The 66,557-nt window shown below is 39.9% G+C and overlaps 3 protein-coding genes across 7 annotated transcripts; 1 reads left to right on the plus strand and 2 right to left on the minus strand.

Moving 5' to 3' along the window:
- Window positions 1–22,853: 22,853 nt before the first annotated feature.
- supt7l (SPT7 like, STAGA complex subunit gamma) lies at window positions 22,854–29,589 on the minus strand. Of its 4 annotated transcripts, none has more exons than XM_063909354.1 (5): window positions 29,266–29,589; window positions 27,187–27,666; window positions 26,274–26,598; window positions 24,801–25,038; window positions 22,854–23,532 (listed from the first exon to the last, which is right to left on the minus strand). In XM_063909354.1, exons 2-5 carry the CDS (start codon window positions 27,621–27,623, stop codon window positions 23,228–23,230), a joined length of 1,305 nt encoding a protein of 434 aa, XP_063765424.1. In that variant the 5' UTR covers window positions 27,624–27,666; window positions 29,266–29,589; the 3' UTR covers window positions 22,854–23,227. The 4 variants fall into 4 exon arrangements, with proteins under 4 accessions (XP_063765424.1, XP_063765422.1, XP_063765425.1 ...); XM_063909352.1 differs by lacking the exon at window positions 29,266–29,589 and adding an exon at window positions 28,627–28,737; XM_063909355.1 differs by lacking the exon at window positions 29,266–29,589 and adding an exon at window positions 28,627–28,717 and having other exon boundaries at window positions 27,187–27,638.
- On the plus strand, window positions 28,937–37,298 carry slc4a1ap (solute carrier family 4 member 1 adaptor protein). 2 transcript variants are annotated; one of them, XM_063909349.1, is made up of 14 exons: window positions 28,937–29,767; window positions 30,255–30,459; window positions 30,573–30,701; window positions 30,783–30,843; window positions 30,928–31,067; window positions 31,161–31,321; window positions 32,153–32,222; window positions 32,309–32,498; window positions 33,404–33,500; window positions 33,593–33,833; window positions 34,816–34,899; window positions 35,005–35,084; window positions 35,170–35,239; window positions 36,411–37,298. In XM_063909349.1, exons 1-14 carry the CDS (start codon window positions 28,940–28,942, stop codon window positions 36,458–36,460), a joined length of 2,406 nt encoding a protein of 801 aa, XP_063765419.1. In that variant the 5' UTR covers window positions 28,937–28,939; the 3' UTR covers window positions 36,461–37,298. The 2 variants fall into 2 exon arrangements, with proteins under 2 accessions (XP_063765419.1, XP_063765420.1); XM_063909350.1 differs by having other exon boundaries at window positions 35,011–35,084.
- Window positions 37,299–38,934: 1,636 nt separating this feature from the next.
- On the minus strand, window positions 38,935–60,227 carry si:dkey-16j16.4 (uncharacterized). The gene is made up of 5 exons (XM_063909644.1): window positions 59,678–60,227; window positions 49,463–49,544; window positions 48,651–49,165; window positions 44,435–44,488; window positions 38,935–40,109 (listed from the first exon to the last, which is right to left on the minus strand). Exons 1-5 carry the CDS (start codon window positions 59,744–59,746, stop codon window positions 39,984–39,986), a joined length of 846 nt encoding a protein of 281 aa, XP_063765714.1. The 5' UTR covers window positions 59,747–60,227; the 3' UTR covers window positions 38,935–39,983.
- Window positions 60,228–66,557: the final 6,330 nt, after the last annotated feature.

The following is a 66,557-nucleotide window of genomic DNA, read 5'->3' on the forward strand; positions in this document are numbered from 1 at the left end:
ATTCCAGTAGATAACAACATTTTTTGATAAATAGGCACAACACAGCGATAAGTGTCTGAACAAACAACAACCTTGAAAAAACACTTCAATGCAATATTTGAAATGTTTAGAAGTTAATATTTTGCACACAACAACACGAAGACAGCTGCTTAGATGATTTAAACTGCTGCTGGAGTCAAAAACTTCAGTTTCTTTTTAACTTTTTTTCATTGAAGATAAAACCTTGCTGCCCGGATACAATGGATAAACAGCAGTTTACGATTGCATATTGAATATAAAATGTTCTGTATCAAACATAAATGTATACACATTCATATTGAACTCAATATAGCATAATTATTTTAGGAATTATGCCAAACTAATGTTTTTTAAATTGCATGTCTCACCGGCTTAGAACTCCAAGGTAACCTCATTTACAAAACACTGGGTTAGAGGGAGAATATAAAATAAATGTGAAGAAAAAAAAGGAAAAGTAGTTTTGCCAATGTTCTTATTTAACAAAAACAGCACCTATGTAAAAGCAGCTCAACAAAAAAGGGTTAATTGTCTTGATCTTTAATGTGTTTGTGTTGTTATCCGTGAATAAATGAATGAATCAAGCAACTACGATATTCAAAGCGTCACTGTTTTTTTTTTTTTTTTTACTTATCCAAGTTTACACATTTGAGGAAACCGGCCTGGGCTTATCTTTTTTCTTAATTTGACCTCTTTTAAATGTGGCCTCCTCTCCAAATGCACCCACGTGGAAACAACTATCCTTCAACATCCTGCAGAAATATGAACTATCAACCATCAAAGCCCATCAGGTGACAGGAATTTCTTCAGAGACTCATTGAACCCATCCAATTATACCAGTAATGAAATCAGTTTTGCGATTAAGATGGAAGGAGCAGGAGCAGCTGAGAATCTGAAACCCTCTCCATTGAAGTTAATGAGCCAGATAAGGAGGCATTTTGTAAGTTTAAGTTTTGTGTATTAATTAAAGTGTTGTGTTTATTATCGTGGAGTATTGTCATCTTCCTGCAAGTCTGGATCTTGAGGATTAAAAAAAAAAATAATACAACTGGGTCACGGGTATTGGTCAACAGCTATTAAGGCAACTGAATATATTCTTTATAGCAATCAAATATATTCACCCTTAAATGTATTATCATACAAACCAGCCAAATATGCACTTGCAGCTTGCGTGACACGATCACACAGCGCGTACATATTTTCTATTTAAAGCTTAAATGAAACTCTCAAGTCCCCTTCACTTCGTCAGCACCCTCCACCCACTGCCGCGTGCTTATCAACACTGCAAAGCCCTGGCTGAATCACCCATGTGTGACCAGCTGCGACCGTGACCGACTGCCCGGGCCAGGGGGGGGAGATGTGGAGCACAATGACCCCCGAGTGGATAATCATCGGTGTGTGAACGGCGATGGAGCTGCACCAGCTGTGACTGCGGTCCCCGGAGAGAGCGAAGGGCAGTTTCTTTCAAGGCTGCGAACTCAGTGCGGCCAAGGCCTATTTATTTTATTTATTTTTTCTAAGCTCTTTACGCACACATGCTGACAACTGTTTGAAGTTACAGTACACCTACATACACAAACTAGCATGCACTGGATGGTATTGCTGTATTTGGAAGGACACTCACAACATCTACAATATACTGTTCTACTATAACCCTCAATTTCTGGGGTGGAATCTAACAGAAGTGAGAAAGTAATTCACCTTTTAAGAAACAGCTTATTAGTATTTTGACACACTAACTCAATAAAGAAAATGTCCTCTGTTACCACTCTTTGGCCCAAACTTCTGTCTTTGCACTATACTCTGGTGGGCAAGAATAATGTCACATAGGAAGTGATTAACTCTCTACTTCACTCAGTTGGAACATATTTTATGAACAAAGTGTTCATGGATTGCTGTCTTCCTGCTCTGCTTCAATTCTGTGTCATTTGTTTCCTCACGAGGTGAATACAAAGCGCTAATACAAATTCATCAAGGAAACAAGTTGTTTTCCATTTCCTATCTTGTACTGCAATTAACAGCAAAGATCTGGTGACTTTGGATTCATATTGCTGTAGCATACCAGATTATCAGCTACATAAAAATAAAAAATGACAAAAATGCAGCTTCTACCAAAGGTCAGAAAACCAGATGAGGGATTATTTTATTTCATAGACGTTTTTAAGAAGGCAGATGCCGGGACTGTTGAGGTTTGGCGTTAGTAGTCTAACCTAAGGCTCTTTCATGCATGTCTACTTTCCATGTCTATACCCTGTAATATCTAATTTAAATAAGAAGGCACAAAAAAAAAAAGCCCAAGAAAAGGCGCTAACAACATTGACAATCTGGTAGGAAATTGGGTGAAAATGGGCCAGTAATGTACTTCAGGGCCTATGAGGGAAAGTGGAAACAGGTGAGCAGGTGAATGAGAGAGTTAGGTGACTGGAGCAGGTGAAAATGCCTGAGGGAACATGTTGAATGGATGGAGAGCGTTAATGTAGCTGAGAATGTAGCTGAACATGTTGCTGAACGGAGGCACAAATAAGGGAAATGGGAAAAGCAGGACTGAGCAAGTGACTTTGTGACACTTTCTCCGAAGCAGTCACACTTTCAGCTGCTTCAAACTAGTATTTTCTATATCAGAAAGCCTAAAAAAAAGTCAGGAAAAGTTAACTCTGCCTGCAAGACGGGAACATAAGCAGAAACTTTACCCTAAAACAGAATTTCACGGTTAAATTCTGCTAAAGCAGGGAAGTAAAGGCTGTGTATATGAGGTTTTTTTTTTTTTTCGTATGAATGCTTGAAATTCCAAAGATGGAGAAGGAGCCGCGGTTGTGTTGTGCCTTTGTTATTGGTAGATGCCAGTGATGATAGCTGAATCTACTGCTCCGCTCTCTGTAAGACACATTTCAGACTGACTTTCATGCTAAGTTCGGCTGCTTCTGCACTGCCTTGTATCATAGCTCCCTCACTGAAGTCGCAGTGAAAGGGAACAAGCAGTAGCTCCTGGGAGAAACTCCTGAAAACAGTGCGGACTAAGTGAAAATGCTGTATCACTTGGACTGACGCTTTAAATGTGTTACACTCCTAAAAAGAAGTACGTGGAGGGGTTTCAAGCTAGGTCAGTGCCTTCAGCTGCAGAGCACGCACCTCTCTCAGCGGTTTAGAAAAGCAAATCTCTGTACAGCTTGCTAGCTGCTAAATGATGCAGCGACACAGCTTTAGGGAGGAGAAACAATCCTGCTGAATGCATTTTAATCCTGTAGTCCTCGTTCAGGATCTTTTACTACATTTGTTAAACAGGACGTAGCCCATAATAATGGCTCGAGGATGGCCATGTCTCGTGCTCTGAGCACTACTTTACTGCAGTTAGGATGTCAGGAGTGTGCCATTTGGAAGCTAATGACTGTTTAACTCCAGGATAAAGGAAAGCTAAAGTCATCCCCGGTGCTATGTGCCACATTCTTCAGGGTCCATGCTTTTAAAATAATGTGACAAAATTGAATTGAACTGTGAAAACAGAATGAAAACAAAAGCTACATTTTATGGGAGCTATAAATATGATTTGTGCCGCTGGAGATTGAATTTTAAATACGCACATCTTTTCCCAAGATTCAACTCAAGCACAATGGAGAGTGTACTGGCAATAACATTTGTTTTTGTTCCAAGCTGTGGGTACATATTCAGAATTTATGGCAAATGGTTATTGCCTTATTGAGATTAAAGGGACAATACACCCCAAAATCAAATATACATATTCTTTATTTTAACGGTAGTAGTAGCTATGTATAGGTTGAGATTGTTTTGGTGTGAGTTTTTGAATTATCAGTCATAGACATATTTCCCTTCTCTGTGAATAAAAGAGAAAAATAAGTAGCACATTAACAATAATCCACAGGCTTTTTTGTGAGCAGTTGCATGAACAAACTTTTTTCTTTATGACACCCACTTAATTTTGTCATTGCACAGATAGAAGCATTCATCTATTCAAGGTCTGAACACACTGAGCATTTCTCCAAATAAACTAATTATGTGGCACTACGGGTGACGTACTACTATATACTTTTAAAAGCAGCAATGGAGAACATCACTCACGCACACACTCACACACACATCACTCACACACACACTTACGTGAAAGGGGTTGCTTTTAGTGATAAACCAAAAGGGAGTTATTACCAACGCTTTGGCACTGTGTTTTTGGTGTAGCAGCCTGGAAATTCAACTGTTATCTACCTCAATACTACACACAGACTGTTATAAACCCTCAATACACACATGCAGATAGGCACAGTTAGGGACTATAGCTGCTGAATTCAGAGGAGCATTTTCTTGCAGGCCACCGGGGGAAAAAAACGTAAGAGAGTGATTATTGGACTTTACTTTGAGGAATAAACTCCAAATGAAAGCTTAATTGGCAATTGTTTGTGAGCATGAGATTTATGAGGTCATAATAAATCAATTAAAGCTCAGTCTGCTGCCCCCAAGTTTTTTTATTTTTTTATTTAGTGGTACCAAATTACAAGAACATTCTGAATGAAGCATGCTGCTTTATTCAAGGTGAAAAGCAAAAATGTAATTATAATTGCTTGTATGATGGAGTTCTACCTTACTTTAATTAATCTATAGCTTCTCTAATACTAAACAGTTAATTAGATGTTAATGGTGGCTAACTCTCTGTTCAGTACTAATATTTTTCTAAAGCCAACCTGGGAAATTTCATATAAATTGAGTTTGTTATTCATTAAACTTTTCAAGTCTTCTCAGAGGCAGAGGCAGCTAGTGAAGACTGTTTCCAGAAGCGTCAGCAGTGAACTGGGCGTGCATGCTGTGTTGGCTGCTTCAGGAGCTCAGACGCTCAGAGTCAGGCTGCCTGAGCCAAGAGAGGATAGAAAAGAATTTGCTGAGCGATTCTCCCGCTGTAGATCCAAGAGGGGAGTTAAGATTCACATTTCCAAATGCCAAGACGGGAGTATTTTTATTGCAAATGTCAAGAGGAAATAAAATAGGCTGCAATTTTGTGGATTTTGATGCATTAGTCTCCAAATACTTTTCCCACCTTGAACGAGATAAATATTTAATGTCAGTATGAATATGAATGTGTGTGCTGAGCAGTGATCTTTTCAAGCTTGAAAGGCATAAGATACATTTCAGGGGCTCTTTTTGAGCAGCAATGTATTATTTGACTCCAAGTAAGACCACAATGACAATTAAAAACGTCTGACATTCCAAAAATTGTCAGGGTGAGCAAAGCATGTAGGACCCAAGTGCAGGACAGATACAGGATTAAACCAAAAATAAACCCAAACTCTCTCTCTCTCGTTTTATAACACAATCCCACCAACAGACATACCAGGACTCAAATACATGCAGAACTAATCTGAGGACACAGCTGGGCAGGGCAGGAAAACACAAGGGCACCAGGTGAACAGAAAACCCAGAGACAGGAAGCAATATAATCTCACTATATTTCAAGTTACCTTTAAATCAAATTCAAACTTAACTCAGTGGGCACACACTCACAAAGCCAACACACACAAGCTGACAAATAAAATGAAATGAAACCCCCTCACTGCAGCTTTACCGATCGCTCAGTCTCAGACGACGATTCACAATGGCAGGAAGATGTCCAGCGATGGCGTGGTCTGTCCTGTATTGTCAAAACCTTGTCACTGTGTCACTGACTTGCAGCACAAACTGATATAAATCCTCAGGATTTCCATTCTGAAAACCACAAACTGGAGCCAATAGCGCAATACAGTGGCTAAGATTCCATTCACTTTGCTAATGAACGCTAAAACACTCTGTTGGCTAACCAGCTAGCATACACACGTGGATAACTGTATGACCAACTTTGAGTAGAAATATATCCAGCTCCTGTAGAAATAGTATCCAGATGAAGACTGTCGAGCAGATAACCTTAAAACACCAACTACGCACTTTCACAAATTTCACAAACTTCACACACTCTTTGTGTGACTTTGTCAGTCAAGTCAGACTACATGCAGTGAAGGAATAGTTATTTGATCCCTTGCCAATTTTGTAAGTTTTCCTACTTAAAAATAAATGAACAGTCTGTCATTTTAATGGTAGGTTTATGATAACTGTAAGAAACTGAATTTCAAATAGAAAAACCAGAAATGTACATCATATAAAACATAAAACTCGATGTGCATTTAATTATGTGAAATAACTATTTGATCCCCTTACAACCAACAATAATTCTGGCTCCCACAGACAGTTTAGATGTCCTCACTTTAAGAAAGTACTCCTAATGTCCACTCGTTACCTGTATAAAAGACACCTGTCCACAGAATCAATCAGTCAGGTTCCAACCTCTCCACCATGGGCAAGACCAAACAGCTGTCTAAGGACATCAGGCACAAGATTGTAGACCTGCATAAGGCTGGAATAGGATACAAGACCATCAGCAAGCAGCTTGGTGAGAAGGAGACAACTGCTAGTGCCATTATTCAAAAATGGAAGAAACACAAAATTACTGTCAGTCGCCCTCAATCTGGGGCTCCACGCAAGATCTCTCCTCGTGGGAAAAATGACCCAAAACACACAGCCAAGGCAACAGAGAAGTGGATAAATAAGAAGTAAATTGGGGTTATGGAGTGGCCAAGCCAGTCTCTGGACCTTAATCCCATAGAAAATATTTGGAGGGAGCTGAAGATTCGAGTTGCCAAGCATCAGCCTCCAAACCTTAAGGATTTGCAGAGGGTCTGCAAAACGGAATGGACCAAAATCCCTCCTGAGATGTGCGTAAACCTGGTGATCAACTGCAAAAAACATCTGAGCTCTGTGCTGTCCAACAAGGCTTTCTCCTACGAGTACTAAGTCATGTTTTGCAAGGGGATCAAATACTTATTTCACAGAATGAAATGCAAATCAATTTTATATGGTGTATATTTCTGGATATTCTTTTTGATAATCTCAATAAAAAATCTTAGAATTTTAGAATTTCAAAACTAAATATTAGGTTCAACTTAATATTATTGCTTTCAACTAACCTAACACAGCTATGTGGAATCTGTTGACATAATACATTTAATTAAAGTCAATGTTTCAGTTTTTCAAGAAGGTTTTTCTTTGGGGTAAATAGCACAATTCTCTTGAGTTAACTGGATTACAATAAATGTTTAGTAATAATGTATCATGTAACATCAGAGCAATTAAAATAAGGTCAGGCCCGGTTCTGAGCATGGGCATGGTGGGGGCAATTTCAAGCAGGCTCTCATCTGTTAACCCCAATTTTAAATAAAAAGTATTTTCATTGGTCTTCCTTTATTCAGCTAGTCATACAATTGCCACATCAAAATAAAATGTTTTTTAAACTTGAGGACAACATGTGAAAGATAATAATTCTATATATTTTGTAATTATCCCAAATTAAAGTAAATACAAATAAAATGTTCAAAATACTAGAGAGAATTGGGCGAGCATTATGTAAACAATTCTCATATATTTTGGTAATGTATCTGTTTACTAGGTCCTATTAAGTCATGTTCATCATTTCCTTTTCTTTTGTTTCTTCTGATTTCTTGATTGGTATTTTATGCATTATAGTTTTAATACATACAGTATAAACATGTTCAACAGCATACGAAAAAGAAAAGATCTTTTAGTAATATCTGGTTGAGCCCTTTAAAAGATAGAAAGTGCGTAGAGAGGGAGCGGTGTCACTTTTCTGATCTGCTTTCCATAAGTGCTGGCTGCTGCTTTTTCAGCAGAGCCATCTCTCTGACACATTGCAAACAAACTAGAACAGGCAGTGTTGTCAAAGTAACGGACTGTTATATAAGATAAAGAAAGCAGGACCTAAAGCTCACAAAGTTACTTGGTTGATTTGAAAGAGGCTGGACAGCTCAGAAGATTTGAACTCTGTTCTAATAACGCCTAGGTCATGGGTTTAATCCCCATTCTGGCCAGTAGCAACTTATTAAATCACGTTTTCTGTAGCTTCAGTCCAATTTCAAAAGGTGAGCATTTATTCTGCACATTTGTGTCGGCAGTCAACCTGTCACTCCTCCACTATGACAAACTGTACGTTTTCCAGTCTTGTATCTTCGTCTGAGTCTGATTATGTATACTTTTTTGGATTCCACTTAGCAGCCGAGCAATGGCACTTCAGGACTATGTTAATCTGACTTTTTTGAACTCATGGCTTATAGGACAATGCCTCTGACTTTGGATAAGAAGATCAAGGGTTTGAATCCCTTCGTTGTTGAAAGATTGAGTAAATAGGGCAGAATCATGACTATTGCCAACTAGCAATGATTAAGTGAAGAGTCAATGTTTTGGGATTTAGTCACACTTTATCAACCATCCAAAACTGGTACTCTTGAAAGTTATTTCCCGGTTTATTTACATTCTTTTTTTTTTTCTTAATAAGACAGCAAAGGACGGCTGTTAGCTCAGATGGTTAGAGCGTGGTGCTAATAACGCCAAGGTCATCAGTTCTATCCCATACTGGCTAGTCAAAGTAACTTTATGTATGTAAATGTACGTGTATGTTTCAAAAGTTGAACAGTTAATGCTCAACCTATCACTGGGATGGAGTGTGGTGAACAGGTAACATGTGTCTACGGTTTGGTCAACCATATAATTCCTTAGGCAAGATACATAACCCAAAAAATTGCTACTGTAGACATGAATCTGGTATGCCAGTTGCTTTGGATAAAACCATCAGCTAATGTAAAAGAATCCCCACATTGGCTGCACCGCACTGTAGGAACAGCAAACATTCCTTAAGGCATTGAAGTTGGCAGAATCTAAAACATCCAGGAAGACAAAAGGCTGGGAATTATTTAATGACGAGCCTTTGAGCATACATAACACTTTTCTTTGTATAGCGTCATTATGAGGATCATATATATAGTTTCATACAATTTGGTGCACTGACAATGTAAGAATGGTATTGTTTGGATAATCTTATTGTCAAGAAAATGGCTTTTAAATTGGGAAAAATATAATAAGTGGAGTTATTTAGTATAATTAATTTTGCCTCTCTGCTTTCTTCTCTTTTTTCTAAATAATGGTGTTTTGTAAGCCTGTTTAGGAGGGTGATATTTTTTTATTTAAGACACCAATACAATGAAAGACAATCAATCAATCTGATTCTGATCCTGATTCTTCTGATTCTGAATCAATCAATCAATCCATCAATTGTATTTGGTGTACAGTCCAGTCTTCTTGTAGAAAATTCAGAATCTCTTGGCTTTTTGTCTTTGCTTTGGACCGTCCTTATGTATATCTGTCTATCATGGTTCCAACAATCTTTATGTATGCTTTTATATAGGCATCTTCAGTGGCCTTCATGGGTCTTGGGCAGATATATTTATTTATAGGTCCATCCTTGGTCTGCTTCCCTGAGTTATCTTTGTGGGTCTATATATCACCAAATAGCTATTGTTTGTGCTCAAATGACACCCTCTTACTGTTGGTCCCTAAGGCTCACAGTGGAATGAGCAAACAGGCTTTTATGTTCTCTGCCCCTGCAGCCTGGAACCACTTGCAGACAGATTTGCAGCTAGATTGGCTGATCCCAATTAGAGCATTAAGAAATCTAGTGAAGGGTCTGGAGGCTAATTCAATTGGAGTTTGTAATTGCTTTCTTAGCTGGATCCATCACCTCCTCTCCATCTCCAAGGCACGAGTCTATGCGTTGATACTGTGAGTTGGTTTTAAGTGCTTTACCGTTGGGAGACACATCCATTTTTAGCCTTGTTTTTTAGCATCAATTATAAAGTCATCAAGGTCAGATTTAAGACCACTTGTAAGGGTTTTAGGGGTATCCTTTAAAAATGAGACAGCTTCAAATGTTTTAATAATGTTTAGGCGTCTGACTTCGGATTAAAAGATTGATGGTTTTGAGTCCCTTCGTGTTTGAAAGGTCATTGTCAAAGGTTCATTGTCAAAACAATAAACACGACAGAACCATTTGGGCAGATCAACATTGATTTAATTGAAAGCATTTAGCTCCAAATACAATTGGCAGAAATTGGGCATGATTTTCATTAACTTTCATTAACCAATTGGATCTTGAAGGCTTAGCAACCTGTCAGTTTTCATTTGTTATTTAACATCACATCTGAGTCACCAACCAAAAGTGGTCCAATCTGGTACTTTGTGTCACAATTTGTCAATGGAATTTTATTTTCACCTCACAGGCTAAACAATGGGACTTCAGAATTGTCAGATTTCCTGTTCTGTGAACACGTGGCCTAATGGTAAAGGAGTCTGTTTTCGGATCAGAGGATTCTGGGCTTGAGTCCCTTTGTTGTTGTGAGTTTCATTAGAATACCAATGTGGATCAATTTGAGCAGAGCCTAAGCAAACTATAGTGCTAAATATTTTTGGCATTTCAGCCAACAAAATAAAGCCGCTGGCATGAAATGAAAGTCCAGCTAAATCTTAAATCTCTCATTTTTTAAACGGGAAAGCTCAGTGACCAGTCAGTTGATAGGGAACTTGTTTTCCCTGCAGCTTTTTCACATTTTCAGGGCCCCTGCCTGTTAAAATCAGGTATTATGTAAGCAGCAGTTGGCTCACTTTCCCCTGGGTATTTAATGCGATTCTCTTCCACCTTATGTGTGAGTCTTTCTTTCGTTTCCATCCGCATTCCAGCAGAAGATTCGGCAGTAGGATCAGCATTTATGTTGGCTCCTACTTCTTCACTTCCCCACTTGTAAATCCCAAGCACAGCCTTTCCTCTTAAAGAGAGCCAGCAGAGGAGAAAGTGAAGGAGAGCGATGGTGCCCCGTAGGAGGCAGGAGGGTTGACTGATGATCCATCACTGCTACACAGTTGGTTGTCAGTGTAAAAATGGCCTCAGCCTCACATCCATTCACTCTAATCTGTAGCGAGCCAGCGGGAGCTCGCTCCAACTCTTCATGCCGTGCAAATGTCTGGTTTCAACGGAACCCGAGTGACATATGTCAACGTAGAACTTGTTGCATGTTTTCCATCTCCGCCACTGGATAATATGAAGCTTATATTACATTTCCTATTCCCGGTTTTGATGAAATATGGCTTTATTATCCAACTTTATGCACTTTGTGAGATGTCTTCTTGGGTTCTTTTAACAGCTATGAAAATAAAGTAGTTTTACTTGTGCAGTGTCACTTGACTCAAATAGCCTTGATAAATTTGAGTTGTGCAACTGACGATGTGTTAGTTTGAAGAAAAATACAGAAATAACAATTGTGTAAGTGTTCATTTATGGATAAAAGGAAATTGCCCACAAATGTACCTATCCCATTATCTCCAGGGGCATTCACGTCTTCAAGAGAAGTATACATTCAGTTAAATTGGAAGACATTGCCAAGATGCATGCCTCATTTACATATTGATGTTGAATCCTCCCTTGTTGTCTGAATGCTTCTCTCTATATAAGCAGCTTTGAAAAACTGTTTTGACACCACAGGGGTAGACCTTTTAGAGGGAAACCAAATGCAAAAAACGTTGCAATAATAGTTGGGGGTGCTCATTAGAACTACAGAAATGTTCTAGGCTTAGATGGCATTCATGTGTGAGAGCTCAAATCCAAGGAAAGCATGTCTGTGTCTCAATTACTGGAGCTTATGGCACACAGAATGAGCAGTGAGGAAATGTGATATATGAGAGTCTGAAAGATAAAGGGCAAGGGTACATCACATGTATATTCCTCAATGTGTTGCTGTGCATTCAAACAGCAAACATGATCTTCCAAATGCATAACATTTTACATTTGCATGAACTCGTGGCGTTTACCTCCACTTTTCTCCCCAGTTGATGCTTTTTTGACAGCTTTCCAAGTTCTCAAAGGATACAGTACAGATGTCATCAGGTCGTGACACCCACTCCGAAGTTAGTACAACGACTTTCTGTCTTGTCAGTCTTGTCACTTCCCAAGTCTTGGTAGATCAGACTCTCCTGCATCGGTGGCATCTAGAATGAAGGATCTTGATTCCAGGGGAGAAATGCTGTCGGGGGGGGGGGGTTGCCATAGCAACAGCTCATCCCCCGTCTGTGAAATCCGATCTTGTTTATCGAGTTCTCCTTCTCGTCAATCTGCTGAATGGAAACAAACCCTGATGCCTTACAGCCAAAGGAACAGCATCGGATCTGAATAGAATTTGATCGCAAAAGCAATAAAAATGCTGCTTCTTTAAGTATTTCTCCGCCAGTCACTTGTACAGACCATATTTGTTGCGGGGGGCCACACAGACTTTCTTGGGAAATTCTTCACGTTGAAGAAGATCATTGTTTTAGTATTTCAGTGCAGACAGGGTCTTTTTGTTGCCAACCACCATAAAACCAACTTGCAATAGCTACCTCGTCTCATCTCGTTATCATTTATCATGATATTTTTGACAAACTAAACTATGACATTTTATATTTTCAGAATACTATGAAATAAAATGTATAATTATATTTTAGACATCCCATACTATGACTTTCTCCTTGATATTGTTGACCTACTATGCTATGACTTCTTTGAATATATTTTTCAACTTACTATCTATGACTTTTTCATTTATCATGTTTTTTCTGTATTTTCATTCATTCACACAAAGCCACCGGCATAAATAAACTGCAGTTATTCAGCATGTAGTTGTGTCTGATCAATCGTGTCATGCACCCACATCCTGATCACTCCAATGCTGTCCATGCAAAGTACAAGGGCAACCAGCCCCTGGTTGATGCTGTTGGTGAAAAAACCCTATCAACAAATAGTAGCCCAAATAGAACATAAAAAGGAAAGGGTTCCAATGAGCAGGTATGAATAATAAATGCTCTTTATAATTAACTTGCTTTCACAAAAAGGTTTTATTCAAATGGAAATGTTATGTCATTTAATTGTATGATGTGAAAACCTCTATTTTAAAAGGTGTTTTAGTCACTGTCAGCAGGTCTCTTATTTCGGTTTCTCAACACAAACAAAAATTAGTTTGTGCAAATGCCCTGACTCCACTCTTGTACAAGGCCAGAATTCATTAAAAGAAAGATAGGGTTTTAATAGAAAATCATAATACAAGTGTTGAGAGTACGGGGAGTTAGCCAAGGTTAATTTCATTCTCTCCTCGCTCTTTGGTAGCAAAACGCTATCTCTGCTCGCACATTTAAAAAGAGGAGTAATTGAATCATTTGTGCAAGAAACGCATTTCAGCCACACATTTTGAAACCAAAGAGCACTGGAACTTCTCACTGATACAACGGGTTTTAAAAAGTAGCACATTAAGTGTATGATATGAGATAATTGAGTTTAAGTTACTATCATTAGGTTTCCTTTTCTATAAAGAGTATGAAAAATATACAGATTTGATGTAATCTTTCACTTCAGTCATGATAAAAGTAGTTGGAGATCACAATAATAATAATAATAATAATAATAATAATAATAATAATAATAATAATAATAATAATAATAATAATATGATAATAATAATAATAATAATAATAATAATAATAATAATAATAATGATATAATAATAATAATAATAATGATGATGATGATAATAATAATAATAATAATAATAATAATAATAATAATGATGATAATAATAATAATAATAATAATAATAATAATAATAATAATAATAATGATGATGATGATGATAATAATACATGACTCTTACATAGCACTTTTCTAGAAACTCAAAGACGCTTTGACATAGAGTAACACAGAAATGAAGAAAAAAATACATAAATAGACAAAACACCCCAAACTCAACTAAGTAAGAATCTAAGTTGGTCATTATTGCTGCTGCTTAGCATAGTATAGCAAGACGTGAATTAGCTTGCCTTGCTGTCACAAAGTCCCAAAACTAATCCATCTATAGCTCAATTATCTCTTTCAATAGTGTATCTTGTTTCTTAAACCATACAAACCTTAAAAAATAAAGTTTAATTCAACAAAAAAGTCATTGTTTTACAAGCTGTGGTTTAGCAGTTTTAGCTAGCCGACTGCTGGCAGTAGCTCAGTAGCAAGATTGTACAGTATCTATGTTCCCGGGGTTCTTGTGTTCTCTGGTTTTGTATTCTGGGAACACAATTTAACCCTCCTATTGTGTTCGGGTCAAATTTGAACAGCTTCAAGTTATAACATTCTATTTTCTTCAACTTTGGCTTACTTCATCTAAAACACATTTTATATGTTAATATACATATATTATTATATGTCATTATTATTAACAATATATTATTATGTTAATAAACAGCATTAGAGGTAAGAGGCACAATGTTAGATTTTGGGTTGAAATCAAGGTTACAGTATATTATTTTTCTCAATCTTCTGTTTGGGTTGGGTCGGATCCACAAAGCTGGCCAGCTCCATTATTTTTTGAATATGCCAAAACAAAAAAAACCCATTCTGATTTTCTTATACTGCTGTCTGTCCTTTACAACATTCAGGTTCTTCCCCTCTGTTTCACTGCCTGACAATAGCAAAACAGACAAAGCGGACAATATGAATTCAGTAGCTACATTTTCCTGGAATCAGTTGTTCAGGACAATGAACAAGTTTGTCTCAGCGTCAGCAATAGGAAGCAACAGTGAAACAAGTGAAAGTGCTGAAGTGTGATTCATCTGTAGAAAGGAGACAAAAGACAGCAAGGTTAACTAGACACACTACGGACCATTTGTTGCACTCATATCTGTCAAGAAAGCAGTGTAGCGAAAATCAGTGAGATCAGAGAAGAAGCTAAAGTCCAGAAAGTGAAAAGAAAGAGGGCAGTGTTTGGGTTCTGTAGAGGTGGGTGAAGAGAATATTTTAGATGATATGACATCAATCAGGAACTACACCTTTAACATCCTGCATTCTTTATCAGTCTAAAAATAACATTAAAAAGAGGGTTAATAACTTTCTTGTAACCTTAAAGAGGCCTGATTATGCTTTTAGGTTTGCTCTTTCCTGGAGTGTGTTATGTTTTTGTGCACGTTAATGGTCTGCAAAGGCTTGAATCCCTGTGTTCCCTCCAGAGGAAATTTCTCTCCCACCACTCATTAGTTTACTATGTAACACTCGCGCTTCTATTGGCTAGAACTCCAACACATTGTACGTGATAGGCTAAGGGGCGAGACTTCTATAAGTAGATGTCCACTCACAACACGGCCGGCCAGCTAACCAATCAGAGCAAACTGGGCTCTGGTTTCAGACAGAGGGTGAAAAGAGGTGCAGCAGCACAGGCAGTATGAGAAAAATAAAGAGCTTTCTGAACATTTAAGCATTTCAAGATGTCACAGTTAAGGCACAAAATACAAATATGAACCTGAAAATGAGAATTATAGGACCCCTCTAAGACTTTCCTAAAGAAATAAAATGGAGAAGAATAGGTTGATTTAATAGAGAACATACTGAAAGATTGTCAACACATTAAAGCATGTTTTCAATATTATCTAACTTCCATTAGTACTAAACTTTCACAGGACAAAGATGTGCATATGCATACATGAATAAATAAATAGCACAATAGCCTATTCATTAGTAAATATTTTCAGCAACATGATTATTAATACTGAAATGAATGTGCGTTTAAGAGCATAGTATGAAGTACCAATAGATTGAATGTATGTATTATTCAACTCTACAGTACGACAGATATTGAAAAGCAAAACTGTTTTAAATCTATATTATTTTCCAAACATTTTTTAAGTTATTTTCTGAAGGGTTGTTTTGTGTCATATAACTGCTCTGGTACCTCATATTTATATGTATTTTTACCTTCTAGTACATGCCTGTATTACAAATGATGGTTGCAATTATCCTTCATAGACGAGTGAAACGCCAATTTATTTGTATTTTTGTGTTTTTTTTAATCTTGTTTCATTTTTAGGCATCACTTTTTTGATGCCTAACTTATAAAATAATAACATGAAAAAATAACTCAGCTTCAACTTAACAACAAAATACAACAGAGGCTTATGAAGTGCTGAACCACGTACTTCATTACACCTGACAAAGACAACTGGAACAGCAGCGAGCTCTCAGTGTGAGCTTGATTTATTTATTCTGTGTGTGTGTGTGTGTGTGTGTGTGTGTGTGTGTGTGTGTGTGTGTGTGTGTGTGTGTGTGTGTGTGTGTGTGTGTGTGTGTGTGTGTGTGTGTGTGTGTGTGTGTGTGTGTGTGTGTGTGTGATAATAATTAGCAGCAAAAGAAAACAGGTCGAAAGCATGAAAAGTAGTGAAGAGGATAATAACACATGTTTCAAAGATTCTGCGATTTCTGACTGGAACTTTGAATATGAATTTAATGGCTAACTTTGAGTGTGAGAAGGATAATAAGATGAAGCAGTATGAGGAGGAATAGTGTCAGCGTATTAATTACTTCATAATAAAGTTCACAGTTTCTGACTTTTGACCCTTTTGATCGGAAGTAAACCTGATGGTTTAGTGTCGCTTTGAGGGCATTTACAGAAAGGTTAGGTCACCATTTCATCTCCTTTTCAACATCCTCTGCAAGCAAGTAAACAAACTTCCTCTCCGCCAGGCATTCCTCCGCACAGCTAAACCCGTTTTTCAGGGAGTGTTGACAAATATCCGTCATGATTGAAGGCTGTTGAAAAAAAATCTCAGCATCTGCCTGTCAGCAGTTTGCTTCTTCCACTCAGTTTTGCAAAAGTGTTTTGACAGCTCCGGAGAATGTGCCACCGGATAGTGCAGGGGGGATGGGATGGTGTCGTGTACTTAGCAGGCTGACACTAAAGATTCATCAGTGTCACAGACTCACAACCGCGGTGTGACAAACCGACGTTGAATCATGACAGTGTCAGACCTAACACAGCCGCTCTCCAAGAACGGGCAACGAGGCTGAAGGTGAGTCGACCAAGTGACCCTTTTATTCTGGCCCATAAAAAATAACCCTCTGATGCATTGCAGAATGTCAAACTGACATACTCTGGCATTTTATTGGCATTGATGGATGCAATTTTACAACATTTTTTGGACACGTGTTTTGCTATTGGCTGAGTTCATGTCCAGTCCAATTACTCTATGGCATGCCTCCAAAGTAGGGGCTATAGGAGAGTCGAGGAAAGAGGTAAGTATTATATACTTAGTGAGGTGAGAGGGAAGTGTGCATACCACTGATCTGATTTGGCCTTCTTATCAACACCGTCAACAGTTGCAGGCAGCAGTGGCTACAGCTAATGGAGGCAAGGCAAGTTTATTTATAGAGCACCTTTCAGCACACGGCAATTCAAAGTGCTTTACAAAACAAAATAGACAACATTGAAAAGCAAATGCAGCAGAAACACATCATTAAAATGGCATTAAAAAACAGCCATTAAGACGCAAAGATAGTGGGATAAACACAACAGGTATGAAAAACATTCATAAAAACCACACTGAAGCGTGACATATGAGCAGCTCAATCAAAAGCAGTGGTGAAAAGATACGTTTTCAGTCTGGTTTTGAAAATAGCAAGAGTTTTAGCCGACCTGCAGGATTCTGGGAGTTTATTCCAGATAATGGGTGCATAAAAGCTAAACGCTGTGGAGGCCATTAAGATGCTTCAAAACCAATATGACCGCCCCAATTGAAGCAATTTGCATACATACATCCTACTTCAATACCATGAATCGCAACTTGGAACATTGGAATACACAGACATATATATGGTTTTAAATTAAGTTTCCCTTAGTCATTTTCCAATGGTGCCAACTTTGCAAAATGTAAATCATAGGAGCTTTAGCCTAATATAAAACTACCCTGCTGATCAAACTCCCCAGAGTGATCTAACTGACGCCCTATACCGGATGTTTTGTTGCTTTAATGAAAAATCGTGGGATCAATTCCAGTTGCAGCATAATGCAATCCATTTATGTTCTTCGAATGCATCATAAAAGTAGAGTGAGTCCATATCCTTCCATGTTCCATTCATTGATCACACAAACAATCCTTGTAGTGCTTACAAACACTTGCGCTATGGCCAATCATGTGACATGGCACACCTTTAAAACCTGTACCCTAGGTAACAGGACAGTGACACCCTTTGGCATACACAGTTAATAACAAACAATTAGGTCAGTAAAATCCAAACATGACCCTTGATAATATGGCTCTTACATAAACAAATATTGCTGAATTGTTTGCAGATATTTGCAACAGTTTCATTCACACACAAACACACAAGAACATGCACACACACTCTGGTGGGTGCAAGGAGTCCAGATGGAAATGAGCTAATAGCTTAATATGGCATAAATCCTGTCTTCTCTTTTGCAATAAGTGTGTTTATGCATGGTTCTTGTTTAATAAAGACATAATATGATGATGATGATTTCTCCCTTAAAAGTCTATGGACAACTTTTAATGGGTTGGGCGAAGGTACAGTTATTTATATAGATACTAAGCACCTTTTTGTAATAGGTTACTCTATGCCACACCCTCTTTTTGCCAATTGGCAATAACACAAACACACTTCTACACTTTTGACCATGCCAAATTATGGACTCTTGTGGACGCAAATGGGACATATTGTGAGGACTGTCCGTCTGACAGAGTGACCTACAGAGCCTCTCAGAACTATCTCTTTGTATAAGGATGAATGCAAAAGCCCACAGCAGCTTTATAGCCCTGTTGCAAAGACAATTTAAGGCACGTTTAAATTTAAACCAGTTTAATGAATATGGAGAGCTTGTACTGTACAGTAAATTGTGTTTGGGGGGAGGGTTCTCTATGATATCAATACCATCATCTAAAGTGCTTTCAGTGTGTAATGTGAATACATTAACAGCAGCCATATCCACTGTGGTGGAGTGCAATGAGAAAATGCTGCTTCTATTTCTGCGTATTGCTGCCAGCTACAGTATATGCGCTAATTGGTTACCCTAGCCCTTGTGCTGCAAAGGCAGATGTGAGAAAACACTGAGCTCAACAACTGGCTGACAAGCAATTAGGGATTGAAAAGTGTTTTATGGTGCACCTTTCAGCAAAAAGTAATGTATATTAAGATCAGAAAATGACATCACATCGGGAAAAATCCTGAAAAGTGACAAGTCTGCAGATACATTTTAATCTTGATGAGGAACAAATCCAACACTTTGCTCTTTGGTTTGGTGTAACATTACAGGCTTGGTTTGCTACAGGGGGAACATAGGCATGCAGTAGCAACAGCAAGCTAATTAGCGCCCGGTGTTAAGGAAATGTTATCATTCAGTAACGTCCTGACTTCAATACCCTGCAAAGTTGTGATGCCGGTAAACCATTGCTCTCTCTGCAGGCTCTGGAGTGGCCATCTCTGTGCTTACTGGGAGAATACTAAATTCTGCATTTGAAGAGCTGCCACAGTCCAGCTGCAGATTGTCAGTGGCAGAAGACTGCCCTCCGGTGGGCGGTCGATAAATAAATAAATCAGTGTTGTTTCTAGTGAAGTAAATTTGGTGTGGAGTTCTGTTTCTAGAGTTGTCCTTTTTTTTTTTTAAAGAAAATGCTATCAGCTGCATGGAAATGTACTATCACACCCTAGCAACTGATTTCGACCAATCATATGCTTTGCTCTGGGGGATACAGTGGGCAAGGTCCTGTGGAAGCCCTACACCTCCCTGGTTACATCTTTTGTCTTTTTCTGTTTTGTGGTAATACAACCTTATATTCTCTAGATCAATACTTGTGTGTGTGATTATCCTAAAATAACAAAAGTTGATTTCCCCAGATAAAAGGATCATTTTCTCGAGATCCAACCTCATTGATTTGAGGCATCGAGGAAAAAAATGGTCACCAAGCTCCGGACCTAGGGCGACAGGGCTTTCACTGCAGCCTCCCCCTCACTCTGGAACTCCCTTCCCAGTCACGTCCGATCTGCCAAAACTCTCATGTCATTCAAAAAAGCCCTCAAAAGCTCACCTTTTCACTCTTGCCTTCAACTCTGAAACTCCTCTAACCCCTCCCCCCTATTCCACCTGGCTTAGCACTTTTTACTTTCTTTACTTGCTTGTAAAGTGTAGGAAAAGTGCTATATAAATAATGTGTGTTATCATTAGCATATGACCAACATTTTACTTTAAATAGATTTATAATTGAATTCCACCAATGACTTTTAAAGTTGACTTCCCTATGGGGCCTTATTTTTCAATGTGCTGCTGCATGCTTTAAAGTTGTCTGACACCTTTTTGATGAACTCGTACTGGTTTAATTTAGAAATTCTAATCAAACTTTCGTTTTTCAAACCAAAAATTAAGCAGACGATTAATTGGATACCAAATGGACAAGATGGCTTCTATTTTAGCTTCATTTTACATTTTTCAAGTCATATCCCCTAAGAGAAAACACCCATTGATTGATTCAGACTGAGATTGACGCCGTGCAACAGATTCTCTCCTCTCCGGGGTGCGGTGAAATGTCTGTAACAGTGGCATGTGTAGCAAGGGACCCTTTGTACCTGTCACATCCCATATGTCTGGCAATTCATCTTTCTGTTGATACCATCACCTCGTCTCATAACTCATTATTGGTCTACACAGCACTCTTACGTGACTACAAAAAGGAGATTCTGAGAAATCCTGTGATGACATTTACTTCAAACTGAAGTGTCCCATTTTCTACTTTTTATGTGATTTGTTCAAAAACAGACAAATGAGGTACCATTGTGTAAAATATAGAAAGTATTGCTTATTCAGAACGCAAGCCCAAAACTTTGCAGGAAATTGAATTCCATGTTAAATGGATGACTTTTCTCGTAGAAGGGTAATTAATGATTTGTTGGGTTTCTGTTCTCTGCCCCCTCTCAGAGACCCCTGCTCTCAAAACACCTTGACATTTTTGTAATTACACCATTTCTCCCAGGCACAGAGCAACTCAGCAGGTGTTGACAAACTGTGGGGTCACATTGCCACAGCACAAATTTAACAAGGCTGTCTATGAACCCATTTATTCCATACAGTTACATTAGTCTAGGCAATAGAGATAAAAAAGATATATTGTGTTCATTTTCAGGTTCATTTGTATTGTGTGCCTCTACTGTGACATGTCTCCCTGCTTTAATGTTCAAAAACGTTCTTTATTTTTCTCATACTGCCTGTACTGCAGCACCTCTTTTCCCCCTCTGTCTGAAACCAGAGCCCAGTCTGCTCTGATTGGTTCGCTGACCGATTCCGTTGTTAATGGTCAACCGCTTAGAACTGACCCGCCCCTTAGCCTATTATGTACAATTGTGTTAGGAGCGCTAGCCAATAGAAGAGTGTTTCATATTGATGTCACTATGGTATGGAAGTAAACAATCCATCAAAGATAATATAGGTTCTCTATTATTCCTAAGATTTTAAAACATTTAATTGATAATACATGGACAACTTGTGGTGAAGCAGTTTGAGAGGGTCTACAGTATATAACACCGTAATTACACTGTTATTACACCCACATTAATGCACCCCGTTACACCAATGTTAAGCCATTATTAAACCCATATTATACCCATGTTACACTGTTATTCCACCTTTATTACACTATTTCTAGACACATATAACACATGGTCACAGCCTGTCAAATGACTGTATCCCCCAGCACACAAAAAACACGTAAGGAACTGGGAATCTACTGCCACATCTCAGGATTCAGTGTGCGCGGTGACTTCAGCCTGTGAGAAATTATGTCATTGTTGTTGCTCTGGCGTGTCAGAGCAGAAAAATAATTCAACACTCCTGTTAGATCCATTGCTCAGAAGTGTTAGCACCAAGAAGAAGCTTTTTTGTTTTCCAGCTGATCCAAATGCCACCCAGGCCATACAGCACTGCATATTCCCCCCGCAGAAACCATAAATGAACTATCAATGCAGAAAAAATCAATACGTGACTCCCATCACACCTTCCCATAGAAATGGACAATTACCCCGGCTAATTGTGAAAAAGAGGCGAGGCCCAGACAAAAGAAAATCCCATGCATTCAAACACGCCTGCTCATCCAGCATGCAGATTTATGCATGGCGTAATTAATTTGCCATTAAGACGGGATTGATTTCGCCTTCATGATGCACACAACCAGTCCATAATTGCCTGTGGTGTTGCATTCACAGCCTCGCCTCATTACAGAAACAGATGCTAATTTAGCAGAGCGGCTTCAGGTTGACAGGTGTGTGAAGTGGGTGTGTGAAGAGGGTGTGTGTTGGGCTACATGGACATTGAACTGTTGAGAATACATCATAATACGGCATCTTCACAAGAGGGAAAATAAAATGTTTTAATGGTAATGAATATCACAGGCAGTAATTGCTGTGTGAGGATAAAGAGACTTGATAGCGTGTGAAAACAAATCATCCTGCTCGATTATTACGCTATTTAACGTAATTAATGCAATTACAGCACTTTAGTTGGCCTTTTCTTTAATTCATCAGGCTAATTGTGACCTGTGAGCCACGTAATAACTTGAATAATATTTCAAATATGTCTATTCTTCTCACAATAAACCTCATTATATAAATGCAATAGCAACAGCTATATCAGAGAAGCAATACATTTGAGTGCTGGGCAATATAGTGATATGAGACTTAATGTCTTAAATGTTTTATATTGTAATATGGAATAGTATTGTCTATCGCTGGTTTTGAATGTTGCATTACACTAAAGTGATATTCAATATTTTTATTATTTCACATGAGAGGGGCCTTATGATGCTGTTTTTCAGCTTCATATTTGCATTTTGTGGCTCTACTGTGACACGTTTCCATGCTTCAATGTAGCACCTCTTTTTACCCTCTCTCTGAATCCAGAACCCAGTGTGCTCTGATTGGTTTGCTGGCTGGCTCTGTTGTGATTAGTCAACCACTTAGAGATGTCCCGCACTTGAGCCATCAATGTGTTAGAGCGCTAGCTGATAAAGCATGAGTGTTACAATGTGATGATATTATGTTCAGAAGTAATCAGAAGAGTCCAAACTAGATGTTTCAGGCAGGGGGTGGGGGAGGATAATAGGGCTTCTTTAATATCATATCAACATATTGACATTACTGAAGATTATTTATCAAAAATATCAGATATTTTATCAAAGCACCAATAGTTATACAATATCGTCACAAAATAGATATTGAAGGCTTTTGGCGAAAACTATTGTGATATTTGATATACTCAAATGGGCCCAGTCCTAATACATACTACAATACAGATGAAAAAAGAAAAAGAAATGTCAACATTACTTCAGTTTGTTCATTATCATCTCATGTCATGTAGCAGGCATTATTTCAACAGCTAACGGCGAGTCCTAAAAAATATTATTTTTCATCAAATATGCGTGAAAGACTTGGTGGTGGGTTCACAGTTCACATCTTCTTGGCCCGTTTCTTTGGTCTCTGGTTGAAAACGGGCGAAGTGCTCATCAAGGAGTCAGGGGAATGCGAAGGGTAGCTAGCGTCCGATGCCGCGCCTCCAGGAGTGGGCGCCATGGCTCCTCCTGTCTCGCTCATGGTGGACATGGGCCCGCCCTCCTCGAACACATCTCCACCCAGGACACCGTGATGATGGTGGTGGTGGTGGTGGTGATGTCCGGACCCCTGGCCCTCCTCGGAATCCTGCGGCTCCATCTTGACCTGAGGCCACAGTGGGGAGTTGTGTGCCCCGCCCCCACCTTATAAAAGAGGGGAAACAATGTTAGTAAAGGGGATGTTACACCGAAATTTGATTAAATCCACTTTTAAATTAAAATAACGGTGTAATAAACTATCAATAAACTTGGCTATGGCAATATAATAATTTTTCTATACTGGTTAAACAATATTTTAACTGAAACAAGCCTGTTAGCACTTTTTTAATCCAGATTTAAGCACATTTTCATTGTTTTGCTTTTGATATTTTTTTAAAGCACAATATTTAGCTTTACTTAAATTAGTCAAGAATATTGAATCATAACTTCTTTGTCATGATATATATCATATAACCATATCCGGGAACCATAATTCCAGCCACATTTCCCATCAACAATGCTTCTTCATTTTGAATAGAATAAAGCTCTTAAACATTTGGGCTTTTTATAAGAGCAAAAAGAGTTTGCCATGAACCCCTTTGTATTATAATTTCGTTAAAGTGAGGGACCTACAGAACTTAGGCCATATTAAGCTGTGTTAAACGTGGCAGTTACACCTCAGCATGATTTTGGTGATTCCTGCCTCACCTCAAGGTGTTAGGTTGACAGTTCTTTAGAGGAAGTGATTTATTTAACATTCACAGTAGGGCATCTGAAACTGTCAGCTGAGAGGGAGAACAAAATCTCTTGAACATCAAAGGCTGTAAACGTTACCCAGAAACAAGCTTTTGAAGGTCAACACAATTATTTATCAAGCATAATTGAAGTGCCACAATGGAATCATTGTCATACGGTGAGTGATGTCAGAATTGCATGTGTTTTGGCACACTGGTGTTTTTATATTTGCAATGGTTCTGAAGCTGTAGTACGTTTCTCCTAATGGAAGTGTTTTGGGCTTTTGTTGCGGGTTTGCACCCGTCAGCCACCGTAGATATCTGCAACACTAACCAACCATAAACAATCTAAATTCATGAAAAGCACTATAGGCAAGAGAAATAACTAGGCATTTTGGGGGTGAACTGACCCCTTCATGACCATTTTTGCATGTCCAAATACTTTTTTGTAGTGTTGCTATTTTTTAAATTTTTACAAAGGATAAATACGTTAGTCCACTCTTTAGGTTCACCTGTAAATTTCCCCTGCTGTGGGAAGAATTAAGGATTTCTGATTTGAATTGAACTGATCCCGATTACTGCACAGTAAAATAAAAACAAATAAAACTCTGTAGGTTTAATCTAGAGTCTGCAAACTAGAATACAAACCTTCAATAAATACAGAGATGAATGCACGGTAAACGGGAATCCCGTTCTCACCTGATGCGTGAGGAGAATGGTCAGCCTCCAGGCCTGAAGCCAGCCTCTCGCCGTGGGGCCCCAGGACCCCCATGGGCAGCGCCTGGTCCCCGGAGGCTAAATCGGCCTCGGGCTCCTCGCTAATAGGGAAGGAGATGTCACTCATTGGCTCCTCCTTGATCCTCGGGGGCTTGGAGTCCTCCAGGGCCTTCTCCGGGTTCACCAGGCGTTCATATTCCTCCGACAGATCTTTGCTCACCTAGGGGAGGAAAATCTTCAATTAGAAGCAAATTACTGGTAGATGAAGACATGTAAGAGCTGAGCCTTAATGGTTTAATATTTCAATTTCTTCAACAATATGAAAAGATCTGACATATCACAGACAGAAGCTACTTTCTGCTCGCCACGTGTCTATCTTTAGAAGTCCTGTTGGCACTGAAGTCGCTAAACCTCTCAGTTTGCTTTGTCTCACTTCCAAGCAGCTTGCACACAAATTGCCATACGCTCCGCTGTTCTCACTCGCTCAAGTTCTTTATGCTTCGTGAGGTGAGTCGGCATTGTTGTGGTGAAGCCCTGGCAGTTTGCACTGACAGCGCTGTGCCAAATGGGATTATTTTCATTATCATTTCATCTGCTGACTCTTATTTCCAATTAATTGTTGATTTTACTAAATATAGTGAAAGGTTTTAATAATCAACGCACAGTTTTTTAGTTCTGGTGGCATCCTACAGTGGCGGTGGTAAACGTTTATGGAGGGTCTTGTGTAAGCCAAAATCCAAACAACCCAGAACATTAACTGATAACAATATCAAATAAAAGTAGAAAATGTTCATATTGAAGAAGGTGGAACCAGAAAATGTTTTGAAGTTTTTGATGAATAAATAATTAACAATGAATGTATTAATTATGAATAAACCAGAGAAATAATTATCTGTTAATTGGCTTTTTCATACACTCTTTATACCGGCTACATGAGGACACTCAAAGAACATTAACACAATTATAAAAATATAAATTGACATACTTAACTTTATGTCATTACTCGAAGACTGACACAAAGTGTTTGTGAATATTATATAACAGGATAAATCCCGTTTTTGTAAGACCCAAGTTGATTCATCACATACATTTAAAACCGCTTTAAAAATGTATACTTCAATAAATCATCCCCACCTATTGATTTGCACCACTGGCCACAAAACCTAACACACACACACACCGATATCAATATAGATTCCCCAGCAGAAATAGAATGTAAGAAGGAAGGTTAACAAATTTCACCTTACTTGCACCGTTTTGTGTATTTGCACTATTTTATGTTTGTTGTATCTTAAGAACATTGTATGTTGCATAGTTGGAGAAGCCTAAAGATTTTGTTAGCCAAAACTGCCCTGGAGCTATTGTGCATGTGACAAAAAAAAGCACTTTAATCCTTGTGACAGTGAGTGTCAACAAACAAACCCTACGAACAGTCATGCCCTCCTTCCCCCTCACCTGCAGCATGTAGCTGTGGTAGTCTTTGATCCGCACTTGCCAGAAGCGCTGCAGGGCCAGCACGCTGCCGATGCCCACCTCGTGGAACACCTGCTCCACCACGTCTGGGAAGGGACTGGCCCCCAGCCGTGCCTCCCGGTCCACTGCCACCCGCAGCTTCCTGGAGAGGAGCAGGTAATGCTCATGGACCAGGTCGGTGAGGGTCTCCAGCACACTCTCCTGGGCTGACTCGAAGCCGGCGTGGGCCAAGATGGTGGCCACGGACTGATAGAGGAGTGGCCTGCAGGATGGCCAGCTGAGCTCTGTGACCGGCTCGCCTTTACCCCTTAGGATGGAGAGAACCAAGAGAGGAAAGGGAAAAAATGACTAGCTGATGAATTGTGAAAGGGCTGGTTGATAATTCGATAGCATCATTTATTGTGTTTAATCAGGATAATCACTGGAAAATTTGATTTAAAAACCTAAAAGAACAATTTATCTGCCGTATATATTCCTGATATCCTGATATGTATGAGGTTTAATAAGAGGCATTTGGTAAAGCATTTTCATTTTTTATAAAAAACTAATTATGAAGAAATTTTACAATGCAGTATCAGAAAATAAGACTTTTTTAAGTTTAATTAGCTTTTTTAATATCTTTATTTATATTTTTAGAGTAATAACTATAATGCCTTTAAAGAATATCTAAGGAACTGCCAAATCAGTAGCTCTATATAGGAATCGAATATTGTGGCCAAATCACACAGCACTTTCTGTATGAGGTCATATCCCATATTAAAAGTAAAAAAAGGTTAAAAGATCTTAACCTTTAAGTGACCATTTGTTTACATGTGAGTCTACAATTTATATGCTTAATGGAATTTAATAAAAATCACAAGAGACCAGGTTTCTTGGCTCAGAGGTATGAACTCACTTGTAGAAGTCACTTTCAGGGTCACTGTGTCGGAGCAGGAAGGGCTGCCGCGGGGCTTTGCTGTCCGCAGGTAGTAGGTCATCAGGCATGTTAGGGGGGGTGGGAGGCCGAAGGGGAAGGTTGGTGTCAGCCTCCTCCAGCTTACTGCCGCCCTCAGAGGTTGCTGAGCTCTGACCCTGAGCCTGGGCCTGGGCTGCTGACAAGAGGCCCCGAAGGCGGCGGGTGTGCTGACACAGCTGCACGGTATGGATGGTGAGGCTGCAGGGCTCTGAGGGGATGTCAAGCATCGTGGTGGGGCGAGGGCGCTGGGCGGAGGGCTGGTGCAGCGGGGGATCCTGCATCTCCACTGAGCGGAACTCACGCTGGAGCAGGTCGAAGGAGCTGCGGCTTGGAGGAGCCCCCGCAGGACCGGGGATCTCGCCCCAGTAACGCATCATGATGGGTGATCAAAGCTGGCAAGATCAAAACTGGAAATTTAATCTAAAAATTAGAAAGGTGACAATCACAACAAAGGCTAACGGTAGTATAAATACATCAGATAAACAGAAGAAGCATTGATTGGATATTTGGAAACCATTTTCAAATAACTAATTAATTACAACTATTTTGTTTTGACGAGGGTTGCAACCAACACTCATACATTCAGTTAATCTGTTGATTATTTTCTCAATACATTTTTCGGTTAATTCTTTGGCCTGAGAAATATCAATCAGTGTTTCAGAGCCCAAGATAACCTCATCAGATGTCTTGTTTAGTCAACAACTCAATTATATTCAGTTTACTCTCATATCAGATTAAAGACACCAGAAAGATTTCTGCAGGAGAATTTAAACATTGTCTTAAACCGATTATCAACATAGTTGTTAATTAATTTAATAACTATCAGCTAATCCAGTCATTTTTGTAGCTGTAGTTTTTGCAGATACACATCGTAAACTAAAGCTACCAAAAGGTAAACCAGCTAAATACTAGTATTGGTCAACAGCCTGCACTTATATGTTTTCAGGTCTCTAAAAACATTGGATCTTATTTTCTGATTATTTCGCAATACATGTGACCGAGCACTCGCTCAATACCTATCAATAACAATTATAACCAAATCACACTGCGTTTAAAATTAAAACGACACAATGAAGAGAAGAGCAAGCTAATGCATTGTTTGTGGTAAAATAACTTACATGGAAACGAAAATACCTGCACTTAATGTATGCCGAATTGTTAAGTAAATTTTTACAGGTATGTGTTTTTTTTTTTCTTTTTGCCGAATAGCAACACAACACAGACTGTCAGGTGTCTGGCAGGAGTTTGGTAAAGCAGCATACAATAGAGCAGCAACCAAGGCATTCATAAAGGAGCAACGAGAACGCTACAGGGTAGCAAGCTAAGTATGCTTGATTAGCTAGTTACATTATTTACGTTAAACACGCAACAACAACTCACATTGCACAGGGATGGACAAAGCGTCTGTTAATATTTGAAACCAATTGCTATTGTGTCTTTGCAGGAAGTTGGCACAGGAACCAAGCATTTGCGTCCTTTTTACAAACAACTCGGGTGAACATACGAACAAGAGGTTTAGTTCCGCTACAAACTATTTTTTCTGACTATCATAAAATTATAGATTCATTTTTAATTCAGTATAGTTGTGTATTAATTATTTATTTGTATTGCATTTTTTGTAAAATACTGTTTATAAGCGGTTTTATGGAGGCTTTGAAAACCCGGGCACATTTTACAGTCGCACCAAATAAACATGGCCGCCTCCCCGCCGCCAGACGTGTGTTTGGAAAATACGGACGAACAAATGAACTCCGCAATGGAAAGAGGCGAGTGTTCAGCCGAAGTGAAGGAGAGCGTACATGAAATCAAAACACTCAAGAAAAAGGACCCAGAAACAGAGGACACTTTTAAAAAACCGGCTCTTTTCGCTGCTCCGTCGCTCACCATCAAACGCAGTAACGCAGCACCGTCCAAACCAGCAGCAGCCGAGATAAAACAAGTGAAAGAAGAAGACGAAGCTATAGACGTGGACACAGAAAGGGCAGATGATTCTGGTGTTGTTAGTGAAAACAAACCTACCGAAAAAGTCTTAGAAGAGGAGAAGAAATGCGCTAAAGACAAGAGCGTGGCTCCTGTCAAACCAAAGACAGAAGCGAAGCCCAGGGTGCTACCTGCTAAAGCCCCCCCCGTTGGTAAATTCCCCCCTATCCCATATACAGAGCCACTATGGGGTGGCACGGCTCCAGATACCCCCTATGCTCTGGAAATCCTTAAAAACGGCACCATAGTGGACACGGTGCCCCTGACAGATAAAAGCTACATCGTGGTTGGACGTCTGCCTGTGTGTGACGTCCCTCTGGAGCATCCCTCCATCTCCAGGTACCACGCCATCATCCAGTACCGCAGAGAGCAGGGAGAGGGGGAGTCTGTGGGGGAGGAGAGGGGCTTTTACGTCCATGATCTGGGCAGCACGCACGGCACTGTTGTCAACAAGAACAAGATTCCCCCCAAGACCTTCATCAGGATCCGTGTGGGACATGTGTTAAAGTTTGGTGGGAGCACGAGGCTTTTTGTCCTGCAGGTAAATCCAGATGCTGAGCCCCCAGTTAATATACTACATAAAATTACACTTTACTACAAGCCAGGGACCGGATTTTGAAATAAAATCCTAAAATAACATTAATTAACTATATATAGGACTGTTTTAAATCATTTCCTATAACATATACAAGCACTAACAAACTTCTATCTGAAGTATTTATTAAGTACTTTTACAAATGCTTATTAAATAAAACATAAAAGGAAATTATTTTAAATGTTGTTTTGTTGAAAAATAACATTTGAATATAACCAAAACAAATTAATAAAAAAGTAACATATCAAAACATTTAAAAATATTATGCTCTCTAGTAGGATTTTTAACAAGTAGCCTACAGACTTGGGCTACATTAGCCACTAGTAGCATAACACACCTAAATCTCTGACTGAACTATTGGTGGTGAGTTGCACTGTGGGATATGTAGGAATGCATGGAGTGATGTGTGTTTCCCCCTTCCCTTGTTTCACAGGGTCCAGAGTTTGATGAGGAAGAGGAGTCTGAGCTTTCAGTGACCGAGCTGAGGGAGAAAGCCCGGAAAAAAAGGGAAGAGCTGGAGAAGAGGATGATGGGAGACGGTTCTGATGATGATGAGAAGGAGGAAGACGGGCAATCTGAAAGCAGCAAGGGCTCGGGCAAACCATCAAACGATGACTCAGGCTGCTCATGGGGAATGGGTGAGCTTATGCGTCATCTGTGTTGACATTTTTCTTGTTGTCAACTTTTTTCACCGTAATCCTTTTTGTTCCGCTTTCCTTTCATTCCATCTGTCTTTAAATCCACGCTGCAGCTGAGGAAGCCGCTCCGGAGGAAGACGAGAACGAGGAAAACCCGTTTTCAACCGAGTTCCAGGAGGACCAGGAGGCAGCGTACCTGAAAGACCCAAAGAAGGCTCTGCAGGGCTTCTACGACAGAGAGGGTGAGAAGACTTAAAGTTAATCCACAGACGTCTGCTCCTTCTGGTTCTTGTGTTTCCTGACTTTAACATGCTTCATCTTAGGAGAGGAGCTGGAGTTTGAGTACGAAGACAAAAGCCATGGCAGCTGGCTCTGCAGAATAAAGTGAGTGGCGTGAAACCTCCGATTCATGCAGAGTATAAAAACAATAGGAGTTTGTGTAGATTCACAAATGGATGTTTCCGCCAGGCTCCCTGTGGACGACGCCATGGGCCGGCAGCTGGTTGCCGAGGTGACCCACACAGGGAAGAAGAAGGAAGCAGCCATTCAGTGCTGTCTGGACGCCTGTCGAATGCTGGAGGCCAGAGGGCTGCTCCGCCAGGAAGCAGGTGAGAACTCCAGCGGGAATGTATAAAAATAGAATGATAAGCATGAAGGATGGCAATTATAGTTTGTTTCCTTTTTCAATATCCTATTTCTAGTGTCCCGTAAGCGCAAGAAGAAGAACTGGGAGGACGAGGACTTCTACGACAGCGACGATGACAACTTCCTGGATCGGACCGGCACTGTGGAGAAGAAGAGGAAGGAGAGGATGAAAAAGGCCGGGAAAGTTGCCGAGCGGCCTGAAACCTACGAGTCATTGGTAAATAATCTTTTATTATCACCTTTTATGCTACTCACGATTTCCTTTATTACATGTATTAGCTTTGAGCTCATTGTGCATATCATTGTTTTGCACATCGACATTAATGATGCTGATGTGGATCAGGAAAAGGCTACTACTTTTTCTCCTTAAACTTTGACCCTATTGGATCATATACCTGTTGCAGAAAGCATTGTGGGTCAGAATAGCCGGAATAAGCATCTGGTCACCATCAAAGGTGGACATGCTGGTATATTTGACATACTGAGTTAGGTGTTGTAGTTCAGAACAAGGGTATCATGTCTGGCATTTTGACCATCTTAGTTTAGCATGATAGCATTAAGTTAATACCTGAACTGTAGGTTCTACTGGAGCATGTTTACATGTTTTAATGTCCAAAAATACATTTCTTACGTAAGGTGTTGAGACATTGTAAAAATTAAAAGTCGTTATTGCACAAGATCTCAAACTTCATGGCTATTTTAAGATGTTACATTTTCAAATATCATGCTGTGGTCTGTAATTTTATGCTGCAGTATTCACACCCTTTAAAAAAGAAAAATGTAAACTGTATTTATTGAGTGTTTTTACCGACAACCTACATAACAACAGGTAAACAATACAGAGTGCAAATGCAGGTTCTATAAAACAACAAATACAAATAAAAAATGACAAAACAATAATGATAGTGATGTTAAAATACCAGTACAGTAATAACAATACAATACATAAGTAAAACTAAATACATTGATGTAATCTCTGCTGTTGTACTGTAATGCTAAGCCTACTGTATGTTTTGTAAAAAATGTCCCATATTTGATTTTCTTATAGGTGGACAAACTGTCGAAGGTGGAGAAGGAGCTGGCGGAGACTCAGAGAAAGCTGAGCGGAGGGAAAGGAGGTGAGTCATGATGTCCTGGGTCATCACTGTTCTCTGGACCAATCCCACAACGCCTTTTTTTAATGCATGTTCCTCCCTCCTCTCAGACTCCTCCGGCTCCTCCTCTGAGGACCCTCTGGACGCATTCATGACGGCGGTGAGGACCGAGGTGGCGATGGATGCCGTGGAGCGCAGGAAGCTTCACGTGCACTCGGCCGACTTACGCAAAGAGGTTCAGAGGCTCTGCAAACTGGTGGAGCTGACGCGGCCCGCACAGATGCCCTCGCTGCTGCCGGGGTCAGACACAGTGATGCGGTCATACTGCTGTAGCAAATACCCTCAGTTTGATAATATCAGCACATGGTGTGGCTGTTTTGCAGTGTATTTCCGACATTAGTTGGCTGTCCCGATATGGGGAAAAAGACAGGAGTAAAGGCAGAGGCTGAGAAGTTTTCTGCTGTGAACAGGGGCAGAAAAAGATATTTTAGCCTCCTAAAAAAACGAAATCTCTATTTAAGTGATCGCTATATTTTGTATGTTTTACCTGCTTCACTTTACATTCAGATTCCCCTGCAGCCAGGGAACAGAAGACCTCTTCAAGGCAGCCAGCCTCCATTGGGAAAAAACTGTAATTTTACCGTATCCAACACACACGTGTTGCTTGTCTGTCGCTGTCTCGATGGGTTGTACGGTTGTGTTTTTTTTGTGACCCTAGTGAATCCAAACTCACTTTTTAAAACACCAAACTCCCACAATAACACAAACAGACTACCTATCCAAGGCCAGAGTAAACCACCAACTTCCGTGTTCCGTGAAGTTAAATTAGAGTTTTTGTGAATAGAGTTTGGAGGCTTTGAAGAAAGCATAAATAAAAGCTTCAGCTTCAGATCCCCTCCAAAAGTTTGGTATAGCAGTTTCCATCTTACAGTACCTTTTATACTGTTTATAATTTAACAATAACTATAACTTAAATAGAAATGTTAGGTTAAAGCTTCTGCCTTTTCCCCCCTCTACGATATATTGCTGTGGACACAACCTACTTTAAAACCTCCAAACTATCCCTTTAAAGTGCAGGAATTTGATTTGTATATTTTTGGGGGAAATTCCCTGGAGTTAACATGATATGCATAAAAAAAAAAAAATCCCCCGTATATATTAAGCCACATTAAAATGTTCACACGATATTTTGATGTGTGTCACAGTGGTAGCACAGAGCCGGAGAAACCTAAAAAGTCCTTACCGCTGTTCGGAGCCATGAAAGGAGGAAGCAAATTCAGACTGAAGACCGGGACCATCGGGGTACGAGTGGTTTAGCACCTTTCACATCTTAAAAAAATGCTGTCTTTTTACTACGCTTCCTTCTCCTACTGATGTTTCCCCCTCTCATGTAGACGTTACCTCCGAAGCGCCCCAACTTACCCGCAGAGCTGTTCAACATGAAAATACTTCCACCACCAAGTATAGAGGAGGAGGAGGAGGAGGAGGAAGAAGAAAAGGAGGAGGAGGAAGCAGCAGAGAAAAACGAGGATAATGATGATCAAGAGTGTGAAACTATGACTGAGAGTAATGAAGAGTCTGAAGCGTCCACGTCTATACAGAAGACGCAAAAACAGAGGTCACAAGAGCCAAAAGGTAAAACGCTGTACGATTTGGAGGACTTTTTAAGTAGGTATATTTAAAGCGGAAAGTAAACCTCATTAGTTTAGTTTTTAGAATGCTTCTTCTTGATAATACTGTAAATAATTAAGAGACCACTCCAACATGTATGGTAGCCATCACATTCCAGTGTCTGTTGAATTCAAACACAGAGAAATGTTGTCAGTAGTTTATAAAATACAATGAAAACATGTTAATTGTACTCAAACACATACCTATAAAGGATCAAACCAGAGAAATTAAGAATTTTGCACTGGTCTCTTCATTTTTCCAGAGCTGTGTTTATTGTGCGCCACTAGGGGGCAGTATAAGTGTAATATATACAAATGCATACAATTGAAGGACACTGATTTTTTTTTACCGTAAAAGTATCTTTAATAATTGTTTAAGTACTCTAATAACTATAAATAAAAGTCCTGCATTCAAAATCTTACTGAGGTAAAAGTATATGCATCAAAAACTACCAAAAGTAGAAGTAGTCGTTCCGTGATTAGCAGAAGACTAGACTAAATGTACTTTGTTTTATTTCACCACTGTTGTTAACTACGTGTTTTTCTCATTTCTATAAAGAAAAGGGTCTAAAGGAAGTGTCCAGCTAAGTGACATGTATGCAACATTATAAATTAAGGCTGCACAGTTAATACAAATTGTGTGTAGTATTTCTTAAAGGCAAAATATGTGGAAATATCTGAAGGAAGTATTGTGGAGCTGCAGAGAATTCCCAACTATTCTACGACCCAAAGCAAAATCCTTGTTTTGTACAGATCCTTATTAAAAAAAATGGTTTATAAAGATGGTTCAATATCATAAGTTCCTCCAATATTGCGAATCATACCACAATGACGATATAGCTCAAAATCATTCCAAAATCGTTCAGCCTTAGCATGAATTGAATGTGGTTTTAATCTCTTTTCTTATTTTAATCAACACATTTGATTTTTTTTACAAATCATTTTAGGGTCAAGCAACAAACAGAGGAAAAGTGAGGAGTGTGATGAACCCGGGAAGAAGGGTCCCCAGGCTGTGGCCCCATCGAGTCCAGGTGGATACTGTGATTTATTGTTTCCTTATTACACTCCAATATCGGTTATTGTGTTTAGTGCCATCTATGCTCCATCTCTAATATGCTTTACCTCTGTCTCTGTAGGAGCAGGGGGTGATGGAGAGCCAGCAGCACAGCACAGCCCCAGGAAGAACATGAAGAAGAAAGTGATGGGCCCCAGCAGGGTGAGTCATCACACACACAATACATATTTAAAATAGTAAGAGTGTGACATAGAAGTGTAATTCTTCTCATGGTTTCTCCTCACAGCCACCGAAGCAGCTCTCTGAAAAGTATCCGGAGGATGACCCTGATTACTGTGTGTGGCTGCCTCCTACAGGTAAACACTAGACTTTCTGGCCAACTGATCCTGCACTCATGTCAGTCTTATTAAGCCAGTAGTTTAACCATAAAGCTATTGCGCTTTGTTCTGGTGAGTGTGTTACAAGTCATTTGTCACTACACGTAAACTTTACGTTTAAGCTTTTCCAATTGTTTGGACTTTTTTCCCAAAGGTTGCATCAAAGAGGCCCTAGTATGCTAATTTCCAGCTCCATATTTTTATTTTGTGCCTCTTCTGGGACATGTCTCCATGCTTTAATGTTCAAAAAGATCTTTATTTTTCTCATACAGCCTGTGCTGCAGCATCTCTTTTCACCCTCTGTCTGAAACCAGAGCACAGTCTGCTCTGATTGGTTATAGCTCTGTTGTGATTGATCAACAGTGCTATAACCAAAGAGATGTCCCGCCCCTTAGCCTATCGCGTGCAATGTGTTGGAACGCCAGCAAATAGAAGCAAAAAGTGTTACATAGTGGTGTCATTGTGTTACAGAAGTAAACAAAGGAGTCAAATGGAGGCATTTCAGGCAGGGGGGATTGTGTGGAAGAGAAACTTGCTTTGGAACTTTGGACTTTAAGCCTTTGCAGACCATTAACATGTACAAAAACCACTATGTATCATGCTACAAGAAAGGGAAACCCCAAAGACCCTATTAGGGACTCTTTAAATTCCCTTGTATGTTGGGACTAAGCTTCAATCTTTACACCTTTTCCCCAAAGGAGTTTTCAAACCTACTTAATGTTTGTATTCAGATATGAAAATGAGTAGGTGCCCTGGATAAGGCTGCTATGTCTATAACCCGACAAACACTTGTTAACAATGACAGGCTTGTTGTTTCCTGGCCTACTTTTCACAGGAATAAAATAATGAGTAGAAGGGAAGTGAACGGGCTTTCATGGTCTGATACTGCGGCGGAAATTGCAGCAACATTATCATTGTTTGCTCAGGAATGCAGAGCAAAGTCACCAAAAAATGATAAGATAAGCTTGAATAAAAATACATGTGAAACGGCTGCCAACCTGAACCTGGAGTTTGGGTCAGAGCTACTTCAGCTGTGTCATGTTAGGATGGTGATTGGTTAGGAATGGGACATTTTATTCTGGTTCACTTTTTCTTTCTCGTAATTGGTTGAGATCACTTGGATGCTAATTCTAACGTTTTCTGCTCTCAGGTCAGTCTGGAGACGGCCGCACACACCTCAACGACAAGTTCGGCTACTGAGGGGAACAGAGGAGAAGGAAAGCTCTTGTGTCTCCACTCCGGCAGCTTATATTCTGCGTACAATACCTGCAACACAAAGCCTGCAGTCTCCTCAGCGCCGACCATTAACCCTTCTGCCGGCCCCTGCGAGGCGTTCAGGGACCTGCAGAAGGAGAATAATAAAGCACCTTTCCCTATCTTAGCATGCTCAGACTGCCATAATCATTCTATTTCACATTATTCTGGCAAGCTCCGTGAGCAGACACTGGGCAGGCAGCCCGCTGGCACTTACCACCCATGACAATAATAGAGATGAAAGCTTGTTTTTTTACTTTTAATTCTTTATCATCCAAGCAGAAAATAAAAAAATCGACAGAGCAGGAGCGCTAACTGATCTGAATTCAGCTTTCTGGCTCTTTGGCTCTTCTAGTTTTGAATCCACCTGACATCCAATTGGCGTATTTGGCTTCAGTCGATCGCTGGCATCATTTTTTCAATTCTTTCTTATAAAAGGAGAGTGTGGAGAAAGAGAGGGAGAGCATTGAAGCAGCTTTTCCGACCATCTGGACACTTGGATGGCTTACTGCTTGAAACGCAAGCTGATAATGACTCAAGCTAAGTGGAGTGTGTGCCTGCGTGTACACACACTCACACACACAGCCCCAACCTTCTCAAAGTTCTCTTTTTAACAAGATTGTCTTTAACGGTGACTCAGCGATCGGTGTGTTTGCCCAGAGCAGGATTCCTCTCTCTGTGAAATCCCACTCAGTGCTGCTGGTATACGGCCATACTCTACACCCTCAGTGTAAAGAATTGTATTTTTGTTATATAAATGTTGAATAAAATTGTCTGTACGTCGCTTGTTTTACACGCTTCACATTAATCCTGTCATCCTGGTATTCCTATCCCCCAAAATTCTGGGCCTGTCTTCATCAGAACCTCTTTCAAGCTGCCTCACACACACAGTGTTTCTCAGCGTATGATCTGGCACTGAGGCTCGTGGTGCTGGCTGTCGATCTTTGCCGTGATGTTCTGGTCTGTGACCCACTAATCACTGACGGAAGGCGTTCCTCCCTGCCCCAAACACATGAAGAGTTCACTGTCTGTTCACCTGGCCCGCTATTGAAGATGTTCCATAGAACATAGGCCCGTCAGAATAAGGGATAGTTTGAAGTGGGTTAGCATCTGGACCTGTTATGGATATGGGCAGCAAAAAAACCAGTTTTAGCTTAAAAAATGTCAGTATCTGATAAAAGCTGCTATATTTAGCAGCTTTACCTTTCCGTGACACAGCTATACCATATGTTCCTGATGTAGAAGGAAAGCTGTCGTATGCTCCTGCTAAGCTTAATGCAGAATCTTGCAAATGTAATGTATGAAATGAAAAAAGGAACCATAGAAATTAGATAACTTATTGTCGGTGATGAATTATGGGAAAGATGAATGGGTCGAGTAACAATAAAAGATAGCACACGACTAGTTGTTGAATATATAAGAAATGCAATTTTCTTTGGCAGAACACACGGGTGGCTGATCAACCGGTACCGTGATTTTTAGTATGTTTTATTTTGTGACTGGTGACTTCAAAGAACCACCACAAAAACAACCTAACAGATGGAGGCGGAAGTAGATCAGCAGCCCCTGAATTCTACAGTGTAACATTTCAATGTGGTCTTTTGGCCTTGAATAGAAAACAGATAACAGCGTCAGTTCAAACATTCCAACTATTCCTTTAGGTGAAGTGGTTTTATACGGGCTATATTTAACATACAGTGTTGAAGGGCCCATACCTTACAGTATATCCAGTCTCTTCACTCCCCGGTAAAAGGCAATTGACAGAAATAACTACATGGTAAAAAAAAACTGAGCCAAATTAGAGTATAAGTTAAAAAGAACTGTCGGTTATGTAATATGTTGGATTGATGTAACACTGACCGGCCAAAAAAAAGGTCACAAGCCTGTGGTGGCAGTGCTATGATCTGGGGTTGCTGCAGTTGGTCTGGTCTAGGTTCAGCACGTAGTGCCCAAAGAACGAGGTCAGCTGACTACCTGAATACTGAATGACCAGGTTATTCCATCAATGGCTTTTTTCTTCCCTGATGGCACAGGCATGTTCCAAGATGACAATGCCAGGATCCATCGGGCTCAGATTGTGAAAGAGTGGTTCAGGGAGCATGAGACATAATTTCACACATTGATTGGCCACCACAGAGTCCAGACCTGACCTTGAGAATCTTTCGGATGTGCTGGAGAAGACTTGGCGCTGTGGTCCGAATCTCCCGTCATCAATACAAGATCTTGGCTAAAAATTAATGCCAGAAAAATTAATGCAAGACAGAAATAAATGTTGTGACATTGCAGAAGTTTGTGGAAACGATGCCACAGCGAATCCGTGCCGTAATAAAAGCTAAAGGCGGTCCAACAAATATTAGAGTGTGTGACCTTTTTGGCCAGGCAGTGTATAATAGTCACTTGGTAAAATATATAAATACAAATTGCATTAACAAGAGGCCACAGGGCATTTATTGATTTATTTTGTGCAACAATGGACGAGAACCTGTCACGATGTTACATTCAATTACTTCGGCGAAATCTTAGTTACAGTGGTGACATTGTGTTTAATCGAGAACTACCTCAAGTTTCATCCAACACAACAGGAATGTGATTTCAAGGCATTAAGAGATCTTAAGAAAACCCTGGGGTGTCTTCAGAACACCAGCAGTCCTCTTCTACCTAGAACGTAATGAGGTACAATATGGAAAAGAAAGAAAATAAAGATGGCACACTACAAGACGGCCATATACACTTGCCAGATGTGCAGCAAACTATTCTCATCCTTCCTTATTTGCACTTACCTTCTCTTTCAGCAAATACAGTGGAGTCCATGCAAGGAAAGAGGATACAAGTATTCGTAACCTGGACTAGAAAATTACAAATTCAAGAAGCGTACATGGTCACAGGTCCACTATTTAACTACATGTTTGTTATAGCGCCTGCATACTCAATAAACACATCCAGAGTACTTTCAGACGGACGATATGTGGCTATGTTTACCTGGACAATAACAAGATATCCGATGACTCAGCTCGCCATGTTAACTATATAAAGTTACCAAGAAGTCCAGTAATCACATCAAAGGAAGAAACCACTTGATTGTCTAACATGCATTTTCCATCCACAGCTAAAAATGGTTGGTCCCTCTCTACCCCGTCTGGTTGTACGGTCCGTGTTGGCGTCCTTCGTCCTCCAATCGCAGGACCTTTCTCAGAGACGTACGCATTACCTGAAGAATCCTTAGAAATGTTTGAGGCCGTTTTATTCCCCAAATGTTGATTTTTAGTGGAGAGATAAGATCAAAGTGACAGGGTGGGATTACCTGAGTGTGCAAATAGTTTGAGCGTCAAACAAACGTCTTTTTCTAGCGCGGTCCCTTTTTTAGAACGATCGCTTCTTGGTCCCAAAGCAGAAAGCTGTAAAAAAACAAAGCAGCCGCCTGGGAATGAAGAGGAGCGTTGGATTATCTGGCAGGGGGGATGTGTTTTTTTTACGAGCAGGGGGGGTCCTCGGATGGGGTCAGGGGGCTGCAGGGTGGCACTGTACTCAAGGAGCGGAAGGCGAAGATGGAGGGGTCGTAGGTGTACCTGGGCGGAGGGCGACTGCCCGTCAGGTTCTGTGGACGGAAAGAGACGAAAGGTTATGATTAAGTGATTTTTTGGTTGTGTTAAGATGGTTATGTTGGGATATTAAATGCATTGTTATAGCATAGCTTTTATTTTGAATTATTAAATCGGTATTGGACCGGTCACATACACTTTTGGTGGAAATAACGTCCCGTGGCGCTGCTACTTTCAATAAACCTTTGTTTGTGTTTACCTGATTCCTGTGAGTACGTTTGGTCTTCACAAAAGGGTCTAATTTTTTAAAAACAAGTCCAAACTAAGATGTCCTTTCAGACTAATTGCCCTTGAAACTGTCAACTGGATAATCGGCCACTTGAAGGTGTTGGTAAATAGCACGGATTACCTGCTGTGCTTTACTTGTGGTATTATTTGGATAGTTACTGTTGGAGACAGTTCTGTATGGTTAAAATAGTCAGAAAAAAATTGCTGTTATTGCCAATATAACCTGGTACCAACATCTGTGCTTAACGCAAGATAAAAGATGACTGAGATTCTTATGTGGCCGATTGGTTCGGAAGACGCCAACAAGACATAATTCTCGATGTTTTTTACTCTCAAAGTTTGCTTATTGTTTTACTTGAGTTTTGCTTTTTGAAAAGGCCTACATTCTTTGTCGAAATGTATCCTGAAGCAACTTCATTTTGTTTTGATTGAACACACCAGCCACACAACATTACGCACAAGTCAGACCATAAAACTAAAATCGTCATGTCGATAGTATGCGACTGTGAGAACAGTAACTGAAAACCAAACTAGCAGTGATGGGAAAACAACTGCACCTCCTAAGAACATTTTCACACTGCTATTTTCCGTCCAAACTGCAGGTTCGGTCACATAAATCCCCTCACAGAGCAACCCCCCTACTGAGCAGAACCTCGCTCCTTGTGTTTCTACAAGTCCTCTCTGTATAAAATTAGCCCGGGTAATTTTCCTCCCTGCAGGAAACGGCAGGAAATGACTTTGTTGGATTTGGCAGTGAGGCAGCACTTTCTCCAGAGTCTGGGGAGAGTGTGTGAGAAGGTGGAGTGAGAAAGATTGAGACAGATCCGCTGTAATTACAAGTTGATCCCATGGAAAAACTCGAGTGTGTTTATATTCTTATTGTAAAACCTCCTCTAGAACTATGTAGCTGAGTCATTCAGTGCCCACTGCTACTGTAAAAAGTACTCGGTGACATCAACGCATATGAAATAAGCCCCCATTAACTGCGCATGTGAGCCGAACAGGTGTTGCTATGACTTCAGCCAACATCTTAAGGGATTCAGTGCTGACAACTGAGTCACAGTTACACGGCAACAATTCCCAAAACCACTTAGAGCCGTTTTATCTACCAATGTTTGTATAAAACAGGCGAAAAGTGAAAGGTGGACAAACAAAGCATAGCCCAAGTACATGTTACAGTTGTGGACTGGGTTAATGTGTTAGCCACATGGTAGCTGCGAGTCAGTCCAACTCTAGGGGGGGGGTGTTGTACATCAGAGTTGTCTTGTGGTCACATCTGCAGTTTGCTGGACATACAGGGCCAAGTGGTGTCAAACAAAGTGCAGGGAGGGCCACGGCCTTGTTTACCATACATGGCTTATCTTTAATGCAGGCTAGCTGCTGCCTCAAATTTAGCATGCGGACATGAAAGTAATGGTCTATTCGGGAGAACCTCACTATATCCAACCTTAAAATCCAAAGCGGCTGCTTACCGTATTGACTAAGTGACAGCTGTACTCATACAGAGATTTTTTTAGCACTCTATCCGGGGACATGTTGCTGCAGCTGTATAAGCTAGTTTTGTCTAGTTATCAGCTGATGCTACCAAAGCTAATGTGGCCGATTTACGACTAAAGGAAAGCTCCTTTATATTCATTTAATCCAACTCTCTTCAGGAAAGCAATAAAGTGCCATTCCTGAAAATGTTATTTTAGTCCTTAAACATCTGTTTGTTCTAATGCTTACACCAATAATGCCTTTGCATGCCATCCAAGCCATGCAGTTTACTTCAATCAAAACGGTATGCAGAACCTTTTTTCCTTCAATGTAGTTTTCCCCTCCGCTCTCTGCACCATTTTCCTCCCCTCAATCAATCTTCGCCTCCCTCTCATCCCTTTTCTTAACGCTGGCTGTAATCAGACTCCATCACTCTTGCCTGCTGCAGCCTGGGAAGCTCTCATCACCCTATTCTCCTATTCACCTCCAACCCCTAGAGGGGGGAAGGCCTCCGCAGCAGCAGGGGCAGGCAAAAGCTGAGTTTTCCTACTGTTTCCACATAACCCCCCCCCCCACATCTTAAAACACAAAAACCATCGACCTCTACTCCCATAACAACTCCCATGGTTGAATTGGGTCTGGAAGCCGGGGCCCCATCCAGATCCAGTGTCTCTCGTTTGGATTTTGGCCAGGAAACCCAGGGTCGACAGATAAAAGAGGGAGAGGGAGATAGAAAGAGACTGGTACGGGAGAGAAAAGACAGAAACGGGAGGTGGCATCAAGGGTAAAATCATGTTAACATAAGCTTCCAAATAGCTCAACAATCCAAGGTGCTAACTTTGAGAAAAATGTATAAAGTGGACAGAGAGGGAAAACAACCCCACAGAGGAGGATATCTCCATGTATCAGCGGAGTTAAACAGATAGCAGCCGGCCAGGCTATAAATGGAAAATGACTTCATCTCTGGAAATACACCACAAGGGACCCGACAAACACTCCGCCTCCTCTTCCTCCTCCTTCTCCTCAGCTCCATCTCTCAACGAAGCTCTCTTGTTCGTCCTCAAACACTCAAAAATATCACTTTTTTTGTACCGCTCATCCATACTTCAACATGGAGGAGCCCTAGATGCTGTTACAGTTGGTGTGTGTGTGTGTGTATGTGTACGTACATAATAAGTGAGTGGGATAAGGTTCCGTTGACACTAACCCACGCAACGTGATAATAACGTCACTTTTTCTCACCACACTGTGCATCCTTCTGGAGTGCCCTGCGCAGTGCCAAGTCGCCCAGGCTTGTTCCAGTCGGCTCTACAGCATGCTTCCATTACCCACAGCTAACTGAATCACACCGTTGCAGTTGGTGGAGGATTATTGGGTTTTGGAAAACCGCTTTACAGGAAGTCGGGACACAATCTTCAGGAAAATACCTTTGTGTTTACGAAAGGCACGTTAATGTGCGCTTCTTAAAACTCCTAATGGAAAGCTCCATTATTAAAGGCTGTTGAGATCAAGAGATCAACTTAAAGAAGAAAAGAGTACATTTCCCTCCTGGTTACTTTGTTCTAGGTAGTTAGTAAATGGGATGCGATCAGATATTCAGACATTGCTCTGAGGCCTGGCTTTAGCAGAGCATGGGAACAAACGCTGCTGCCAGATGCTGTCTCAGTATGCAGCTGGATGGACATCAAGGTGCTGGTGACAAAACAGGCCGGGCTGTTAACGGGGCTGAGCTACCTTATCACTGCTGTAATGAACACCCTGATCTGAACTGCCCAGAATGGGTCTGCAGGAAAGGAAAAAGCAGGTGCTGTGTGTTCGCCTTAAGTGCGTCCAAATGCGAAGTATGGCAAAATGCACACACTATGAATACCTGATGGTTCAATCATTCCGGTCAAAAGTTGGATGTGGACAGCTGAGCACTTTTCACCCCCAACAACTGCCATCTTGGCTACTAATGGAAGTTGACGTGATCGAAGTTTCTCCAGTGAAAGGAAGCCAAAGTTCATTTTATTGGGTTAATTGATTTGCTACAATAAAAACAAACAAATAGCAAACAATCACGTTGCTAGCTAACCATCTAGCTAGCTAACCATCTAGCTAGCCAACAGCGGTCTCTTTGGCTGAGGGCACAGCAGCAGTGTGTGACTTGAGACAACAAGACCCTGTCAAAAGTCAGCAAGTTCCAAAGGGAAGTATCCAAAATTGAGACACAATGTGTTGTATATTCAAATAAAAACCACTGGTGTAAATAAACTGGGTTTTTGAACTGACAATACAATGTTTGCATTCTTTTGCCACAAAATACTACAAGAGGGTTTTGTCTGTGTTAAGTAAGATTGCACATTATCCCACTTATCCACGACCAGCTACTAAACAAACTAACGACTCGACTCCCAATATTAATTGAAATAATTGTATTGACTCCAAAATGATCGTATTTCTTCTGCTAAGACAGCTGGAACTGTGACAACAACAACTTTACGGCTCCTTAACAGCGGTCAATAAATCCTTGACAAGCGGCCTGTACTACTGGATTAACAATGTGTCACATGTTCTGAATTGACAAATCAGAATCGAGTATTCAACTAAACCATGTAATAAATAGAAATAAACTCACCCGGATCTTTATGGTCCGCGTTTTCCCCCCGCAATTCTTTTTCAGCAGCATTTTCTGTGGAGAACAAGAACGCACAATGAGCCTAGAAGATCACAGTAAAACCTTTACACTTCGTCTGGTACCAGTTAATACACTTTTGGTACTATGAACACAAAAAGCAACTTTTAATGCAAGTTGTATGTGAATGTTGAATCGGATCAAGCATATTACTGAAAGTCCACCAGTTACTGATGACATTAGAACAGTTAAATTGGACGTGAAAAGAGCTGCATATCTTGGCAGTCAATGAACACGTGAGGCAGATCCAGCTGTCTCACCAAACTAAACAGTCAGTCAATGAAGCTTATGCAACATCCTGTCTCCCACTCCCCTCCATGTCCACGCAGCTCCACTATGCTCCAAAAAAAAGGAGAAACAGTGGGGGAGGATGGACCACACAATCATCGAATTGTCTCCAGTCGGGGAGGTAGCTTCTAAGGGTGGGGGGGGGGGGAGCCCAGGAAAGAATGGAAACATAAAACTCCTGCTGTTGTGATGTGGGAGAGAGCTGGTGTGCACTTGCCCTCCTGCTCACCTCCCGCTAGCTCTTATCTTTTTTTTGTTTTGTCAATGGGAGTACAGTCCATGTGGGTGCAAGCTGCTCTGACATGAATTAAGAGAAACTTTGTTTTCACTTCAGCCTCACAGGAAAAGTTTGTATTTGGATTAACTGACTCTTTTTTGTTCAATCATAAAAATATGATCTCCTTACATGTTTATTTATATGTTTTAGCTAATTTACTACAAACTTTCAATGTGCCATCACTCTCACACACACTCTCACACACACACAGCAAACCGTTTGGATGTGTGTTGTGGTTTTTAAGAAAAAGTAGGTTATCTTTATCATTGTTATGGGGGCGGATTTCACATATGTTGCCTGTATGTGTGGCGGTCGGACATGTATCTCTTATTCTGTCGTCATTTGAATGACTTCATTTACAATTGTTTTATTATTTATTTTGTGGTGTCGAAAACCTGCTCTACAAATAAAGTTGCTTTGGCTGGCTTTATGTGCCCATCTATAGTGAGAGCTACAATATTAACCACTGCTTTTATATGAATCTTTACAGTTGTCTTATATCTTGAAGTCTTATTTATGTCTTATTAAATCAGTTCTCTTTATTTTTTTATCTTCACATCAAAATGCATTGTTGCACAATTCTAATCTTGTTTAGAAAAGAAATGAAATGCCAAGAATAAAACAATTCAACCAGTTCATTTTCACATGAAATTAACTCATGACTAATTGTATTTTAAAAGACCATGTCATGAATGAGAAATGGCTGTAAAATAAAGATACTTCTAAGGTCCTTTAAGACACCAGTGTGTAGTTTAATTATATTTTCTAGAATTGCTCCATTTGTGTGCAGATGTCAGACATGTTTCTCAAAAGCATCTGCTACACAAACTGTTGTTCTTTCATCAGGCAAACAATGGCACCGCCACATCTGAGCAAATGGACATCGATTAACATGCATGAGGGATTATCAGAAAAGGAAACCAGCGGCTGACCCTTCAACTCTGCCCTTGATGAAATAATGAGATAAATAAGTGTGTAACTAGGGCTTTAGGCTAATGCGGGTCAAACTGGAGCTACGTAGCCTTGTTTGCCAACCACTATCCTCAGACAGTCCTGGATCAGTTGTGTCTAAACATTAAGGGAACCACAGTTGGACTTTGAGTTTCTACATCCTCCCAACCAACATTTTAATTAGAAGATATAACTCTGTGTTAGACAAAGGGTAACGGTTTGTATCTTCAAGGTTTATTCAACTTATTGTAGGTCGCTTTGGTTAAAAGCATCAGCTAAATGAAATGTAATCTCCCATACGGTTCCAAATGGATATAATTCAACTAGAGAAAGTATGTGATCTAAAATTACTTTCATTTAAAGGGGCCCTATCGTGCTAATTCAGGTTCATATCTGTATTTTGTGCCTCTACTGGGACATGTCTCCATGCTTTAATGTTCTCAAAGCTCTTTATTTTCTCATACTGCCTGTGCTGCTGCACCTCTTTTCACCCTCTGTCTGAAACCAGAGCCCAGTCTGCTCTGATTGGTTAGCTGGCTGGCTCTGTTGTGATTGGTAGACTACTTGTTGATGTCCCGCCCCTTAGCCATTCGAGTACAATGTGTTGGAGCGCTAGTCAATAGAAGCACAATGTGACATAATGATGTCACTATGTTCAGGAAGTAAAGAAAGTAGTCTAATGGAGGAGTTTCAGGCAGGGGGGGGGGGGGAGTGTATGGGTGAAACTTTGTAATTTTTGCCTATGCAGACCATTTACAAAACAACTACAGGAAAGGAAACCCTCAACAGAATGATAGGGTATCTTTAATATTTGACAATCCATCCTTTCCCTTCCACACGTTAACCCAGAATCCCCCTGGTTCTGACACTTTCTAAAAAACCCACTTCCTTTCTTATGTTTAAACTCCAGAACTGCAAACATGAGTGCAATGACAGGATGAAGGTGTAGAAGTTGAGGTAACATGTGTGGCTGGAAGCCGTCCAGCTAAAGGGTTAATGGGAGACTGGAAGAGTGTCTGCTAGCTACCTCTGCAGGCCTCCTATTGTATCCCTGCAGCACCTCCCATTCCACTTGACTTGAATGTGCACACACTCTCACACATATACAGATACACTGTGGCAACAGACACACACTGATACGGCGACACCCCTCGCAGACGGGAGGATGTGCACATGCAGACAGGATGATAGACGCGTACCCCAGCCCCACGCGCACACACACTCTTCCTCTTTTTTTCCTCTTCACCCCTCTCATTGCTGCCTGCTGTCTCTCATCATCTGTTCTTTCCCTCTGAAAACCCCATGGACATATGGACCCCTGAAACCTGCAGTTTCTATCTCTGCAAACACACACACAAGCACACACACTCTTTCGCATCCACGGTGTGGGCCAACAAGTGTATTGGATTTTAATGATTAGCGGAGCAGCTTCCCCGTGTCTCATTAGCGGTTGTGGTTTTTCTGTTGTGTATTTAATCCTCTCCTTCTGCCTCCACCCCTCCGTCGTTTCCCCTGGCTTGCCAGCCTTTGTGAGAAATGAGGGCGGACATCTGCCGTCCGTGCCTCCCTCTCCTTCATCCCTCTCCAGCCAGACCACCGTGGTGGCGCGCGCCCCGGCTATGGAGAGGGATGACTTTGTTTGCTCGTGCAAGCGTGCACATTTGTGTGGCCATGTGTGCGGAGGCTAGCCGGTTAGTAGTATTAGTAATACTCCATTGTATTTTTGGACCAAATCCTCAGGCTGGCATTAGCTGTTTGGGTCGTTTAGGGAGGGTGGTGTGAGGCTCATCTGCTGTTTGGTTTCAGTGGAATCCATTTATTGTTACAGTCATTTAAATTAAAGGCACCAAAGTATGGCTAAAACTGTAATTCAATGAAAATGGCTTTAAGATTTTAACAAAGGCATCCCATGAGGGTTTTCATTTATTTGGGGTAGAAAATGACATCAGCTACAAGGATGACATCACTATAATACCCAGTAGAGAGCAATGTAACTTTATTTTGTACCGTGCTTTCAAGAATGAATGTTATATTCAAGTCCCAATTATGGTAGTAATAGATTATCCTGTACCCTGAGACTGCCTGATCGTTTGGAAGTAACTATGTACTTTTACTTTGAGTAATTAAGTACAATTTTGAATGTATACTTCTACCCCACTGCAGTTCCAGTGCAATATGTGTACTACTTAAGCCACTTCTTTGACAGTAATGTTGCTTTATGAGGAATTGTTATAAATAACATTACCTGACAGTATATTGGGCTTTTACAAAGAGCTCCAACTGGAATTGGAACAACAACAATAAACCAGTAACATTATGGGGTACCACTTACAGGGTCCATTTTCTGCAAGTATCTTTTGATGAGTCATTTTTCAAATAGCTACTTTGAATAAGTTATTTACAGTGTGGTACTTTTCTAACTTTGTATAAGGGACACCACTGGACTTTCATGTTATTAATATGGTAATAATTTGAGTTTGACGAGTTACATGAAACAAACAATTTAGTGATGGATGTGCTTTGACCCGGTGTTAAATTATGGACCATAATAGCTCAAATGTTCTCAATAAAGCTTATCAAATTCTGTGAAGGATCTTGAGGTAGGTGCTTGTCAAAGAAAAACAAAGTCATGAGGTATCTAACCTGTTGCATTTTCTCCAGATCCAGACTGGGCCTCCCGGGCTCCCCGCCGTAACTATGCCGATACTTCCTGTAAGGTGCTGATTGCTCAAAATGGGTCAAAATGATTGGCCGTGCCACCGGCTGCACCACCTGCAGCTGAAAGCGCATGGGGGGTGGTTTGAGGCTACGTGGTGGACTGGAGCTGAAGAGTACAGGGCTGGGGGAAGCCGCCAGGCAGGCATTGGACTCCACCAGGGGCCGGGCTGAGGCGGCCGGCGACCCGCAGCCGAAGAGGTCCCGCACCTCCTCGTCGCTGGAGGTGCTGCTGTGGTGTTCGCCATGCCGCTGGGGAAGCGCCGACACCCACTTCCTGTTGTCCCCGCAGCTGATCCGCTCGAGCTCTTCCTCGGACGAGTGGCGATCCAGATTGGCATCTAAAAGAAGGCGGAGGCGGCGTAACCGTGCCGGAGAGAGGGGACCCTGGTTGTGCTGCTGGCTGGTGGCCAAGGGGGTGAGGGCGCAGTTTCTCCATCTCTCTAGAGGAGTCGATAAACAGGAAGTGTCAAAGGTAGATACGGGGTTGTAAAAGATAGGAAATGCTCTATAGTTTCCTATATAGTGGTGCAGGACTGACCATTGTTTGTAGACTGACTTGTAAGTTAGCATAATAAACGAATGCTACCAAATGTTCAGGTTTTAGGACTCATTCCTGCACCACTCTATTATGTGTTGCCTTGAACCATGTGATTATAATGAGTGAGAATGATTTAGTGATGGGGAAGACCTTCCTCTACTTACGACAGAAACGTATTCGGTTGACAGAGGGTTCTTACCTCTGTCAATCTGTGCCAGCTCCTGGTTCTCCCCCTCTGAGTCATCACTCTCCCCTCCCTCTCCACTGCCATGGTAAGAAATCTGGGAAATAGGAATGAGTTTATACTGTAGGTCAAATATGCTTCAATTCTGAGCCTTTACATTGGCAAAAGTCTGAAAAAACATTCCAAAATCAACATTTGTTATCAAAGTTACAATGTGGACTAGCATTATATTCAAATAGCAGGAAGCACAATATTTGTTAGAGGCTAAATATGAATTCAACGGGACATATTCGGCTCATTTTCAGGTTGATATTTGTATATTGTGTCTCTACTGCAACATGCTTTATTGTCAAAAAGCTCTTTATTTTGTCTCATACTGCCTGTGCTGCAGCACCCCTTTTCAACCTCTTCCTGAAACTAGCTGGCCAGCTCTTTTGTGATTGGTCAACCGATTAGCGATGTCGGTGGCCAAAAGAAGCGTGAGTGTTGCATAGTGATGTCTATGTTGCAGAAGTTTCAGGCAGTGTTTAACATGTTTCTCGATACACATGGGATTAATGATGAGCACATTATCACTCCCTCTAATATTGTGAAGTCAACCAATCACAATTAGGCATGAATTCCAAATTGTGCAGCCAAAATTTCAACTTAAATAAAGTGAAATCCTTATTTGGAATTCTGTATATTCCCTTGGTTTAGTTGCACTACTTGCATACTTTAAGTCACAAAAGGCAGGAAGAGTTGGGTTACAATTAAGCCAGGGCTATTTTCTTTTCCCACAACCTGAAGCAGTAAGTCTCTTTAAAATCAATCCCTCGTCTGTCTCCAGCAGAAGCAACAATACAGAAACCCTGCAGGCTGCAACGCTAAGAGTTAAGTAATGCGCCTCACACTCAGTAATTACCACTGTGAGGCCTCGCTGAGCAGCTGCCATCTGTGCCTGTGTGTGCGTGTGTGCGCTTTACACACATACATCCACACAAACATACAGTGTCCTCCCTTCTACTCTCTAATACACACACGCACACTCTCACACACTTCCTTTCTTTCTGAGAGAGGGAAAAGGGAGAAAGGAGCCAGGGCCTTAGAGTCCAATAAGAGAAGACAGTATTCAATTCATGTTAAGTGGGAATTCCAATGTGTAATTACAGGCTTTTCACAGTTTAATGGTGAAATACAAATCAGAAGGCTGCATCTCGTAGCTGTTCCTACTTACTTGCATTTTAAATGTCACATTACTTTGTAGAAAAAAGAAATGTAAAAAGTATTGCCTATCTGCAACTCCACTGCACCTCACATATGTTCTAAAATTACTTCAAAATGCCTGCGTAGGATCCATTACAATATATGCAGCTAAATGAAGATATTCATAATATTAAGTACATTTTATGATTTGTAATAAAACATGGCATGACTCACATAAGAATAATTACCAAAATACAAAAAATAATGCTAAAATTGTCAAAAAGTCGTCTCGTACAGTATCGTGGTCGAGCAAAGTGTATAATATAGCAGGAATAGCACATTAAGGATAGTAACCAGTGGTGAAGTGTAATGAAGTACATTTGCTAAAGTACTGTACTTAAGTGCAATTTTAAAGGTAATTATACATGATTATTTTCATTTCATGCTACTTTATACATCTACTCAGTAGCCAATAGTTCACTCTTACTCCATTACCTGTATCTGACAACTACTTCTTTACAGACACATTATTAGCCTATACCAAAAGTAAATCAACTTATCATTTTAGGTTTAGATATTCTGCAACAGTTTACAAAGTCATTTTCCCAGCTGTGATCAACACAGTAATGCATCAATAATCATAATAAAGTAGTACATTCACTTTTGGTACTTTTAGTTTATTTTGATGCCAACTTTTACTTGTTAGAGAGTCTTTTTAAATGTAGTATTGCTAACTCCACGCTTTAATGTTCAAAATGGTCTTTATCTCTCTCATACTGCCTGTGCTGCAGCACCTCTTTTCACCCTCTGTCTGAAACCAGAGCCCAGTCTGCTCTGATTGGTTAGCTGGCCGGCTCTGTTGTGATCCGTCAACTGCTTAGACATGTTCAGCCCCTTACCCTATCATGTACTAGCAGTTGGAGAGCTAGCCAAGAAGGGTGAGTGCTACGTAGTGATGTCACTATGATACGGAACTAAACAAAGAAGTTATGAATGACATAATAATTGTGTCATTGTATAATTCTATTGTATTTTTATTTAACTCATTTAAAACCCCATAAAGCATAACAGGGCCCCTTTAAATAAGCATATAGCCTGATTTCTCAGGGTAAGATCACAGTGTTGTTACTATTTTAACGTATTGCGATAAGGCCAGAGTGCAGACTTCTTGGTTTTAAATTGTAAACGAGCTGTGGGACACATTACAGCGTACAAGACGAAAAACCTTGGCTCTCGAGGAGTCTCCAGCTCGCGTCAGTTTATGAACTCTGTCGGAAAATTACACTGAAGAATAACTGTAGGAAGGAAATGTATTTTGGCAAGTGTCCGGCTCAGGGCTCCAGCTTCAACGTGCACTCCAGTGAGTTATTATTGGGAGGCCTCCATAAAACAGCTGAAATACTGTAAAGAATACTGCTGCAGGACACTGAGGCTGACGTGACGCCAGCAGTGCATAAATCTCATGCCATGCGTTTAGTCTGAGACATTTAACTCTGGGTTCAGGTTTACTGAGATCATCTGGATTATGACTATTTTTCCGTACATATTTAACCTTTTCAAGCTACGCAGCTTTCAGCTCTCTACTTCTTTTGACCCTTGAGTCGGAAGTTCCTCCACAGAGCGATCATTGTCTGTCTAACTGGAGGAAAATAAAAGCTGACTAACGATTTTGGCCTTCTCTCTCCTTAGAGTTTGTTGATGGATCAGGGAACAAGAGAGATGTAGCACATGTGTAGCTCGCTTGGACCGGATTTAGAGGGGTTGAGGCTCTGTCAGAATATGCTGTTCTACCATTATGTACATATTGAAACATACTCACTTTGAAATGCTCACAAGCTTTGTATGCTCTAAGAGTCCCAATAACACACATAGGTTGGATGAATACCCCAAAATATTTCAGCATGGTTTGAAAAATGTATATAGATGTCTTTTGGAGCCACCGCTTACCATGTGGTGCAACCTATTATGACATTTCAAAATATATCAAGTTTTCTGGATTAAATAAAGAAGTGTTTAAGTAATTGTATCTTTAAACAGTATCTGTTTTATGAGATTCACAGGAAAAATACACCCATTAATTTCATTTATGAAGGCACCAACTACATTACTTTACAAAAAACCATGATAACTTTTGCCCAAATCTCTTAATAAGTTCCCAAAAAAAAATCTAAACACTTAATCAATGATAACTTGTAGAAAATGTTAGGTTTTAAGGATATACCACATGACATGTTTTAAGGATACATGCAATTCATCTAGGTGAAAAAGCACTAAATGTTCTTAAATAAAAACATAGGAATTTGTGCGTAAACCTTTTTATATTTGATACAACAAATGTAATAAATGTGTTTTTGGGGATTTAAAAATTGTGTTAAGAGAAACTCTTGATAAGTTGTTAGGGACTGGTCCCCAATAGCATTTTACATGAAACAGGAATGGTTGTTGATAGTGTTATAACTATAATAAAAAGCCCTCACATTTGGTTACAAGTTACAACACAATGCTGCTGCGTCTGTGGTTTTTGCTATGCAATGTTCTGAAGTGAATGTCTTGACTGTAAAGAACAACACCTTTTGTGTGTTTTAGAGCCAGCCATCTGCTGTCAGTGACTTCAGCTCAAAAGAAAAAGGATTCACTTGTATCACTTTAATACTAGGTAACACTTGAGCACACTATCTGACTAAATATGCAAAACAGGTAAGTGTCAACAGTCCGTAAAATACTCAACCATGCAAATCTCGTCTTGGTGTGAAACCCAAAGACTGAACATACTGTACAAATGTGTGTTTGTAACGTGTCACTCTTTATGTTGTTGTACACCCTCAGAGGGAGGGGTCCTGACATTTGATTTCTCACAGTTATCTGATAACAGAATGTTAGGAAATCTTCTTACAATGCACATCTATTCTATGCAGTGTGAGTGTGTGAGAAAGAGGAAAACTCATTTGCATTTGTTTTTCAGTGAACCACATCAGATTATGGTTATTGCATTGGCATAGCAATCTACAACAAACATTACGTTGAGTTCAACTGACGTTCAGTTTATGGTTAGACAAGGTGACAGAGCTTTCCCAACCATTAAACAAGGCGCTATTATTCTAATTTTCCGGTTCATTTTTGTATGTTGTGCCTCTTCTGGGACATGTCTCCATGCTTTAATGTTCAAAAAGCTCTTTATGTTTCTCATACTGCCTGTGCTGCAGCACCTCTTTTCACCCTCTGTCTGAAACCAGAGCCCAGTCAGCTCTGATTGGTTAGTTTGCCAGCTCTATCAACGTCCCGTCTCTTAGTCTATCACTCATGTGTTGGAGAGCTAAGCAATGGAAGTTTGAGTGTTACATAGTGATGTCAGTATGATACGGAACTGAAAAAACAAGTCCAATCTTTATAAATGACATGATAATTGTTTCGTTGTATATCCTAGTGTATTGTTATTTCATTAATGTAGTTTGTATCTGTTTTAGTAATGTTACTCATCATTTTTAAATCTATCTTTTACATTTGTATTGTCTTGCGTGTAGGGCTGCACAAATAATCAGAAACTCGATATGGACTAGTGAAAACTGTATCCCAGAAGGACAATATTTATTAAAGCTGAATATTTTTAAAACACCATTTTAAATGAAGAGTTCGGGAGCTGCAGGGATATTCCGGCCTACACATTTTTTTTTTAACCACAGCAAAATAATTTGAATACAATTTAAGAAATATATTAGGATGCAAAAATGAGAAATCCACAATTTTCGTGAATCCTATCGCAGTGGTAAAATATTAAAAGTAATCGCAGATAGTTATTTTTTCCAAATTGTGCAGCCCTACTTGCACGCATTGTTTTTTCATGGCCTACACTAGCTCTGCACTTTGAACTGTAATAACCTGTGTGAAAGGTGCTAAACAAATAAAGTTTGATTGATTTATTCATTTAATTGATAAAAGAGGAAATAAACTGATGCAAGATATGTACTTGTTACTTCCAGTTACTTTCCTGTTTTTTTCTACCTCCCTTGTAATACCATGGTTAAACCAGGATTGCACCAATCTGACCTGGATATGCTGCCTCTTACTATAATCTCTGCACAGCATCGAGACTGACTTCCCAGAACACTCTGCACCTCAAAAGACAAATACCTATTCTGCAAAAGCACAACACAATGAATAAAGTACAGGCCAGTCACGTGTTTATGCTGCAAGATAAAGGGCTAGGCCTACTTGCAAAAGTGAAAGCACACGATGTATACATGTAGCACAGACACACAATGAAATGTTCACCCGGGACCACACACAGTTACAACCTTCTCCCCACATGATTATTAGTCATTAGGGTCACAATCAAAACGATAGAGCTCCTGCGGTCACGTGACTTTTGGTTGGGAGCCACCATTTTGGCAGTCAACATGACCACCGGTGCCAGTGTTTTCTTACCGAGCGAGTATACTTCTCATTTTAATTCAAGTGAAATTCGGCTTTATAGTACAAAATTAGAGAGATTAAATATAAGCGACCCATATAATTCACCCGGTGTGCTTTTCAAGAGCATAACCTCCTGCTCTGAAGACGATGTACCCGACTTGCGCTACGCAGACATCCACAGCTATCTTGTAAGCTTTCCATCAGTGTACTCAGGAGACTCCCTCAGAGCGTACAAAAGCTTGGAGGCTTACAAATGGTGTCAGTCCGGCTTCGTAAACAACATTCAACTGTGGAGTCTTACATCCAAAAACTTCGGCATCATCACTGCAAGGGTAAGTATTAAATTATTCCAGTTTGATAGGCAGTGTCACGTTAGCATTGTTTGTTTATTAGCTTGGCTAGCTACGGAAGTGTCACGTTAGCATGTTTTTTAGCTTGGATAGCTACTGCAGTGCATCTGTAACTTGCTAGTTTGTATTTTTGATCGTACTCAACCAAAGTGGCTGGCGTTTTTTACCTTTATTTATCTGTTTTGGAATTTCATATAGGTTAATCACTCCCAAAGGCTTAATGAAAGTCAACTAAACCTCCAGTCTCGTTTTATGTCTCCTCTTCTCTGGAGATGGAAGGTAATCGAAAATTGAGGGGATAAAATCCGGACTCAACGGATTATCACTCTTTCTCCCTACAAAATAAGAAGGAATATTTCAACACGGGTTTGTTTACCACTAGCTTGCTACAAGCTAACTTGCTAACTGGCTAGGCTGCGCCAGAGCCACACTTGTTGAGTTAAAAAGGGACATCACAGTGTCCGTTAGCTATAATAACTGGGTGCTACTTCTTAAATTAAACTAATTAAATTTAATTAAACTGACCAGAAACTTTTTGTAGCATTGTACTGTATTCCTTCACCCACCTGATATGAAGTGATCACTGCATAAGCGAAAGCCAACGGCCGGGGGGTCCCATCTTTCAGTCTTTTTCTGAAGGCTCCTGGCTCTTTTAATCGCTCCAATCCACTTCTCCCTCCTCTCCGCGTCTTTAGGAATGCGATAATACGATACACCTTTCTTTTTCCCACGCCTATTTGTGCAACCTGGTGCACAGCAGTTATCCACCATCCTTGACAGTCTGCCAGTGCCTGTCAATTTACTGCCGCGATGACTGCCAAAATGGCTGCCCCTGTCGTATCTCGTCACGTGACCAGCATATATGACATCATCTGCAGGAGCTCTATACCGTGGATCTGGAGATGTTGTAACCTCAACACAAGTTAAAGCTGAATGACCCTCTATGCTGCTTCCACATGTAATGAGTCTCTCTGCTGTAGACTTGCAAATGTAATAGACATACACAACTTTGCATGACAAATATTCCAATTTTGTTTGAGGTTAGGATTCGGTCTGATAGCTGACATGAAAGCAACATGCGCCTGCTTTACAAAAGCGGCACCAAACTGCTTGGAATTTTTTATTCCCACATCCCAATAGTCAACGTTTTCCAAGTTCCACTACTGAAGAACTCAATTTAGAGGCCTGAAAATGAACCAATGTGATCATAAGTTTTTAAATGCATAACTTACCAATGATGCAATGCAACACATGTTGCAACCCTAACTGTTTTAAATACTGTATGCATCAGAGCTGTGGAATACTTTATGTTTTTCTTTTAGGCCTTCATGATATGAGGGAAATATGCAACCACGTTGAATATCGATGATTAACAATTAATAAAGTGTTCAGTTATTGAAACGTCTGAATACAATCAATTGCTTGTTGAAATGATAAAATAAATACAATTCTTTCCAATATTCCATCACGGAAAAAAATATTGAACTGAAAACAAAACACGTTCTGAAAATTTTTTAAAAGTTAGGAAAAAGTGCCGTTTTCTAATCTCTTTCTTACTACTAACTTTTCAATACATTTGAATTAAATCCCTGATTACATTACACATTCTTTTTCAGAAAACATGTGTAAATGTGACATAGAGAAAACATGTCTGTTCTGATAATTGGGCAGATTTATCTAAATGTTAAGATTTCCCAAAATAAAGACCATCAAGTAATATTTGCAGCCCACACTCACATTCAGAGAGTTGTGGCACAGTGAGACTGCATGAGTCAGAAAAAAACTGCTTTTGTGCGTACATGCAAAGACAGACAAAGAGTTGTGTGTTTGTGTGTCAAGAACAGTTGAATGAAATCCTTGTCAGTTCCTTGCATCGCTGAGCAGCTTGCTAAGCTGGATCAATGGCAATGTGACAGCGTACACACACTGCCCAGTTCACACACATCAGCTTTGCACTGTCCTTCCACACTGACATGGCCCCTGTCTCACTCCAGTCCCCCCCTCATGAAAAACACACAACGCAGGGTCAGACACATGGCTGCTTCTCCTTCTCTCACACTCCAGTGGATCTTGCTTATAGTGTAGTAGTAGTCTTGGCTAGTGGGTTAGGTAGTGTAACAGGGCCTTGGAGACCGTTAGCCTCTTTTAAAGTATACTGGCATGGTCATTCACCTCTCAATTATCCAGTTAGCAGACTTAAAACTCGAGCATTATCTGAGTAGCTTGTAGGGCATTGACAGTTTGTGTATTCGTGTTGAACTGTCACAATACGCTGCACGCAGAACACACGATATGAAGACCGATGCACATAATGCAGAACCACATTTTAGAACTCTGGGTTCCACCAGGAAACTTTTACTCATACGCTATTAGCAACATTTACTGAGGTTAGCAAGCGGATTGGCAGGCTAGTAGATTCCAACATGGCAAACACAAGTGTAAGAGCTACAAGACGGGTTCCTGCTAGGACTGGGCCAATCCTCGAAATATTATGGATATATAACCCTAACCCTAAGAAACACAGAAAAAATACTCTAGTTGTAATACACTGGAAGGACCCTTTAAACTCCATTGATTTGAAGTTGACTTGCTCCATTATATTGGTATGCAGTGGTCAAGGACCAAAAAAAGGCCCTTACTAATATTATGTTTTCAGGTTCTCATATTTTGAAACATTGTTCTCTCAGTATCAGGTTTAATAAATCTTATTCGACATGCTATTAGTACTTCAAACTCACATTCCCCATCACACTTTCAGCAGAACGAAGCTCGTCACTGAACAGAGCAGCAAACACAAACAGTAGACCACGGGGATGGCACACTTTCCCCCGTATCCTCAGCCAGGCCTTTGAATGGGCGCACTTTGGCACAAAATGGCTGCCACGAGACAATATAGTTGGTTGACACACAATATTGTTGTGGATGGAGCAAGCTAGTGACCCATGCAGGATACAATTCACTCCTTTGCTCACCAAAAAGAGGCATTATGCAAACTGAGCGGGCCGTAACAATTGCGGAGCACTTCTGGAAAATTGAAGTGGAAAGATGTTGGGACAATTATAGTCCAATAAAAGGGTTTTTACTGAAATATATACTTTTTTTACAGTTCTAAATAAGATGAACCCTTAGATGAAGAACCTAGATTAGTTTAAAAGTCATGCATGTCAGACTTTTAACCGATAATCCTCACAAAAACAATTCTCCGAAACTAGTGACTTTCGTGATTTATTCTTTCAAACAGCCCAAACTAACAGTTTATGAGTCGATGAGTCAATGATCTGTGAGTAGGACGTGTGGGAGAGTTTGTTGACATGCCACATGTTTGCTGATGTGTATGTAGAGCAGTGTGGATCTTCGATTTCTCCTTGTAAACATCTGCCTTGGACTTGGAAGCTATGAAGAGTAAATTCCTTCTAGCATGGTAATGAATGGGTTGAGGTGCTTGGAGGCAGATAATACCTCCAAACAAGACATGCTTGAATATGAGAACACACAGGCCGGCGATTGCCACAGACAGTGTGTTGTCTTTCTCATGCTGTGTGTGAGTGTGACTATGTGAAAGACAAAGTTAGGTAGTGTTAATGAACTCTTTATAACCCCTCAAGCAAGGTTACAATCTGTGAGCACATTATGTTAAGCTGTGTAGTCACTGGCCTACAAATGAACAGGTCACAAGACTTCTTCAGAAACAAGCACACATTTACTCAAGCACTGTACTGGATTACAATTTTGAGATACTAGTTATTTACTTTAGTATCTCAATGGTTTGCTTCTTTGTACTTCTACCCCACTTCAATTCCGATGTATAGTGTACTTTTATTTCACAAAATTTAATTTCTACCTTTAGATACTTTACAGATGTGGATTAATTATGTGAAATATAACCAACTCTTGAATGAGACTTTGGTTACACCAGGAGTAAATTGAAGCTACTCTGCAGTAGGTATACAAAGTCAATCAAACTACCTGGACCTTTACCAGCTTTGATAACACTTTCATGCATCAATAATTATAATCAAATATTATATACATTATTCGAAAATGGACCAAGCATAATGAGTACTTTTACTTTTGGTACATTTTGATGCTCATTCTTTCCTACTTTTACTTGAGTTACATTTTGAATGCAGGATTTGTACTTGTAACACAGTAATACACTCTGGTAGTTGTACTTATTCCACCTTTGACTACAATGTGTATTTGAGTGCAGTACGTAGGCCTACTGACAACTACAGCCATTTAAAGTATGTTACTATAGCGGTAGTATACTAATTGTCAAACTCACCTTCAGCTGGAATGGATGTATCTCGTTGAGGGAATGTCTTCGTAGCTTCTTCGTCAGCGTCTTTAGCATTTTTTACAGAGTAGCGTATGGCTTATCCCCTACTATAACGTTAATAACGACGGTTACTACAACTTCATTAGCTAAAATGAGCGACTTTACACATTTAAAAGAAGGCACGCGAGATTATCACTTGACTGCCAAGCACAAAAAAACAGCAGCGCGAGGAGCTGCACTCTGTAGCCTCAAGTTAGCTCGTGTCGAGAAAAATGATACACCGAAATTCGATAAACTGCGTAGATGTGGCTTGTTTTCAGACGCTGTACGTAGTGTTATTTTCGAGTTCATTGGAGTCTCCGTTGTTGTGGAAAGTACTTTTCTTTTCCTCTGAAAGATGCCCTACTCGCCGTAGCCCTGGCTAACTTCCGGAGCTTAATTCAAAAAATGTTTGGGAAATTAAAAATAAAATATCAACTTGTTGGCATTCAGACACGCACACACGCACACTCTCACACACATACACACAGCCAAATGCACACCAGCTGCACCAACACACGAGTACTCCTCCAGCTTGAGCGTACTGCCCTCTTATTGGCTGTAGTGCTGCGATACGTCATGTTCGCCTCTTGAGGAGGAGGGCTGAGAGTTAAAGCCACATTATCTTATCAGTTTACTTCCTCTTTTCAAACCGGGTTATTCATTTAAATCCAATAAAAGCATGCCTCTCTTCGGCAAACAAATATGTCCAATTTGATAAACCAGCCACTGCTTCTGATAAAGATGTACCAGCAGCCATTATAACCTTACCTACAGTTCATCTTCTTGTAAGGTGTTAGAAGTTGCTGGGAGGTGTTTGTAATACCCCTGCTTGTAGTGAAGTCATCTTAAACCATATAGATACTGACTTTTTCAACAGCAATTTTAAAGACTTGTAATAGAATCACAAACACAGGTCTCGTGGATGAATAGATTGAATGTATTATTATTATTATTATTATTATTATTATTATTATTATTATTATTATTATTATTGTTGTTGTTGTTGTTGTTATTATTATTATTATTATTATTATTATTATTATTATTATTATTATTATTATTATTATATTGTTTGTATAGGTTATAACAAGATTATGGCTTTGTTTCATTTCAGTGGAATTGTAGTCCAAAGCAGGATTCCTAACTGGGACATTAAAATAGCATGGAAACATTGCTAATTAGTAAAACAGTTACACGTGTACTTTGTGCTATGGCAAGTCAAAATATGGGCCAAAAAGAAAAAGTAGGCCTAGTGTCTGTCTTTCGAAGAAAATACATATCACACCACACTTTTAACAGATCTAGATTAAATCCTTTCACTTTCTTGTCATGACAATTACATACCATTAATGGAAAGTGTAAAAGCAAGTGTTAATGAATGTTTCAAAAGTAAACGTACTCAATGCCTTGAAAAGCTCCACGCACATATACTAAGTAGCATTATACTTTAGAAATGGTTAAGGTGTAGCAAATGTTTTCTTGTATAAAGAAAATAATTGTTATACTGATGATATGTTTATCATGCAACGTGTATAAAAGAAATCTTATTTGTAACATTAGCTGTTTGATAAACTGTGGATTTAAAAGTAGAATAGTTCCTACTACATTAGAGAATCAATTAAATAAGAAAAGGAAATACTCATTTAGTAAAAGTATCTTTGCATTGCAACTTGGTTACTTAACAACACTAAACTTCAACAGCATGATGATATGTTGTGAACCAAATTGAGTGTCATGGCATTATTTATTTTTAAAAACAAATTGTGTTAATTTGCCACTTTTGCCTTCCATTAATAGTTTTAGCCACTATGGGCCTCTTAATCAAATAGAAAGGCAAAATACAGCGTTATGTTGCATACATTGTTGATGTTGGATTTTTTCATTTTAGCCAAATTTGTAGAGGTCAATCTGCTCCAAAGCAAACACAGCCAATGAATTAAACCAATACAAATTAAAATTGAAGCAGGGCTTTTCTGACTCTGTTTGGCTGTTGCTAACGTTACCTTAGCTTGGTTCTCTGATAACTAAAACACAATGACTTGTATAATTCATCAGGATAAAATATTAAAGTTAAAAACAACCCAGATTTTAAGAAAATACTGTAAAATTGTGTGTAAAACTCGATGAAACTGAAGTTGATGATAGCCTAAATGAAACATACTAATCCCTCAATTAAAATTAGGGAAAAAAATGTTGGAAATATTTGGTATAATGTACATAAATCTCATAGGCCTAGTTATTATACATTTAATTCTTTGAATTGTGTTATTATTATCATCAATTTGTAATCCAATTCAGTTATCGCGACGTATAGAAAATACAGTATATGAGGATGAGTGTCATAACCCAGGATTCTTTTGTTTTTAACTTTAAAAAAGACTCTGTGGGGGTCATTAGGGCAAAGTGCTGTCATGACATGACATCATGTGGGGTCCAGGTCATTCCAGTGGTCAACAACAAGCAGACCCTGTCATGAAACCAGAGAGAAACAGAGAGAGGCAGAGGGAGATGTGAAGAAGGAAAGCATGTCAGGTATAATTGGTGTAAGTGGGGCATCCAGTTTCAATGATGTCATACTCTACTTTGCAACCACTATCTACTCTAAGATGTTAAAGCATGTCCTGCACTGTAGCTGCACTATTGTCTATGTGTTTTATATATGCTTTTGGAAAAAAACTAAATTATGCATGCCATAACATTCAAATAATGCAACCAATATAAGACACTATGCTACTATTTTCTCTAATGCTTTCACTCTACCTTGGATTTCATTCTTTCTGCAGGTGTCTCTTTTTCTTGGATCTGATAGCTAATACTACAGTAGCCAGCAATCATTTTGTCTATTCCAAAAGCTGCTGATATAAATGGGAAATTAATGTATTTGTGCCATCATAGTAACTTCAGTTTGCTCATCACAAACAGAATGCTGTTCCTTTAAAAGTTCATGGCTTACTTGTTTGTGTGTGAAGCTTTCTCATTTAAATCTGTTGGTCAATGACTTGTTTAACTTTGCAAGGAACCTGTGACTCGGATCCAGATCAAGCTCAATGCAAATCCAATTAGCTGCTGAATATAGCAGCAATAGCCATGGCATGTGTAACCTGTAAAGGTGTTTCTAAATATAAAATCACGACAAAGCAATAAATACATCATGGTTATGATCATGTGTTATTATGGTCAAATTATTTAAGAGACTAGAACGCTGCCGGACTGATTTTTACAAGTTCTTGTCTTGACGTCTTTGGCCAAATGAGGGCAGCATTGTTACTCTTTTAGGAGCAAAACGTGTATTGCCTGAAAAAAAAGATCCTAGATTGAGTCACAAATCATTTGCACAGCATTTCATCATGAAGGTGGGTGAGTTACTGTTGCCAATTTGACCTCTGAACTTTTGATTAAGGTCACTCTGAAGTAAGCACTGTTAATCTGTATGTTATCTTGAAATACTCCATTGTTGCATTTACTTCTTCCAGAAAAGAAAGAAATACACTGATCTGGCTATGATGGTGGCTTTTATGACTTTTTGGCGAGTATGTGAGTTTCTGAATGATACTGTCCCATATATAGCATTGGTGAGTTAATGAGTTGGTGAAAGGACAGGGAACTAAAGATAATTTGCAGGGATTAGACATTTTGGATTTTGCTCAGTAAAACTAAAAAGGAAGAATGTTGTAATAACTAGACCATGTGATTTTTTTTACAAGTAAACATATGGACTGCATGATTTAAAGGGGTCCTATTGTGCTTTTTGGGGGGTTCCCCTTTCCTGTAGTGTCTTGTATAGGTTTCTGTGCATGCAAATGGTGTGCAAGGCCCAAATCCAAAAGTTCACCTTGAAACGCCCCAATTGACTCCTTTCGATTATTCTAAAACAAGGTGACATCACTATGTAACACTCGCACTTCTATTGGCTAGCGGTTCGACACATTGTGTGTTATGGGCTAATAGGCGGGACATCTCTAAGTGGTTGACCAATCACAACAGAACTGGCAAGCCAACCAATCAGAGCAGACTGGGCTCTGGTTTCAGACAGAGGGTGAAAAGAGGTGCTGCAGCACAGGCAGTATGAGGAAAATAAAGAGCTTTTTAACATTAAATCATGGAAAGTGTCACAATAGAGGATAATGAGCATAGTAGGACCCCTTAAAAAATCATAAGTATAACCCACATGAATGGCAGAATATGTATTTTTTTTATATCCACTCGTCTTGATCCTTTGGTGTTCTCATGAACTTCAAGAAACAGAAGTGACATAAATGAAAAATGACAAGCCTTCCTGATGTATTTATATCTTTTGCGTTATTAAACCATATCTAAAAAACGTCCAGTTAGGGGCATAGGGAAAAAGTTAACTCTATTAGGAGGCTTAGGACCTACATTGGTTCTCCTTGTTGATAAGCAGATTTCTGTTTTGCTTTCATTCATTTTTTAATTGTATGATTACAGGGCTAAATACACATTTGATTGAAATATTATATCACCTGAGATATTTAAAGTATAACCTCAAGGGCCATTTATCTTTGTATTGTGGGAGTTGGAATTTGCGGAACTGACAGATTGCTCGTAAATGTAACGACTCTGTCTGTATTGACTGATTATTGTGTGTATTTTTCACTGGAAATTGCATCATGTGTGCGGTGCCCAAAGCAAACACAGCTTTAGTCCTGTTTGCTCTCTGCTGGCGGCCCACTGATACTGCACTGATCATGTGGAGTGTAGGTTGAGCAGGTTCTACATGTTTCTGTGAAAGTGTTGGTAGAGAGTAGGGGTGAGAGAGGTGTTTGTTCATTCTTCTGTTAAAGACATATGTACTATTTTTGTTAAGAGGCCTTGTTATGCCCTATCAGTCCATATTTGTACTTTGTTTCTCTACTGGGACATGTTTCCATGCTTTAATGTTCAAAAAGGTATTTATTTTTCTCATACTGCTTGTGCTGCAGGACCTCTTTTCACCCTCTGTGTGAAACCAGAGCCCAGTCTGCTCTGATTGGTTAGCTGGCTGGCTCTGTTCTGATTGATTCACTGAGAGATACCCTGCCCCTGAGCCTACAGTATAATGTAAAATGTGTTGGAGCGCTAGCTAATAGAAGCGTGAGTGTTAAGTAGTGATGTCACAACATTACAGAGTTAAACAAAGGACTCCAATGGAGGCGTTTTGGGCAGGGGGGGGGGGCGGTGTGGGATAGAAACTGCTATGGGGATTTTAGCCTTTGCAGATCATCTGCATGCACAAAAACCTATACAAAACACTACACGACAAGGAACCCCCAAAAACATAATAGGGCCTCTTTAAATCCTAATTTTGCGTTACAGGGTGAAACTTTAATTTCCTGTCAAAGGTCAAAAGTCCGGAATGTTTCCCTCATTTACCGCACATTTGCTTCTAAGTAATTCACCGTGTGATGACATGTTACAGTATGAGTTCAACAGAAAGTTGATCATTGACTCATCAGAGTTATTCATCATTTAATTAACAGCCTTGAATGGACACTGAACTGTAAATGACTCAGAGGAGAATTGACACCCTTTGAAAGCAGAACCAAAAACCACCTTAAGGTGATGCTGTGACAGAAATAGTTAGCCACCTTGACCCAGTATTTTCCTGGTTACCAAATATGGCACCGTCTCAAATCCAGTAATCTGATTTCATGATTGCACAATCGGAAGAATGCGGGGGCAAGAAGTGATGTGAGTATGCAGTGATGTCAACATTGTTCCCTTTCTCTCTCTCGTCAGTTTTTTAAACAGTTCTGAAATAGCTGATGACAAATCAGCCGGCTGACCTCTGAACGTCATCACTTCTGTTTTTAGCAGTGTGTGTGTTTAGCAAACCTCGGCCCACTTGGCCTTGGAAGTCCTTGTCTTTCTCTTTCCTGCTGCCCGTGTCGCCCACACTCTCCCCTGGATAGCGGCGTACGGCCATAGCTTCTCCTCTCGCCTCCACTCCCCTCCACTATTCCCTCACCCACTGACCCACTGGCGGAAAGCGTGGGGGCCATCTGTGGTGGAGATGTTACTTTTAGTCTCCCAGTGCTGCTATTTTTCTTCACTGGCTTTTGTAGTGACACAATGCTCGTCTCACTCTCTGGTTTATCTATTCAATTGCTTCACAGATCTTGTTTACACAACAGGGCTTCTGGCCCTTGGCAACACAACCTTACAGGAAGAATGAAATCAAATTTAGACATGAGATGATTTTTTTCCATAGCTGAGTGAAGGAAAAATGTATTTAAAGGAGCAATCTTTCTATTGCAGGCATATTTATATTCACATTTAGCTTGTAGCTGCTTATTTGTAGAAGGGAAATCAATCAAATGACCAGATACATTCCATATGTAAATGTATCCCAATTGAAGTGCCTACATTTCTTATAGCGTGAGTATAAATATTAAATATATATAATATCTATAACTGTATGACATAGAATGTATTGCATATTTCATGCATTTTGTTTGCGCTGTTTTTCAAATTATTTCAACATATTCATTGTGGCGTACAAACCCTATTATTTTAATATAATGCATGTTTGAAGTATATAGGATTTCATGTTGAGCATGTCCCCCATTCTATTTTAACAGATTAGCACTATCAGGTTCAGGTTCGGGTATTTATTTGAACCCGTTTGCAAAACCCACAGATTTGGTTTGCAGATAAAAGACAAGGGATGGCTGCTGTAACAAAGCAGTTTTTTAAATGCTTTGTTGATCAATTTTGGACTCATTTAGCCTCAGGCCTGAAGGAAGAAACATAAACTCTGGGTCCAGAGGGTCATCATTAAATAGAGTTAACTGCTGTAACTGTCTGAGGTTCAGGGTCTCCAGGTATAGCTGTGGCTCACCAATCA

This window comes from Eleginops maclovinus, chromosome 19, assembly GCF_036324505.1.
Source record: "Eleginops maclovinus isolate JMC-PN-2008 ecotype Puerto Natales chromosome 19, JC_Emac_rtc_rv5, whole genome shotgun sequence".
Lineage (NCBI taxonomy): Eukaryota > Metazoa > Chordata > Actinopteri > Perciformes > Eleginopidae > Eleginops > Eleginops maclovinus.

Excerpts from the sequence above, each read along its gene's own strand:
- supt7l (XM_063909354.1), bottom strand. The coding sequence starts at position 27,623 with ATGATGCGTTACTGGGGCGAGATCCCCGGTCCTGCGGGGGCTCCTCCA. Across the intron at positions 26,599-27,186 it reads CCTGAAAGTGACTTCTACAA|GGGTAAAGGCGAGCCGGTCA; the intron begins GTGAGTTCATAC and ends CTCCATCCTAAG. Across the intron at positions 25,039-26,273 it reads ACCACAGCTACATGCTGCAG|GTGAGCAAAGATCTGTCGGA; the intron begins GTGAGGGGGAAG and ends TTCCTCCCCTAG.
- slc4a1ap (XM_063909349.1), top strand. The coding sequence starts at position 28,940 with ATGGCCGCCTCCCCGCCGCCAGACGTGTGTTTGGAAAATACGGACGAA. Across the intron at positions 33,501-33,592 it reads TGAAGACCGGGACCATCGGG|ACGTTACCTCCGAAGCGCCC; the intron begins GTACGAGTGGTT and ends CCTCTCATGTAG. Across the intron at positions 33,834-34,815 it reads GAGGTCACAAGAGCCAAAAG|GGTCAAGCAACAAACAGAGG; the intron begins GTAAAACGCTGT and ends AAATCATTTTAG.
- si:dkey-16j16.4 (XM_063909644.1), bottom strand. The coding sequence starts at position 59,746 with ATGCTAAAGACGCTGACGAAGAAGCTACGAAGACATTCCCTCAACGAG. Across the intron at positions 49,545-59,677 it reads TACATCCATTCCAGCTGAAG|ATTTCTTACCATGGCAGTGG; the intron begins GTGAGTTTGACA and ends CCTATTTCCCAG. Across the intron at positions 40,110-44,434 it reads CGCGGACCATAAAGATCCGG|AACCTGACGGGCAGTCGCCC; the intron begins GTGAGTTTATTT and ends TTCCGTCCACAG.